The 72,089-nt window shown below is 43.2% G+C and overlaps 2 protein-coding genes and 1 long non-coding RNA gene across 3 annotated transcripts; 2 read left to right on the top strand and 1 right to left on the bottom strand.

The window, feature by feature from the left end:
• Nucleotides 1-17,527: 17,527 nt before the first annotated feature.
• On the bottom strand, nt 17,528-18,605 carry LOC123448898. The gene is made up of 2 exons (XR_006631938.1): nt 17,943-18,605; nt 17,528-17,842 (listed from the first exon to the last, which is right to left on the bottom strand). It is a non-coding gene; the product is annotated as an uncharacterized LOC123448898 (long non-coding RNA).
• A 267-nt stretch (nt 18,606-18,872) lies between these two features.
• LOC123448897 (protein CHUP1, chloroplastic) lies at nt 18,873-21,712 on the top strand. Its single transcript, XM_045125933.1, has 5 exons — nt 18,873-19,648; nt 20,239-20,555; nt 20,643-20,754; nt 20,986-21,117; nt 21,216-21,712. The coding sequence occupies exons 1-5, from the start codon at nt 19,028-19,030 to the stop codon at nt 21,288-21,290; spliced, it is 1,257 nt and encodes a 418-aa protein (XP_044981868.1). The 5' UTR covers nt 18,873-19,027; the 3' UTR covers nt 21,291-21,712.
• A 432-nt stretch (nt 21,713-22,144) lies between these two features.
• LOC123448896 (6-phosphofructo-2-kinase/fructose-2,6-bisphosphatase-like) lies at nt 22,145-33,087 on the top strand. The gene is made up of 23 exons (XM_045125931.1): nt 22,145-23,355; nt 23,442-23,505; nt 23,883-24,178; nt 25,320-25,532; nt 26,612-26,755; nt 27,110-27,202; nt 27,412-27,510; nt 27,605-27,634; nt 27,895-27,948; nt 28,382-28,435; nt 28,504-28,581; nt 29,224-29,315; nt 29,395-29,452; nt 29,541-29,615; nt 29,897-29,944; nt 30,495-30,592; nt 31,239-31,314; nt 31,388-31,450; nt 31,547-31,638; nt 32,192-32,260; nt 32,364-32,427; nt 32,513-32,578; nt 32,661-33,087. The coding sequence occupies exons 1-23, from the start codon at nt 23,209-23,211 to the stop codon at nt 32,760-32,762; spliced, it is 2,175 nt and encodes a 724-aa protein (XP_044981866.1). The 5' UTR covers nt 22,145-23,208; the 3' UTR covers nt 32,763-33,087.
• Nucleotides 33,088-72,089: the final 39,002 nt, after the last annotated feature.

The following is a 72,089-nucleotide window of genomic DNA, read 5'->3' as shown; positions in this document are numbered from 1 at the left end:
GCACCCGTTGTATGTGAACGTTGAGTCTATCACACCCGATCATCACGTGGTGTCTCGAAACGACGAACTGTAGCAACGGTGCACAGTCGGGGAGAACACAATTTCGTCTTGAAATTTTAGTGAGAGATCACCTCATAATGCTACCGTCGTTCTAAGCAAAACAAGGTGCATAAAAGGATTAACATCACATGCAATTCATAAGTGACATGATATGGCCATCATCACGTGCTTCTTGATCTCCATCACCAAACCACCGGCACGATCTTCTTGTCACCGGCGCCACACCATGATCATCCATCAACATGTTGCCATCGGGGTTGTCGTGCTACTCATGCTATTACTACCAAAGCTACATCCTAGCAAAATAGTAAACGCATCTGCAAGCACAAACGTTAGTATAAAGACAACCCTATGGCTCCTGCCAGTTGCCGTACCATCGACGTGCAAGTCGATATTTCTATTACAACATGATCATCTCATACATCCAATATATCACATCACATCATTGGCCATATCACATCACAAGCATACCCTGCAAAAACAAGTTAGACGTTCTCTAATTTTGTTGTTGCATGTTTTACGTGGTGACCAAGGGCATCTAGTAGGATCGCATCTTACTTACGCAAACACCACAACGGAGATATATGAGTTGCTATTTAACCTCATCCAAGGACCTCCTCGGTCAAATCCGATTCAACTAAAGTTGGAGAAACCGTCACTTGCCAGTCATCTTTGAGCAAAGGGGGTTACTCGTAACGATGAAACCAGTCTCTCGTAAGCGTACGAGTAACGTCGGTCCAAGCCGCTTCAATCCAACAATACCACGGAATCAAGAAAAGACTAAGGAGGGCAGCAAAACGCACATCACCGCCCACAAAAACTTTTGTGTTCTACTCGAGAAGACATCTACGCATGAACCTAGCTCATGATGCCACTATTGGGGAACGTCGCATGGGAAACAAAAATTTTCCTACGCGCACGAAGACCTATCATGGTGATGTCCATCTACGAGAGGGGATGAGTGATCTACGTACCCTCGTAGACCGTACAGCAGAAGCGTTAGAGAACGCGGTTGATGTAGTGGAACGTCCTCACGTCCCTCGATCCGCCCCGCGAACAATCCCGCGATCAGTCCCACGATATAGTACCGAACGGACGACACCTCCGCGTTCAGCACACGTACAGCTCGACGATGATCTCGGCCTTCTTGATCCAGCAAGAGAGACGAAGAGGTAGAAGAGTTCTCCGGCAGCGTGACGGCGCTCCGGAGGTTGGTGATGACCTTGTCTCAGCAGGGCTCCGCCCGAGCTCCGCAGAAACGCGATCTAGAGGAAAAACCGTGGAGGTATGTGGTCGGGCTGCCGTGAAAAGTCGTCTCAAATCAGCCCTAAAACCTCCGTATATATAGGTGGGAGGGAGGGGGCCTTGCCTTGGGGCTCAAGGAGCCCCAAGGGGGTCGGCCGAGTCCAAGGGGGAGGACTCTCCCCCCCCCCAAACCGAGTTGGACTAGGTTTGGTGGGAGGGAGTCCCCCTTCCTTCCCACCTCCTCCTTTTTTTTCTCTCTTGATTTTCTTCTCCTTGGCGCATAGAGCCTTTTAGGCTGTCCCACCAGCCCACTAAGGGCTGGTGTGTCACCCCCAAGGCCTATGGGCTTCCCCAGGGTGGGTTGCCCCCCCCGGTGAACTCCCGAAACCCATTCGTCATTCCCGGTACATTCCCGGTAACTCCGAAAACCTTCCGCTAATCAAATGAGGTCATCCTATATATCAATCTTCGTTTCCGGACCATTCCGGAAACCCTCGTGACATCCGTGATCTCATCCAGGACTCCGAACAACATTCGGTAACCAACCATAAAACTCAAATACGCATAAAACAACGTCAAACCTTAAGTGTGCAGACCCTGCGGGTTCGAGAACTATGTAGACATGACCCGAGAGACTCCTCGGTCAATATCCAATAGCGGGACCTGGATGCCCATATTGGATCCTACATATTCTACAAAGATCTTATCGTTTGAACCTCAGTGCCAAGGATTCGTATAATCCCGTATGTCATTCCCTTTGTCCTTCGGTATGTTACTTGCCCGAGATTCGATCGTCACTATCCGCATACCTATTTCAATCTCGTTTACCGGCAAGTCTCTTTACTCGTTCTGTAATACAAGATCCCGCAACTTACACTAAGTTACATTGCTTGCAAGGCTTGTGTGTGATGTTGTATTACCGAGTGGGCCCCGAGATACCTCTCCGTCACACGGAGTGACAAATCCCAGTCTTGATCCATACTAACTCAACTAACACCTTCGGAGATACCTGTAGAGCATCTTTATAGTCACCCAGTTACGTTGCGACGTTTGATACACACAAAGCATTCCTCCGGTGTCAGTGAGTTATATGATCTCATGGTCATAGGAATAAATACTTGACATGCAGAAAACAGTAGCAACAAAATGACACGATCAACATGCTACGTCTATTAGTTTGGGTCTAGTCCATCATGTGATTCTCCCAATGACGTGATCCAGTTATCAAGCAACAACACCTTGTTCATAATCAGAAGACACTGACTATCATCGATCAACTGGCTAGCCAACTAGAGGCATGCTAGGGACGGTGTTTTGTCTATGTATCCACACATGTAAATGAGTCTTCATTCAATACAATTATAGCATGGATAATGAACGATTATCTTGATACAGGAATTATAATAATAACTATATTTATTATTGCCTCTAGGGCATAATTCCAACACATTGTTCACTTAGGAAGGATAATTTTGGCAATTTGTTTGCCAAGTATGTTGGTGCCTAAAGTGGTTTGAAAGTGGATAAGACCGTTTGGGTTGCCAAGCCTATTGTTACTAACTTCTTAGGACCCAACTTGTTTGGGGATCATCAAGCTCAAACTTGATAAATGGGTGTGGGGGGGGCATTAGAGACTTGGGTAGTTCAAAAAATGATTCTCATCATTTATTATGGTCCAAGCCAAGTCAATTGGATTATCATCATGTTTGTCAACCCAATGCTCCTCGAGGCGGTAACTTGTATTTATATTGTCTATGTTGAAAGTTACTTGCCCCATGCATGTTTAGGTATTGTACCTAGCATGAGCTTATAGATGTCGTGCCTCCTGGTATGCTTGATTTGTGTTATCTAGCATGTGTAGGTTGCTATACACATCATATAGTTGTGTGTATAGTTTTGAACCTTCATTTCCTCTTAGTTGCATCTTATTTGGCTCTTTTGAGATATTAATGAATTATCACATTATGGGCGAGAGATATGCTATGTGCATATCACAATCTTTCTTAATGTGAACAATTGAGGAATGCCACTTAGAATTATATTTAATACCATCTCATATCTGTGTGGCTTGATCTAATCAACATGTGCCTAATTGCATAAACATCTTTGTGTTGATAATCCTTTGGATTTGTTTGAGTATTTCATTTGTGTGCGGTTTTGCCCATGGTTTATGTTAAAGATCTTATTTGAGAAATAAATTGATTCAATACATTCAAGTTATTACTCTTCATGATGACCTACATAATTCTAATATTAATAAAAGCTTCTATACAAGCACTTTGTTTATTCCTAAACTCTCATGTTATGTTGTGTTAGTATAGAGATTGTATGCTTATTTAAATCTACCACCGAATGGTAATTCGTAATGCCATTTTGTTCTTACATTTGGTATTCCTTAACTGGTAGACCTTGATGATCTTCATCATCTTGGCTTTTTTCCCAACTTGCTTTATATCTAGCCGAGAAATACATTTGCTGCTCGGTAATTGTCACGCCCAAGATGTGACCCTATCCTCAGTTTGGCACGAGGGCCTCGTCAGGGATAGAAGCGCATCTCATCATGTCGCAAGAATGGATATCGTTACAAGTATATGTACTGAAAATAAGAGATATATAATAGAATTGGCTTACACTCGCCACAAGCTACATCAGAGTCACATCAGTACATTACATAATCATCAAGAGTAAGAGCAGGGTCCGACTACGGACAAAAACAAACGACAAAAGAAGAACGACGTCCATCCTTGCTATCCCAGGTTGCCGGCCTAGAACCCATCCTAGATCGATGAAGAAGAAGAAGAAGAAGAAGCAACTCCAAATGAACAATCAACGCGCTCGCGTCAAGTAACCTTTACCTGTACCTGCAACTGGTGTTGTAGTAATCTGTGAGCCACAGGGGACTCAGTAATCTCATTTCCAAAGGTATCAAGACTAGCAAAGCTTAATGGGTGAGGCATGGTTAAGTGGTGAGGTTGCAGTAGCGGCTAAGCATATATGAGGTGGCTAAACTTACGAGTACAAGAAATAAGAGGGGGGAGATCTATGCATAACGGACGCGAACTACTGATGATCAAATGAATGATCCTGAACACCTACCTACGTCAGACATAACCCCACCGTGTCCTCGATCGGATAAGGAACTCACAAAAGAGACAATCACGGTTACGCACATAGTTGGCAAGTTTTAATTAAGTTAACTTCAAGTTATCTAGAACCAGTGTTAAACAAAGTTTCCACGTTGCCACATAACCGCGGGCACGGCTTTCCGAAAAGATTTAACCCTGCAGGGGTTCTCCAACTAGTCCATCACAAATTACCACAAGCCGCATAGAAATCCTCAATCACGAAGCTCGCGATCTCGTCGGATTCCCTAGTGGAAAACCTCAACTCTGAGATTACCCAAAGCATCACTGGAATCCCGATGCACAAGATATCTGGTCAAAGGTAAAACTAATCCAGCAAGGCCACCCGGTGTGTCGACGAACCCGATAGGAGCCGCGTATCTCGTTCTCAGGACACACCGTCTATGCAAAGTGGATGGGAACCAAACCTCGAGTTACCCCGTGGAGGCACCGCCGACTGCTAGGTGGGTGGACCAACACTCATGAGGAGCACTGGCCCGGGGGTTGATTAAATTATCCTCGGGTTAATTACTCCCTATGTAGTTCATTAGTTATTAGGCAAATGTAGTACCAAAGTTGGGCCTTGCCAGACCAGCTTTAATCTAAAACGAATTATCAAGTGGTCCCCATAACAACCCCGATCATGTTAGGAGCGCTTAATTATGGAACATAACACCGATAGCCTAAAAACTAAGGGGGCAAAGGTGGAACAAAACACCAGGCTAGAAAGGCCGAGCCTTCCACCTTTTACCAAGTATATAGGTGCATTAAATTAAATAGCATTTAATAGGGTGATATAACAAGGAACCCATGTTATCACATGGAAGCAACTGCACCTGCAACTAGCAACGCTACACAGGGTTAAGCAAGCAGTAACATAGCCAATCAGTGGTTTGCTAGGTTGAACAGGTTAAAGGTTTCATGGCATTGTTGAGAGGCTGATATTTAACAAGTGGTAGGCAACGAGACATAAATGATAGAAGCGATAAACTAGCATGGTAATGATAGTAATGGTATCTGGGGAAATGGTCATCCTGCCTGAGATCCCACTTGGAAGAAGAATGCCTATGTGAAGCAGACGAACCGACGTAGTCGAACGGGTCCTCACATCTGGCACGCTTGCGGAACTCTATCGAGACGGGGAAAACCGTAAAAAAGCATCGACACACGAAACTCACCACACGATGCACAACACAAATGATGCATGAGCAGCTGAACACATGCAAGACACGACATGACAATTCACAACACTCAAACACTACACATTAAGTGAAGTTCAATATGCAACGAGTTGCATATTGACGAAACTCCACATTTAATTGTTTAGTTCACTCCCGTTTAGGAAAGCAGCAATATTAAAGGTTGTTACACAGGCAAGAGGTGAAGCAGGTGATTCTACATGTCATCCCAGTCGATTAACACATATAGGTCATCGCTAACGGAGCTACGGTTAAAACATACGTGCGACACAAGATATTATGCCATGAATGCAACATGCATGCAATTATGAAAACGCTGGCAAGAAGGTTATGAAGCATGTGTTGCCATGGTGAACAAAAGGGAACCATGGCGGCAAAACGGAAACGATGCCACGACAACGTTTCGGTCCCGATAACTCGATGAGGTATCGGTGCCAACGAATTGAGAGTGTGTGCGTGTCATGCCAAGAATGATGGGGTGATCTTGGTTACCGGGTTCCCATGTGTCAGGCACGGAAAAAAAGGACAATGTGCAACTAGCATGACATCTACGAGATGAACAACTCGCAAGACATACAACAAAGCATGCCTCGAAAAAAATCACAACAGGAAAAATAAGACATGAATATGCATGGGCTGAATTGCAACATTGTGAAGCACCCAACATTAAATCAAACCCGAGGGGTTGAGTGTGTGTATGAGCCTAACAAAAGGAAAAAACAATATGGCAAAGAAATTGGGTAGCCTGGGAATCGAGCCCACAACCTCTAGGTGATAAGCAAGCAAACAGACCAGTTGGGCTACCACATGTGTTACTGACAATATAAATCAGTCAGTTTAGAACAACTAGCTAAATGGCGTAGTGCAGATGTGAATGCAAAATAAAAATAAAAAGGAAACAGTGAAACAAAACGTGCGGTGCATGTGATTAGAACCAGAGACCTAATCGTGCTAGCTCACTCGGTTGACCAATTGGGCTAGGTGGGGCGCTGGTGATACAACTAAGTTCCTCTGCTAGATGATCATACACACACGCTAAACCTGAAATGGGCCTAGCCATGGCTGTGCAAAAAATTAGTAAAGGGAATTCCGGGATTTGAACCCGAGATCCCTTGGATGCAACCCACAGGTGCTAACCATTTCCAGAACGGATCTAGGAAGAAAAAAAATGCATGAACTTCAGATCGGAGGGGCTGCTTACACAGGGGAATAGCAGGTCGCGCCCATGGTGAGAAGAAGCAGAGGAGGGCTCTGGCGGGAGGAGGCCGGCCAGGGAGGCTGGCGGGGCTGCTGGGCCGCGGTCAACGCCTGGAGGAGGGGATTCCTTGTCACCCCTCCCGTCGCCTCCTGGTCTGGCGAGGCCATGGCGGTGCTCGCGTCAGGCTGCAGGCCGACGGGAAGAAGACCCCGCAGGCAGGCCGACGAGGCCTCCGCGGCGGCGGGGAAGGAGAGGCTCGCGCTCCGGCGACCGGCGGGACTCCGGCAGCGTCCAGCTGTGGTGGGAGGCGGCCGGAGACGGGCGGGACGGATCCCGACGGCAGAGGCTCGCGCGGCAGCGGGGACCTGGCGCGGCGGCGCGCGGTTTGCAGTGGCTCTGGCGGCGGGGCAGTTGCGGCTGCGGCACGGGTCCGAGGGCGGCGGGGCTCCGGCCGGTGGCTGCTGGCGCGAGCACGGGGGAGCTCGGGGCAGGAGGGGCGCACGAGCACGGGCACAGGAGGCGCTGCCATGGACGGGAGGATCTGCGGGCATGGGAAATCCCATGTGGTCGCCCGGACATTGTCCACTTGGGTGGACATTGTGCGGTAGGTGAGATTTTGGGCAAATCTGAGCCATTAGATGTGAATCCAAGGGCTAGATTTGTTCAGAGGGTTTGGGCTGCGGGATTTAGAAGGGTGAGGGCTAGCAGGTGGAGTTTTCGAGGGGGTAGCTGCAAAAATGGCTAGGGGAAACCCTAGTGAAGTGAGAGGGGTCTCTCTAGGGGGGTGTTACTTATATAGGGTTGGTCTCTGGTGGGGTGGACCTCGTCCGTCCGATCGCGATCCGATGACCACGAACGGAGGAAGTGGCTAGGTGGAACTAGTGGGCTGTGTGGAGAGGTTATCCGGAGACGAGAGGGAAAACGGTCAGCGCGGCAATGAATTTTTTAAACACCGACAGATGTTCAACGGTAGACCGAATACGGTGCCGCTACGGTCGACCGTTCGGGTACCAGACGAACTCCGATCGCGACGAAATTCGACATGCGGCCTAGCTATATTAAAATAACACCGCACGTCAAATCTCACCCCAAACGGAGAAAGTTTTACGCACACTTTTAAAACAGGGTTTCGACGGTGCAGCGGGCGCGTGCGTGTGCGGTCGGGCTCAGAACGGACAACGACGAGAACCGGCAACTAACAACGGATGCAAGTTTTGAAAACTGGTGGCAGTGGAACACCGATGCAATGCTGATGATGCGAATGATGCGATGATGATGCGACAAATGAAAATAGACACACGACGAAAACGGAAAGAAGGGGGAATCTTCTAGAACGTCGGCATCGGGCTGTCACAGTAATCTCCCGTGCCTTTGTTTGAGACCATCTTACTAGTTTTTATGGTATTATGGGAGTTAGTATATTATTACTTGCACTATCATATTAATGGTTATTCCTATAAGTGATGCTATTGAAATTATTAACGGTTATGCGTTCATTTGTCCAATTTTTATCTCTTTGGATTTTGGTAGGCTTGTGCATGCATATTTACTATGTGTAAATTCTCATGACTTGTTCACTTTATTTGATCCAATATATATGGTAAATCCATCAAATCCTTAATATCTACGATTTGCATGAAATTCAAATTCATATCTATATGTAGAAGCCTGAGTGGTTTTTGCCCTATATTTTGTAGTTATGCTAACTACTTCGGACCCAATAAATTTGGGTACCATATTGTACTTCAAAGTGATTTAGGTACATTGGAGAAGCATTATGTTCTTGTCTTATTCATAAATAATGTGGTGTCACCACGAGGGAATTGGAGCCAAGATTAGATGACTCATTGATCACTACTCCTTACCAATGCTTTCTCGGTAACAAGTATTTACTTCATGCATGTATATAAATAGAGTCAACCATGTGTAGGTTGCATCATAGCATGTATAGTACTTATTGTATCTGTGTTTTCTTGCATGTTCTTAGAAAACACTATATTGCAATGGTTTGACATTTGAGTAGGAGCATATATAGACATTTGAGTAGAAGCATATAATGGGGATCTATAAAATCATATTCATGATTCACTTATCCCAAAACATGCCAATTAAGCAATTAATTGCATATCAATTCCTGAAATGTTCTCTCATGTGTAATTTTTATGAAATTGCAAAAACACTTTATTTGCTTGTGGTATTTTCTATCTTACTTAGTAATTCATTGTTATGCAAATAAGACCAGTTTGTGCCATGTGCTTTGTGCCATGTGCCTTGCTCTTATGCTAGGATCACAAGTGTATAATAATGGATTCACTTGTGCATATCACGTTCTTATCAATTATGACTATTTTATGTGTGCAAAATTCTTTGTGGATAAATAGACTACTATTGTCCAATTAGAAATTTTACACATAAGTAAGTTCACATCTTTCCTTGATATCACTTGATCCTTAGAGGTCACTCGGTTGTTTCCTTATTGATTCACTGGTACTCTTCATAAGGAGTTTTGAAGTGAGTGCTTGTATATTTTGCATATAATCTTGCACACTTATGAGGTAACAAGTAGTAAACAACGAGCAAAATGTTATATAAATGCTTGGAAATAAGGCCTAGGGTTCATACTTTCACTAGTGCATTCTCTCAACAATGCTAACATAATAGAATCATATGATCATCCCTCAACATGCGACAAAGAATCACTCCAAATATCCTATTAGCGGAGAACATAAGAAGAAATTGTTGTACGCAATGAACCACCTCAAAGTTGTCCTTTCCGATCAATCCATTGAGATATTCCTATAAGTGTCACAAACAACCCTAGAGTTTGTACTAGAATAACACCTATGATAGATATCAATCAACCCTAATGTCACCCAGATACTCCAATGTCACCTCAAGTATCTGTGGGTTAATGATTCGATATGCATCAAACAATTTCAGATACATCATATTCAATCCAACAGAAAGAACTTCAAAGAGTATCCCAAGATTTCTACTAGAGAAAGTAGGACAAGAACGTGTATCAACCCCTATGCTTACATTATCCCATTGTCACCACGGGAATCCACAAGTTGAGTACCAAAACATATATCAAGTGAATCAATAGAACACCCCATTTTCACCACGAGTATGCACATGCAAGACATACATCAAGTGATCTCAAATTCAGTATTTAATTAGACATCACATAATCTCAAGGAAAGATTCAATTCATCACATCAAGATAGCAAGGGAAAACATCATATGATCCAACTACATTAACAAAGCGTGTGATAGATCAAGATCATGACATCTAAGAACACGAGAGAGAGAGAGAGAGAGAGAGACAGAGAGATCAAACGCATAGCTAGTGGTACATACCCTCAGCCCTGAGGATGAACTACTCCCTCTTCAACATGGATACCTCTAAGATGATGTAGATGGCCTTCGGTGATGATTGCCCCCTCCAGCAGAGTGCCAGAAATGGCTCTGGATGTTATTTCTTCTATACAGAGAGTTGCGGCGATGGAGCGGAAGTTCTAGCTTAACTTTTGGGGGTTTCCCAATATATAGGATTTTCAGTGTTGGAATTACGTCAAACGTAGCCATGAGGTGGTCCTAAGTTATCAAGGTGTGCCCACAGGTTGGCTGCACCCTTATGGCTTCGTGGCACCTAGTGGCCCCCCTCCGGTGATTCTTCACTCCAATATTTCTGATATCTTCTAGAAAAAATCATCAAAAAGTTTCGGGTGCTTCCGAGAACTTTTATTTTCTACACAAAAACAACATCATGGTAATTCTGCTGAAAACAACGTCAGTCCGGGTTAGTTTTAATTAAATCATATAAAGTGCATCAAAATCATATAACGTCAGTCCGGGTTAGTTCTATTTATCAATACGTTGGAGACCTATCAGCATCCCCAAGCTTAATTTCTACTCGTTCTCGAGTAGGTAAATGATAAAAGAAGTAATTTATGAAGTGTGAATGCTAGCATAGTGTATACTTTTGATCAATGATAATTCCAAACACTTTTCTAGCATCATAAAACAACAACTATTTCTTATAAAACACATCAAGATAGAGTAGTAGTGAATTCACATGTCATGGTTCAAACAATGCATTCTATTGAAACTTAACAACTTATCTTCTTAGTCATCAAACAATTTCAATGCATATTATTTTCAGCAAAGTCTAAGTAGGAGGTCCACATACTCAATTATCATATAGTCTTCTATGATTGCTAATACTAAAAGCATATTTTTTAGAAGAAATAGCATCCATCGAACACAGAGGAAGATAGGGGCTTAATGTTTCGCCTCCCAACGCACTTAGCATAAAGATAATAGTCAACATTAATGAATCATGATCAAATATATCTGACTGGATATATATGCCTGGATCTTCACCACCACATGATGCTTGCCAACTAATAGATTGAAGTTGGAATAAGAAGTTGACTCAACATGAAAGTAAATAACATAAAAGTAAATAGATTGTCCCTTCACGAGAATCAGGGATGTGCAGAGGTGCCAGAGATAATTTCTTAAAACAGAGATGAATATATTTTGGGTGGTGTGCCTTTCTTGTCAACGTCATGACGAGGGATTTGAATATCTTCCATGCTAATCACATTATTGGCGGTTTCCAAACATAATTGAAATTTTACTCTCCCTCAACCATTCAAACACTTTCCATGGCTAGCCGTATCCACGGGTGCCCTATAAACAATCAATTTTCTAGTTGGAGTTCTTGTTTTTTTTTTTTTTGTATTATGCAGGACTGGACATCCTTTTTACCATCCTCTCTCGTGCAATGACAAGTGAATAAACACTCATCATGAGATTAACACGCCCTAATCGCTCCATGAGAGGTACGAGCACACAAAACAAATGTTTATTTGAAGGTTCTAGAGGTGGCACATACAATATTTACTTGGAATGGCAGTGAAATACCATATATAGGTAGGTATGGTGGACTCTCATGAAATAAACTTGGCTCAAGGATTAGGATGCACAAGTAGTATCTCTACTTAGTACCAAGTTTTGGCTAGCAAAAGGTTCTAAACAAGCATCATATGTTGGAGGATCCATAATAATATAACTTCTATGCAAATATACGTAAACATAACCATTATGTTGTCTTCCTTGTCCAACTTCAACAATTTGATCAAGGTTGAAAATAATTAATGGGTATTCGCAATCATAAAATATGTCCAAGATAATATATTTGTATGTGAAAGTTCTCTTTCTTATACTAATCATTCATGAATTGCTTGTATGAACAACATTTTGATTGTCAAACTTCAATAGATTTACTTTCTAAACCAAATGTGAAACTACTACTAAGAATATAGCACACTCATAATTTCAGATCAATGAGTAGTCAAAGAATTAAGTATCTATGTGAGGAATCCCTCTCAATAAAGATTTCTAGATGTGAGATTTATTTAAAATGACAAAGAAAATAATACACTCCAAGAGTAGCACATATCATGTGAAGAAATAAAAACTTAGGATCAACATATGCTAACCGATAGTTGTTGACGAAGAGAGGTGAGATGCATAGCATCCAAAGCTTAGGTGCTTGTGACTTCTTGAATTATTTACTTGGGGTGCCTTGGGCATCCCCAATCTTGAGATTTTGTATCTCGTCTAATCATCTCATATCCCGGTTTCACCTAAGTCTCAAAAACTTCATCCACACAAAACTCGAAAAGAACTCGTGAGATAGGTTAGTACACATAAGAATAAATCAACACTTAATGTATTTCCAAGACAAGTTTCATGATAATTTTAAAACATTATGTACTTTATAATATATTTTTCATAATTTATATTTACCAATATAAGCCATGAAAACTCTAGGATAAGTAGATAACAAAACAATCACATCAATCTGTCCAAACAGAACAGTCTGTAGCAATCAATTTAAAAAGTGTACTTATGTAACTCAAACAATTCTGAAAATTTAGGACATGATAAATAATTTTTATGTAAGTACTGTTTAAATTTTTTAGAAACTTTCCACGTTCCAGTAAAATAAATAAATTCAAATACTACAACAAAAGTTTCTATTTTTTGAACAACACGCATCAAACATGCAATTCAAGCATCCTCAAGGCAATTATTGGAAAATTTTATTGAAAACATGATTATAAATAACAACAAAGTTTAACAAAATAAAATGATGCTCCAAGTAAAACTCATATTATGTGACTAATAAAAATATAGCTCCAAGTAAGACATACATATAGTGTTGAAGACGAAAGTGGGGATGCGTTCCGGGGCATCCCCAAGCTTAGACGCTTGAGTACTCCTTGTATATTAGCTTAGGGGTGCCTTAGGCATCCCCCAGTACTAGTGTCTTACCACTGCTTATTTTCCTCATATTGATATATCACCCAAAACTTAAAAACTTCAATCACACAAAACTTAACGTAACTTCATGAGATGGGTTAGTATAGTAAAGATAGACCATTCACTTAGGTAATGCCAAGACAAGATTCATAATTGTTATAACATAAAATCTAATGTATTTAATAATTTCCACAATTTATATCACTAAATATAAGTGTTGGGTTGTCACCCAAAAAACGCTTTCCTTTAATGCCTTTTAGCTAGGGATGATGATTTCAATGATGCTCATGTAAGAATAGTAAATGAAACGTGCGAAAGAGCATCACTAATCACATGGCAAGCACATTTAAGTCTAACAGACTTCCTATGCATAGGGATTTTTCAAGCAAACAATTTATTGTAGCAAGAATCAACTTGCATAGGAAGGCAAAACAAGCATAACTTCCAAATTTTGAACACACATAGAGGAAACTTGATATTATTGCAATACCTACAAGCATATCTTCCCCTCCCATAATAATTTTGAGTAGCATAGCGAAGAAATTCAACAATACAACTATCACATAAAGCATTCTTTTTCATGATCCACGTGCATAGAATTTTCATTACTCTCCACATAAACAATTTTCTTCTCATTCATAATAGTGGGAGCAAACTCAACAAAATAACTATCATGAGATACTTGTGTGACATAAACACACTGAATATTAAAATCATGATGACAAGTTTCATGGTTATCGTTACTCTTTATAGAATACATGTCATCACCATAATCATGATATATAGGAGGCATGCCATCATCATAATAAATTTGCTCATTAAAACTTGGGGTACTAAAAATATCATCTTCATCAAACATAGCATCCCCAAGCTTGTGGATTTGCATATAATTACCATCATGGATATTAATATAATTCATACTGATAACATTGCAATCATGCTTTACTATTGGGGGGCCTAAAATGAGCCCAAGATCATCAAGATTGGAGTCTGCATGAGAAAATTATGCATGTTTTACTATTGGGGGACCTACAATTTTTGTGGTGTCCGAATATACGAGATCCTCCTACTACAATGACTATATTTGCACCCACACTATATATACCTCTTCACCACTTCGTGAAGGGGTTGAGCAACACACTCATATGAACCGTAGATCACAAAAGGCCTCCTCTCACTTCTCCTACACCAAATCTCAGATCCCGGAGAGATTAATGAGAGTTCTTGAGACATTTTGCAATCAAGTGATAGATCCACTCCCTCTCCCTCTTGTGACTAAAGGAATTCGTGATTTGAGCAAGACTTGAGCATTTCTCCCTTGATCTTGTTACTCTTGGAGGTTGGAAACTCCTAGGCAGTAGGAGTGTTCCCGTGAGGAATCAACTTATGAATTGTTCCCGAGAAAGTTTGTGAAGGTTTGGAGGCCGCCTCAAGGTCTACCACCAGTGGTTGGGAATCGCCTTCGTGGTGATATCTCAAGGAGAATAAGGTGAGCCTTCATGGTGTTGGTGTCCCTTCATGGTAACATCCACCTCTCTAACGGTGACTAGCTTCCCTCCAAGGAAGTGAACATCGAGATACATCCTCATCTCCGTGACTTCGATTATCCCTAACCCTAACTCTTTACTTGTGGTTTACTTTGATTACTTGAGCGTACATTCACTATATATTGTTTTCCTCATTTCATTATGTTGGCTATTTCCTTGTAAAGATTAATTACTTTATATCCCGCAATTCATACTAGCTACTATTGATATATCTTGTGTTTAGTGTGAATTTCTAACTTGCGGTCATACACTTACATATCTTGTGATATTGCTCAAGTAAGTTTGTGCAACTTACTTGTGCTTGTCAGTAATATTGTTATGGTCACCTCATTTAGATTAAGTTGTTGGTGCACTTAGTTGAGCCTAGTATATTTAGGATTTGTGCTTGAAAAATACCCTCTTAGTTTATTTCCACATTAGGATAAAGCCAAATCCGTAGAAGTTTTTAAAACGCGTATTCACCCTCCCTCTAGGCGAACCGTGGTCCTTTCACCCATGCCCAGTTTCCAGAAGTTCACCGATCACATTCTCAAGCTTGTTCTTCTCTTCTTAAAGAACACTATCCTCCTTGATCTTCTTCATGGACTCGTTGATGTTCCTGATGATATCTGCATGAGAAGTAAGGATGAACCTTTACTTCTTGGCCAACTTCAACTTCTCCATCTTCAGCTGGATCTTACCCTTCTCCTCTAGCTCTGCCATCTTCTCCCTCACATCTTCAACATCCTTTGTTGAATTCTCATAGTCCATTTGCTACGCCTTTGCATCTGGCCACTCTAATAGCTTGCCAACATCTTCAACAAGATCACTGTATTGCTTCGGAGAAACTCATTTTGTTTTTTATGCTTGGCTATTTCTTTGTCATAAGCTTGTCTATCCATCACCCTTTCATGGTTTTGCTCATGAAACATGCCCCAAAGATCTTTCATGCGCTATTGCAATATAACAGGCCAAGCCCCATCAATCCACTCAATCACTCCACAATCAATACCTCCTTGCCAATGTAGAATTCAATTAACACTATTTAAATTCAATTAACAATTAAATTCAATTCACTAGTTAAACTGAATCCAGTGGAAAATATGTTTAGTCCACTAGTTAACAGTTAACTTCATTTCATTAGTCATACTGAATTCAGTAACAATTTTTTTAGTTCAGTAGTTAACTAGTGCACCTACAAAATTCACTGAAAACAAAAATCCAATTCACTATTTAACTAGTGCACTACAATATTCGGTGAAAACAAAATGTCAATTAACTAGTTAGCTAGTGAACTAGAACCTACAAGAGTCAGTTAATTGAATACTTTAGTTAAGTAGCTTCGAGTGACAACAAGATTCAGTGTAAAACTAAACCCAGTCAACAATACAAAGATCATTAAACACTAAAATCAAACTAATCCAGCTACATACCAAAGGGCTAAGCTTAAACAGGAAGGCACAGAAAAATTACCTGCTTACCACAACCATTAAATGTCCTTCCAGTTTCTAATTCATCAAACGCAACAAATTTCTTGGCCCTAAACTAGCGAAGCTTGCATTTGATGGCCGGATCCGCCACTGAGCCACATAAGAAAGCATCAACAGTGGTATTTCTACTTTGTTAAGAAGCATCAACATAGCTTAAATTGGGTTTGAAATGGAAAATCCCCAAACCCAAACCCTAACCCAAACCATTAGGAAATCTTACCCACATATCCATGTCCATGCTGGTGTAGCTCAATTCCTGCTCGCTGCTTTCCTCCCTGACTTTCCAGGAAGACATTGCGAGCTGACGAGGTTGAGCAGCGTCGCCGGCGACGCAGAGGCGAGAGAGGTGGAGAGGGAGCTTGAGTGAGTGAGCTGGCGGCTAGCACCGTTTCCCTTTAGGGAAATGCATTCCGACCGCACCGGTTGGACGACTGTTAACGATCATTAGGCGTTGCACCGTCCATGTGCGTGCTTTGCCACGTCAAATTATGTTCAAAAAGCGGTTCAGTGTTTCTGCCACCGCCATTCTTTTTGTGCAGTGCAAAGTGCAACGTTTTGTAAAGTGATGGTTTTCTGCTAATCACGTCGTTATTGCTATTGTGGTGGCTCTGTGCATTTTACTCGCAGTTTCTTCATCACCTAAACCATTTTCTTATGTCAAGTTTAGGTTGCTTACCACATGTACTTGTGTTGCCTAAACCATTTTCTTGAGCTTCCTAGTCTAGTGATGGAAAGTTTCAAAGTATAACTACGATCTCTCGTGATCTGCTGCTGCAAAAAAAAAAAAAAAAAAAACTTCCGTGAACTGAAATGGCGTGATGGGATGACTCACCGGAACAAGCTGGCGCGCGGACGCCATCCAGATTGAAGGCCGTCATTTTCCGTGAAGAAATCTGGTCTATTTTCTGTACTCTGACAACGATCCACCGTTCAGTAGTCCAGTACAAACGTCGGGTCAGGAAAGCACCGCCCAAACTTCACCAGAAAAAGCCTGACGCTGATGCATGCACTGCCAAGATTTCTTTCTTTCTTTCTACATACACGGGCCGCTATGGCGCCATACCAAGACCCAAGTACGACGTACAGTATAATCCAACAAGCGACGCCAAACGGCTGGAGTGAGACTCACTTTCACCCTGGCAGCCGGCGAGCATCAACTTCACTGATATAACTATACGTTTTGGGAAAACGCTTGATAAAAGTATAATTGTCAACAGTCGTGATTATGCCTAGGAAAAAACATTTGTTGATTTCAGATGAACATAATAGAGGGTATGTGAATCATTAAGTATCGCCGATTTTTTAGTTGGCATTACACATTAGTACAGCTGAAAACTCATGAAAGCAATGCTTACCTGGGCATAATCTGGCATATATAACCTCCATAATAATTTGCCAAGTTTGTTGTCCGCCTTCTGTAGCCTATACAGTATGAATAATTGAAAATGATCACTACCCAGTCCCAGATACTCCTTACATTTATGAGCGCAACTATTAGTACATCATTAGGCGTAATGATACATGCAGTCAGGGGGTCCATACACAGATCTTGATGAAGCATCCTTCACAGTTGATGCACCGCACTGCATCTATGTATGTAGTACTTCCACCAACCGAGTACTGAGATCGCATTCTACACAAATCACACCCAATCCGAGCATGGAAACTGACACACCAAAATCAGTGAACTCCTTAAACATGGCCGCAATCCCCTACGGATCAGGGACTTTACACTGGTACCTGTATCTCAGATTACACAGACTAACCTTGGATGCCAGCTTAATTCTGTCTCTCCGCAATATACTTCTTGACGTGTCGTTCATCCTGCAACAGTTTATTTCCACACTTTCTTTATAACATTTCTAGAATCTTCATACGCACATTTTCTTTATAACATTTCCTTCTTGATGCGTCTTTTTCGGGTTTCTGCTATCACCTATATTTGGTGACATAAGCAGATGCCCAATTCTGTTCAGATACAGGCAGGAAAGGCTTCACCTGAAATCTTCAGCAATCACAACACATGGGTTAGGAAATAGGATTGTTACAGCAAGAGCAACAGTTCCAAGGAACGTGACAATGCTTGTGTGCTTTGAAAGAGAAACACATTCAGATCTGCTTTTTCCGTTCTTTTTGCTCGGATTTCCTTTATTTTGTTTCTTCTTGTCCCTCTACTTTTCAAAATATTCACTTGGTCTTATTAGCCAAAGGTGTCCAGGACTGGTAAAGGAGTTCCATCTGAGTTCCTTTTACACAGCTTGAGGCAGAAGAAAGCTTGTATTCAAGCTTTGCTGTCAGAACTTCACAAAAAGAAAAAAAAGTGCAATCGGAAGAATCCAAGCATGAAGGAGAATGACATATTTTTCAGGGAAAGAAGAGCGATAAAAAACTTCTACCTCCTGCTTGGTATAAAATAGCACACCGACAGCTAAAGGTAAATCTAGAAAATATACCAGCCATGTGAACTGAACATAGACAGTGGTAAATTATGTATGATAGAATTGGAAAATAGTTGTACACAAAAGGACAAGAGAAACACGTAAGCTTGTACGACTGAATTTTCTTTAGTGAAGTTACACAAAGAAGATAGGTACCCCATAGCAATCACTTGAAGGACAAGTAATTAGCCTAGCAGCAGCACCTATCCTACCTAACTTTATGTTCCACCAGTTTTTCCCTGCACATATGTAAGTTCCTCTTGCCTAGATTCAACAGAATTGTACAGAAGCTCACTTACATCTCCTTTAGTGCTCCACCAAACTATATGAGTGATGAAGTAGGAGACATATAGATTATACGAGAGGAATCAGTACCACCATACACAGAGATCATCTCCTCTAGCGAAGAAGAGATGATGAGGGAGGGTGATGCATGCGTTGCACTTCTGAGAAGCAAGCTCCATGGCCTGATCGAGAGGAACCACACTCTGGAAGAGGAGAACAAGCAACTGAGGCATCAAGTCAGCCGTCTAAAAGGCCAAGTCTCCTCACTTGAAGGGCAGGATACTGATAGAAAGATAATGTGGAAGAAGCCGGAGAATTCTGCCACCAGCAACAACTACTTCAAGGAAAAACAGTTTGTTCACAACAATGATGATGTGAAGGAAGCTATCGATCTCAACAGCTCGGTATGTTACATCAGGCAGCAATTTTCTAGGGCACCGTCAGTGAAATCAAGAGCACCAAGGGTTCCTAATCCACCACCAAGTCCGACGTGTATCCAACCGATCATCAAGGCAAAAAAGGAAGGATCCATGGGTCCTCCTCCTCCACCGCCACCTCCCCTACCTTCCAAATTACTGAAGAGCACTAAGGCAGTCCAAAGAGTGCCAGAGGTAGTTGAGTTGTATCGGTTGTTAGTAAGAAGAGAAGGCAAAAGCGATGTGAAGTCTGGATCTGTGGGAATTCCAGTAGCTACTAACAGCCGAGACATGATCGGGGAGATAGAGAACAGATCAGCTTATGTTATAGCTGTAAGTACATATGTTCTTCTATCTTTTTCTCAGAGTATGTGCATATGATATATTGTTTACTTAGCTGCCAATTCCTTTATTTGTTTCAATTTTCTTTTCTTTTCGAACCAACTTACGCAACAAGAGTATGACAATTGCAGAATACTTCCTCCCACATGACAGTTACCAGTTATTTGTTGTATTAAAGACAATATAATTTCCTAACAGTATGTGCCCTTCATTCCTAAAGAGTATAACTTTTTCTTTTCTTTTCGAACCAACTTACGCAACAAGAGTATAACTTTTTTTATCGCGTAATCTATTCAGTCATCTTTATTACCTTATGAACACACTACAGTATATGAAATCATTTTCTTTATGGATAAAAAAGCAGCGCCAAGTGTTAGTTTAAGAGCATGCGACATGTTCTTCTGATATTTCTGTTTCCCTCCTCCTGCAGTTGATAATGTTATATAACTCTTTATTTTTTTATAGTACGAATAATCTTTTAATGTACATCTGAGTCATGTTTTCTCCCTATTATTCTGTACAGATCAATAATTTCCTAACCAAACCAAAAAAATATTCCCTTGCGATTATTGTTCCAACAGATTAAATCAGATGTAGAAAATCAGGGTGAATTCATTAGCTTCCTGGCAAGGGAAGTTCAAAATGCAGCATACAAGGAAATAGCCGATGTTGAAGAGTTTGTGAAGTGGCTAGATGGGGAACTATCATACCTTATAGATGAACGGGCAGTGCTCAAGCACTTCCCTAACTGGCCTGAGAAGAAAGCAGATGCCATGAGAGAAGCAGCATTCACCTACCGGGATCTGAAGAACCTGGAAGCAGAAGCATCATCATTTCACGACGACAGGAGAGTGGCTACACCTATGGCTTTGAAGCGCATGCAAGCTCTACAGGATAAGTGAGTAGATGAAATGAATGCATTTAGTAAGGCTGTTGCATTGTCAAACTTTGAACAATATAACATGATTCATGCTTCCCCTTGTAGAATTGAACAAGGTATTCACAATACTGAAAAAATAAGGGACAGTGCAAGTGGAAGATACAAAGATCTCCTGATCCCATGGGATTGGATGCTTGACTCTGGAATCATAAGCCAAGTATGTACTATGTGCTCCCAAACTTCTAATATCCATCTTTGTCCTCAGTTTGATATAATAGAGAAGACATAGCTAAGTGCATTTTACAAATTCGTCTTCAACTGGAACAAACCAACTTACGAGTTATGTGGTACACATAGGAATTATCCCACTACCCTTTTCGCTATAAAAGTATAAATTCATGTCTAATAGACATATCATATATGAAGTATCCTCTTGCTACCTTAACAGCTAAAGGCCGCTTCATTGAAGCTGGCAAAAGAATACATGAACCGCATTATGAATGCACTGAAGTCAGATCCATTTGTAAATGATGAGGAACTGCTCTTGCAAGGTGTCCGCTTTGCCTTCCGAATACATCAGGTAATTCTACTGCAATCATGAATTGCTTTCGAATGACATTATGAGTTGCTACCTACAAACTAACTAACCAAGGTAACCGCAACAAACCAAATTTGCAGCTTGCAGGTGGCTTTGATGAGGGTTGCCGGAAAGTGTTCCATGAACTCAAGATGTATGCAAGCAAGCCAGAGTGATCTGATGGAGTATACCTGGGTTCAAATAAGCATCACTGGGATACAACGGACATGATTAAGTTCTGCCGAGGTTGGCTCCAGGTCGACTCCACTAGTCCCCAGGATAATCCCGTGAACAATTTTCTTAACTTAACTATTTTGCATCTAAGATGCGGACCTCTTGGATGCAATTTGAAGCCTGAGAATTCCAAGTACATCCACACACAACTCTTAATTTAAGTACACCTTCTGGGAACATTCTAAAATGTCATTAGAGGGTGGTAAATAAAAGAAAACAAGAGCCACCACTTTGATTGTTAGGTGGTTGTACCATGAAGTATCAAGTAAGAATGTGGAAATGGCAGAATTTACGGATACAGACAGGACGACAGTATGTGCCCTTCATTCCTAAAGAGTAAGATTGACAATTGTTAGGGCACACAGATTACGACTTTTCTTGTTAGAATTTGTCTGAGGTTTGATAAAGGGCAAATTGGCTGTAAATGCTAAAAAACTAGATGACTGCTCCAAGTATTCAAACCTGAACAGCATTTATGCAGCAACTGATAAGAATATCAGATACATCCAGTTTTCCCATAAAAAAAGCAGACAAATCAATTTTTCCCTAGGACGCCGACCTTTTCAGATTCCGCTGTTAGAGTGTATTCAAGTGTATGTTGAATCAACAACATCCTCTACTTCTTCAGGAGCTATAATTGTCTGTGAGCAATAAAAATACCACCTAAGCATCATAAGCCCGATATTTTCCACAATCCACCAATGCTGGATAGCCCTATTATACAGTATGTGCCCTTCATTCCTAAAGATTAAGATTGACAACAGTTAGGGCACACTGAATAAGGTTTTTTTTTTGGTTAGAATTTGTTTGAGGTTTGCTCAAGAGAAAATTGGCTGTAAATGCTTCCCATCAAGCAATAGTTGCCAAAGCGCATCTCTCCTTTGGTTTCCCATTAAGCATAATGTGATGCGGATGGTCTAACAATAAGGTACAGAATATTTCAAGAAGTACTATCGTGTCTCAAATCGTGTTTGGATCAAAGGCAGCACGATCATGTGGTTTGGCAAAATGTGCAAGTGTTCCCGGTGCCAAATATCCACAAACCAGAGAAAATCTACATTCTACAAGGTTGCTGTGAAGACAAAAGCACGGGCGCCAATCAACTTAGCCCTACCCCTACGGCACCTACCATTTCAGATTCTGCTGTTGACTGCCGCATTGTTTCGCTCAAAATGCGTTCAACTATGTGCTGAATCAACAGCGTCCTTTACTTCTTCCGCAGCTATAGTCCGTAAGCAATAACAGTACCATCTATAACCCTCAGAAGAAAAAACCACCTAACAAGCACCATAAGCCCAGTATGCAGCACAATCCACCAATGCTGGAACGAATTTGCGAGTAAAGAAACTACCCAACAGAGATGCGCGAGCAAACCAAGCACGAAGGCCATGGCTCTGGCAGGCTGCTGCAAAATCTGCAAGAGCATCACACAGACAGACGGAAAAGGAAGGAATCAGCCACCCCCAGATACCTGGTGAGACGGAAAAAACCGGCGGCGGCGGGTCGGTCCATATGACGGCGTCTCGCGCCGCGACGCCTACTCCCCGCGTCTCTCTCTCTCTCTCTCTCTCTCTCTCTAAGCTGCTCGCCCCCTTTCTCCGCGCTGAGACGCTTCGCCCGCCGTCACCGTCGCCGGCCGGCGGTAGCGCGGTTGCCATCGGACATTCTTGGGCTGGCTGGTGGGCCAGGTACGTTTCCGGCCCCACCCGCTGTTGCGGATTACGAAGGGATCTACCACCATCGCATTCGCACCCACCTCGTGGCCCCACTTGACAGTCGCACGAAAAGACGACACAGACGCGCCCGCTTTCCTTCCTTCCGGCACCTTCCAAGCCCCCCTTCCTTCTGGCCTCCCCGGCGATGGCGACGGCGGCGAGCTCCGGCGGAGCATCCGACCATCAGTATGTCTCGGTCAAGTTGGAGAGCCCCCGCCTGGCGGCGCTCGGCCTCGCCCCTCACCTCTTCGGCTCCCACCCCGCCGCCGGCTCGTGGGACCCTTCCAAGGCCGTAAGCGTCGCATCCATCCCCTCTTGTTCGCGAGTATGTTCCCCGTGCGGGGAGTGATGTGATTTTTTTCCTGGTTGTGTTCGCAGCTGCCGATGGAGCGGGCCGCGGCCGCCATTTGGGAGCTCAGCTGCGTCCTCCCTTCTCGCCACGGTGAGTCGGCTGATTTTACCATGCTGTTCCACGGCTCCCCGTGGGTTTGAGATCCCTTCCTCGGAAGCTTGGGCTATGATGAGCTATGTTGCTGCGCCATGCTACCGGGATGCTCTGGTTTTTATTTATTGGGGTTGCCTCCTGTCCGTTTAATGTGTACACATTTTTCATGAACTAGCCACTAGTGATTTGTCATTCCTGAGTATAACAATGTAGTACATGGAGTTGGGTCTTCGAAATAAAATAAAGTGATTCTTGAGCTGAACATTTGCTCCGGCTAACTGAGTTGTTTACTTACTACAGATGCAGGGAGTTAGATTTTGTTCCCTTTTGCATTCTGACTAGCTTTTATGCCCTTTATTTGTTATGTTTGTTAGAAGCAATGGATTTCAAGTTACTATTGAAGCCAAAAGCCGATAGCTCAGAGTGCATAGTTGAGGAGGGACCGAACCGACCGCTAGGTTACGGGAACAATCAAGTGGAAATGACGGATGCAGTCTTTAAACTCACTGAGAAAGATGCACTTGAGTGTAAGGTTTGGGTTGAGACAGAGATGTTGTCCCCATTTGACCTAGCCGCTAGCTGGAAGGCTCATCAGGAGAATCTTCAGCCTACAAGGGTGCGAGGGACCTATGATGTCGTTATGAACACTGAGACTGAAGCCAGGGATGAGGTTTGAACTCTTTTAAATGCTTATATTACTTCTGTATTGTGGTGCAGCCGCATGTAATTAGGAAGTTGTAAACCTAACCCTCCAATAATCTTTTAATGGATAGTATATATGCTTATTTTGCAAAAAAAAAAAAACGGGTTTCTTTTGAAGTAGTGTTGACTGCTCATAGCTAGCTTTGTAGCATCTAGTTTCCAGCCAATGCTTTGTTGTTAACAGTCAGATACCATAGAGGGTGCTATGTAATAAGTTGACTGCTTAAGGCAGCTTGCTAGTTGGTTGTGGTGCCGGACCTCATGTCTGGTTCCTAGCAAAACTCACTTGTTTCAACAAGTTCCAGTTTTCCACTATTAATTGGTGTAGTGAAGTGATATGTTTACTCAAAAGGGTGTGAAACTGACCCAGTAAACAGCAGATTTCAGAACCTTTACTAACAGTACGTCTTATATATTACTTCGATGTTTCAGCTAGTGTACTTCTGAATGTAACCCACTCCCTCTGGTCCTCACGTGTTTGAGATGCTTGACCATTAGTTTCCGTCACAATATTTAAAGTTTATAAATTATAATATTATGGACGTATTTTACAAAGAATTGCCATGTTACTCTTGTGGTCTAGTGTCAAAAAGTTAAACGGCATGCTTCCAATGGTCACAAGAAGTTGTGACCAGTGGAAGTATTGAAGTAATGCCTTTAAAAACTCAGAATGGTGACAAAATTTACCTTTTGAAGAACGCAAGCATTTAAAATGTATTAAATCAAGCATAAAATCAAATGGAAAAAAACATGCCAGCGTAGGACTGCAGGCGGAGACTAAATGCATTTTTTGACGCGTCAACGGCAAAGACCAAATGCATTTGACATAAGGTATTTAATGTGACCTGAAAATTTAGCTGCCCTAACTAATTTAGACAGCCCCACTCATGTACAGTCTTTCTGCGAAGTGTGACACCCAGATTTGGCAAAATATATCAAAGTGTAAAGAACTAGGTTCAAGGGTCTTTCTGGAGGCAGGACCAGTTAGTGTTACTCTGTACTTTCAAAAGAATTGTCTTCCCACAAAGTTGTTGCCTGTGTTTCTATTTGCACAACAGGTGGTGCTTCCTTTTCTGTTCTGCCAATTTTATCTTTTTTCCTTCAAGCAGAATGACTTCGCTTCCGGTCTGGAGCTTGATTTAGAGAAGTATGTAGTTCCAACAACACCCAACATGGGCTCAGGTGTTGTTTATGCAGCTAACTTGACTGAGAATCCGCGCTCTTTATTGGACACCGGTATTTCGTCAAACAATGATACCACCAAGGTCATTTTGCACAATTCGATCGACGCACCCCCGAATCATTATGCTAGCACAAAGAAGGTATGCCTTCGTTTTCTCTGCTCATTTGAGAATTGTCTGTTAGCTTTCAATCATGTAGCTTTGACATTTGTTCGTTTATACAGTCCACTATAGAATGATAGTTGCTGCCCTTTTTTGTAAACTATGTTAAAATTTGGGCAGCTTTAATAGAAGCCACTTTGGTCAATAGTGTCATCGTAGCACTGTGATATCCACTAACAAATGAGTTACTTTCTGTTAGGTCTTCTGTTCGTTCAGAAAAGAAAGGAGAGGTTGAATTGATTTAAGTTAAATGAAATTATCAGCCAGGACAAAGTTTCTGTTATTAACTATTATGTTATAGATCTTACATAATGTGATTGGTTACCAGTGACGTGCTTGGAGTTTTTTCTTGTGGTCATGGAACTACCAAAATTTCTTTACTTGTTTGAACTTAAGCCTTATCAAAAGTTTATTTCTCTGCATCATTTAAGTCACAAGATAATGCTCGTTCATCTTATGGATGGACTTATCTGTGTGTGTTAGAGGCTGATACTCGTTTAATATTCACAGGTACCATACAGTTGGTTCACTTTCTATGTCTATGAACTGAAACATTGCAATTATTTTCTGTAGCAACTGAAGAAGCTTTTGTTGACTGAATATTCTTTTAATTTTCTTTTCTGTTTTATGCCTCATGGGAGGATTAAAATGAACTATTGCTAGTAAGACTAAGATAGTATGGCATGAGAGAACTAAACATGCATTTGTTAGGTTCCCAAAGCCGATGCTCTGCGTTTTCTCGGAGGCTAACTTTCCCTCTTTTCAATACAAAGAAACGCATATCTCTGCGTTTTCTCGAAAAAAAAAGCCGATGCTCTGGGGGCATGCCTGGGATTGTTCCAGACTTCTGTGCTAAGCCGCCTTGGCTGACCCCCTGTTGCATATACCACTGTTTATGTGTCTGGTATCATTGTCATTTCGTACAGCCGAAGGAGGTGAACGCATCCCATTCACATTAGGAAAAACTTTTGAAATACATAGTCTACATTTTCCTGCAGTTGGATAGAGGAACTCCTATTAATATCAACACTAGGAATGATTTATAACTTATGCCTCAGGATGTTGATGGAAGACATACACCGTCACAGGAAGAACAAAAGGCAGTCTTTGTTGATAGAGGTGTTGGTTCACCAAGGTTTGCTAGACCAACAAACGAAACCATTTCGGCGAGCAACATCAAGCAGGATTCTGAAGCAAAGTTGGTATGTATTGTTGAGCTATTTGATGTGTACTAAATAGGTATTAAGCTTTAATTCATTGAAACTTCCATAACTACTTCGTTATTGCAATTTACGCAGGTGATGCGATGTACATAGTTCTTTCGAGTCTTAACTCTTAAACTACAGTAATGTGTAGGAATATTTATGATGTATAAACTGATCAGTTTATTTGTTTCAAGTTATTATATATCACATAGGAACTCCACCCTTTGATTTATTCTTCAAAAATAAAAATTCATCCCCTATGACAAGTCTTGCACCATGAAGTTTCTGAACCTGTCAAAAATACGTGTTTTCAAGTCTGTCATCTGAAGTTCTTTCAGCTTTGGCTATCAGGGTATGCCAGCAGCAGAAGGAGCTGTTGCGGCAGCTGCTGTAGCTGATCAGATGTACGGACCAAAAGAGGACCGCAAGTTGGTCATTGTGCTGGTAATTTTCATGCCACTTATGTAACAACAAATGTGCGGCACTACCTCAGGATTTTCTTTGTGTGAATAATCGCTCAGTTATATATTTTGGTTGAAAAGATATGAATATAGTTAAATATCATTATACTCATTCCTCTGAACTCCTTGAAGCATTTTCTGTTGTTTCAACTGCCTTATCTGTCCTTCTGTAATGGTGTGCTGACATCGTAGGTTGGGCTTCCAGCTCGTGGTAAGACCTTTACAGCAGCTAAGCTTACAAGATATCTCCGATGGTTAGGTCATGAAACAAAACACTTCAATGTTGGGAAGGTGAGCATTTAGCTTAAGCTAGTTTTGCAGATAACTGCACATGTCTATGGTAATATTCACTAACCCTGTGTATTTTTTGATGTTTCAAATGTAGTACCGTCGGCTAAAGCATGGCACTAATCAGGTACTTGCATTTTTATGTGCCTAAATATTGTTAATAGCATTGCAGTATTTTAACAATGTTCAGGTGCTACTTGAACTAGCTAAATTTCTGGTGCTTTTCATGAGAAATGAGGAACTTGTAATTTCCATTTCCGCTGAGTCCAGCATAGGATTTTGTTCACTAATGCAGTATTTTGAATCTGAATGGACTTTGAAGTTATGATCCTATTTATGAGTTTTGTTCAGGAAGAGACTCTAATTGCATCGTTTTCTTTTGTGCAGACTGCTGATTTCTTTCGTGGAGACAACAAGGAGGGTGTGGAGGCACGTAACGAGGTTGGTGCATCGCTACTATCGCTATGTTGAAAGTCAAAAGTATCAGGGAAATTACAAGTATTTATGTTGAATCTAGAGCATTGGCAATGCTACTCCCTCCAATTCCAGAATGTGTGCAATTTTGGATAATGAGGTGGTCCAGTGCACTATTTTGACAACTAACTTGTGTCCAGTATGCTGTTACAATTATGGAAGTATGTTCACGATGAAATAGGTAATACCAATTACAAGTGGACAACCTAGAGCTCAAGATCCTTCTAGATATGTTGATGTTGATTGTCAGACCCAAAACTGTTTTCCTAAGGGAATATTTTACTTTCTGCGAATCTAGTTTGCATTCATTTTCTTACATAACAAAGTAACAAACCTATATGCTTTCCATGAAACACATATCTCTTGCATATTATGCTAAATTATTTCGTGCATTTTTTAGGTGGCAGCATTAGCAATGGAAGATATGCTATCCTGGATGGAGGAAGGTGGGCAAGTAAGGCGATTTTTTCCCGTGTTATTCTCTTTCTCTAATAATAGCTGATTATTTCTACCGGTCTGCAGGTTGGCATTTGTGATGCCACAAACAGCACAAGAAGTCGAAGGAACATGCTGATGAAAATGGCTGAAGGAAAATGTAAGGTACGAATTAAATCGGCGGTAGCTCTTGAGTGTGAACAGTTTGGATTTGCCTAATAATTAGCTGACCATCGACCCATCAGTGATACTTGTCACTTGTACACTTTTCAGCGTAACTGGCCACATCCCCTGCATTTTTAAAAATAACACCTGAAACAATTTATCATGGGTATACGTTCCATGTGAACATTTTTGTTCTTGTTGGCCTTAAAGTAATTGTTGTTTGTGCATGCTTAGTGAATGCATTCACATTTTTAAGGACGGATTTCTAAGCATGATCTCGAAAATTTAATCAGGAGGAAGTAACAAAATTTACTCAGAGTTCTTACACATAACCAATAGTAATTACTATTATTATCTGGAAAACTATAATAATCACTATTTACAGAATAAATTGACATCACACCAGCTATTTTGACCTGAGTTGCACCAAACGGTAGGTCGAAGCGACCTGTTTAACAAAACACCATTCACTTTGGCATTATTTTGCACATCTAACAATCACTTCATATTCTGATTTGAGTCGCATAAAGCACCATGTTGACCAAATGCGCCACCACACATGTGAGATATGCCGAGTTATTGTACAAATTGTGACCTAATTGTTTGCTCTTTAACATGTTGGCCACTCGTTCTACTTTCTAGATCATCTTTGTGGAAACAATATGTAATGATCAGGATGTTCTTGAGAGAAATATTCGCCTGAAAGTTCAACAAAGTCCCGATTATGCGGAGCAGTGAGAAACATCTTCCCTACTCGCTTGTCAACATCATATCAATGCATTTCTTATGTCATTGATGCTGTATGTATTACAGGACGGATTTTGAAGCTGGTGTGCGAGATTTCAAAGAGAGACTGGCATATTATGAAAAGGTCCATAGCTGCTGAATTGTGTTATTTGGGAAAAAAATGTGTTTAGAATTTGAAATAGTTATACCCAAATAATTTGAAATCTCTGCAGGTGTATGAACCAGTAGATGAAGGGTCATACATAAAAATGATCGATATGGTTAGTGGGAACGGGGGCCAATTGCAGGTATGTATGAGCAGTCAATCTGGGATATTTTGAATAGAGCCAGTTCATCTGGTTTAATACTATCGTGGACATCTTTGAAATTTGGTGTTTCTTTTTATTTTGTGACAACTGCATATTTATTAACTATATAATCTAAGAGTCGGTTCTCTTCGTGTTTGCTTTATAAAATCTAATATGTGGACTACATGCAAATATATACTGCTGTGGTGAAGACGATTTTTTTAACTTGCAGTCTTTGCAACCAGTTCCAAAGATCCTAATCTGTCTATTACTTCATGCAGATCAACAATATAAGTGGTTACTTGCCTGGACGGATTGTTTTCTTCTTGGTATATGTCCAAAATATCTGAACCTTTTCTTATCACACCTTAAGATTAACTGATGGCTTTGAAGTTCATTATGATTATAATTTTCAGTTCATCTAATGTTAGTTCAGATTGCAATGTGAGTTTCATTTAGTGATTCAATGATACAAGCATCTATCTTGGCTCTCTTTAATTTTACACACTGTTCTCTGCATATTTGAAAATTGAAACTATATTCTTCCTTTCTCTGCTCAATACTTTACAATTGATGTTGTATAAGACCCCAGGGGACTAACGTGGGACCATGTTCCATTTTGGGTACCTTTCAGGCGATTGATTACTACCACTTTAGGGTCAATAGAAGCAAATGATTGCCATGTTAACTTAGTTTGCAAATTGATACTGAATGCATAATACTGACAGCGGTCCTGAATAATGCTTATGGCTTATGTTATTACTATATTGGGCGAGTTCCATTTATTTCTGATAGTAGCGGATTTAATTAAGTGGCACGCTGCTGTTTTGTTTCTAATGCTACTTGTTTTGTTAACTGACACATTTATCGTTGTTACAGGTGAACTGTCATCTTACACCTCGTCCGATCCTGTTAACTAGGCATGGGGAAAGTTTAGATAATGTCAGAGGAAGAATCGGTGGAGATTCATCTTTGAGGTCTTTGATTTCTTTGTCCTACAGTCTTGTTGCTTAGCTTTTGCTGCCATACTGAGTTCCATTTGGTTACTACACTAAGGAACACAATACACCAGAAGTTCTAAATGGTTATTAGTCTTTCGTGCTTGCAGTAAAACTATCTGCCACTAAGAGGACAGCGTTTATTGACCCAGATTATAAAATTTGAGTTGAACAATCCTTTTCGTGCTAGCTAGCTAATCTAACTTTTCTTTTGCCTTTTCTAGTTCTTGAACGGTTTTTGCTCTTTCCAGTTGAGTGCCTTTCTTAGACTCTGTTCATATGGCACCTTGGAGCGTGCATGATTATTTAAACTGGACATGTGATTATCTAATGTTATACATACCAGTAACCTCCATTGTCTATAGCAAGATTCTGGACATTCATCTTCTCTGTCTACACTAAATGGAAAAAGAAAAGGAGAGGAGGGAAAAGAAATGGGGGATTATAGGATGCCCTGATGGAAGGATAGCAGTAACTTCATGCATAATGATATACCAATAAAATAATCTGGTTATTACATGTCTGGGCAAAGTAGTTTTCATCTTTCCTTTTGCCACTCCCGTGTCCATGCTACATTTGAAAACCTGCTCTTTGGCTTCACCTGACTGAAATAAATGGTTTGCAGTGAGGCTGGGGAGGTTTATTCAAGGAAACTTGCAAGCTTTGTAGAGAAGCGACTGAAGTCTGAGAGAACCGCCTCTGTAAGTATGCCTTTTGTAACTACCTTTGAGAAAGAAACCTACTTGCTAAGTATATGTGCAACATCCGATTCAGATATGGACTAGCACACTTCAGAGGACAATATTAACTGCACATCCAATCATTGGATTTCCAAAGGTAGGTCGTCATTAATAATTAACAAGGTTCAGCAAGATTTATCTTGTCCCTAATTGTAGCTGAGAAAAGTAAATGGTTTTCCCACATTTCTTGTAGATACAATGGCGTGCCCTTGATGAGATAAATGCTGGTGTTTGTGATGGGATGACATATGATGAAGTAAAGAAAAATAAACCTGAAGAATATGAGTATGTAAATTTGCTGATTTCATTGCTCCTTTTCTTCCCTGGAAACAAAGCATGTCACAGGATATATCGATGCACCTATAATTTTAGCAACTCCATATCCCGCCAAGTAAAACAGACCCTACCATGCCAAGCTTGCATAATTACGAAACATACCTTAGTAATATAACTGATTAACTTTACAAACCATGCCTTTGCTGAGCTAATCAAGACTTCAAGAGGCTCAGTGATTTGTCGTAACAATCTGATCAACTTCAAGCTATGGATTGTTCTTTCAATCACGCAATATGATTCGAACATCATACTTCTACTTATCGATGGATTGTTCTGTACAGTATTTTAGCTTGTAATATTGCGCATAAGTCCGTTATGAAGTTAGGAAATTTAGTGAAATGATCAACAACGTACCATGACATATGTACACAACATCTGTCAACATATACAATTAGCAGTCCAGGAGTCTCTGCACATCCTCTGCCTGTGAATCTATGTCTGTGTTTTTACTGTTCCTGATTTTCTTGAACAAGATTTCATTTACCTGTATGTGTCTGTTTAGATCGCGTCGCAAAGACAAGCTGAGGTACCGTTATCCTAGAGGAGAATCCTACCTCGATGTCATTCAGAGGTTAATGCGGGTTACTTAGTGCTGTCACATGCCTCTTTACATAATTCAACTAGTGTATTTCTTGTTGGTGCCTCTCTTAATCTTGACAATTTTCTGTGTGCAGATTAGAACCTGTAATAATTGAGCTTGAAAGGCAGCGTGCCCCAGTGGTAGTCATAGCTCACCAGGTAAGCATGTCCAGCTTTTGCATTTTTCTAAACCTTTTTTACGGAAGTATGTATTATGGATGTATGAGGGAAGAAACTCTTGTAGGCTGTGTTGAGATCATTATATGCGTATTTCGCGGACAAACCACTGGAGGAAGTTCCTAAGATTGAAGTAAGCAACGTGTGCAGCATCTTATAGTATCATCATGAACGAATCATTTGCTCGTCATGACTGAAATCATTTGTTCCTCCAGATACCTCTGCATACAATCATTGAGATAAAAATGGGCGTCACTGGCGTTGAAGAGAAAAGATACAAACTCATGGACGCAGTGAATCCCACTGCAGAGGTCTGAGATATGGCGCATGGAGTCTGTCCTTTCATTGCATACTGCACAAATAAATTTTCGGATGATATTTCAGTTTACCAAGTATGTAGATGTAGATGATACCCAAACATATCACTATATTTTATTGACGAGAAGTAAAGCTATAGTGCAAAAGTGAACCATTCTTTATGAGGTCTGGCTCATTAGATGATCCGAGTTTCATTTTTGGCTGGCAATGTAAAGGTTCGCCTGCGGCAATCCGAATGGATTCATTCATGTTCAGCTGAACTTGTTCATTCAAGATTTGCATGTAACACAAAAGATTCAGTTTATAAGACCAAGATTTAGGATCGATCCAAAGTCCGAAGTATCCGCGGGGAGACGTTAAGCTAGTCCGTCAGCTTTGTTAGATATAAATTGGCCATGTGTTGTCACATATTCGGCGTGTACCATATGAATATGGATTAGAAGTGGTCGAAGCGATCATTGAGGATCTGCGATCCTGGTGTGAGGCAGGCTGCTTCGCTACCACCATAGCCTTTTAGATGGCGTGCTTGCGTTGTGCTTGTGCTGCAGCAGCAGGTCTGGGTCATGGCTTGCTTGCCTTGCTGGTAGGGGTTCTCTGTTTTATGGCGTCCTGGGTTTCAGGCACTTGCCCTTGAGGCTTCGTTGTGGCACTTGCCCTGTTTGTACACCTGGCGGCCATCGCCGCTCTGTAACTGTTCTTTCTAATCTTAATAAAGATCGGCTTCGGCCTTTCGAATATGGATTAGAAGTGATGCCCTGAATCAAGCGCGACATTCATGCAGTACTTCATGCATTGTAATGTATTCCTTCTGTATCTAAATAATTATAGTCAAAAAAACTAAACTGTATTACTTTCAATTATAATTACTTAGGTACGGAGGAAGTAGTAGGTTGAGTTAAGTTAAGATATGTGTTGTACTGACTGCTGAACAATCAAGAGCAACACGCATGCAGCAGTACTCACATTTCGCAAAGCACGTGATAGAGTCTTCTCTCATAAATCTACGTAGTGACATGTCGCAAAGCCAAGTGTGTTTTAAGTAGTAGTAGAATCTTTTCTCATAAATCTTCTACACAGTATTGTTGAGTGGTCACAGCTGGTTCAGTAATCTACTCCATCCATTGTAGGTTGAGTTAAGATATGTGTTGTACCGCACCGACGCACGTTCAGTAAAACAAGTGCTACTACTCAGGTAGCAGTTGAATCTTAGAGCATCTCTAGTAGAACCCTCAAACCCTTAAATCTAAAATCAGTTTTAAGGGTTGAGAATTGGTCATTTTTAACACTTTTAAGGGTTGAAAAACATGAGCAAAGACTAAAACCCTCAAACCCAACCCTTATAACGGAATATTCCTGCGGATCGGCGAGGAGAGCTCGGGCGGCCTCTTGCTGCGGGAGGCGGAGGACGCGAGGGGTGGCGGAGGCTGCCGGGGAGGTCGAGGCGGAGGCGGGCGGCGGACGGGGAGGCCCAGGCGAACGGCGGCTGGGGAGGTCGAGGCGGGCGGGAGGCGGAGACGGCGGCTGGGAGGCCGAGGCGGGCGGCAGCGGCGGAGGTCGAGGAGGCAGCGACGACGGGGGAGGTCGAGGCGGGCGACGGCCGGGGAGGTTGAGGCGGGCGGCGGGGGGGGGGGGGGGGGACAGCGGCGACGTCTCGGGACGTGGAGGGGAGGCGTCCGGGGGAGGTACGGCGGCAGCGGCGATCGAAGAGGCGCGGGAGGTAGTTGGGATGAAAAATTTCCCTCCTACGCTAGGATGGAACGGTTTGAGGGTTGAGGTAGATTTTGCTCCCCAACCCTTACTTCTACAGGTCGGGAGAGGGTTTGAGGGTTAGATCCTTAATTTTTTTTAAAGGTTTGAGGGTTAAAGGGTTTTAGTCTATGCGTTTTTTTTCTCGTAAACCGTAAAAAAACAGTTATTTTTAAAAATTTAAGGGTTTGATGGTACTATTAGAGATGCTCTTAGCATGGCCGTAGTTGGTTTAGAGTATCTCCAACATGCGCCCAAAAACTGCTCCGCGCGCTAAAACATTCGTTTTTTGGGCGTCGGGCTGCTCCAGCAGAAGCTGCAAAACGCTGCGCGCGCTAAAAATTTCTGGGCGCGCGCTTAAAAATGCTATCGCGCGCAGCATATTTGGTGCGCCGGCTTGCACGCGCACCAAACTCTGAGCGGCTGCAGATGGGACCGCTGGATCGGCACGGATTGGACGCCGCACTAGCGCGCGTTTGTTGGAGATGCTTCAGTCCCCGCGCTGCAAAACTGTTACAGTGACGCTAAAAAAATTATTAGGCGCGGATTTTTTGCGCTGCCGTTGTAGATGCTCTTAGTAATTCAGTACGCAGCCGCTTTACAAGGCACCTCACTCCCACAGCGCGAACTATCTCTCCGCTCAAGCGCAATCACCATCGAAACCCAACCTCCCTCAACACCAAGCTGCCCAGTCCACCGGCCGGCCGTTCGTTGGTCCCGACATGACCAGCGGCAAAACTGGCCGGGGCGCCAGCAGGCGCTGGAGCGACGGCGAGACGTGGGCTCTCGTGAGCTCATGGGGCCAGCTGTATCTCCGCCGCAACCGCAGCTCCCTCCGCATGGAGGACTAGGCTCGCCGTGTGCAGCGCCGTCAACGCTCACGGCGGCGACGCCAAACGCACCGTTGCACTGTGCCGGACGCGCGTGTGGACGCTCAAGGCTCAGTACAAGGAGGAGGTCGCCAAGGGGCGTCCGACGACGGGGTGGCGCCACTTTGCCCACCTCCAGGCCTTCCTGGCCGACCCCAGCGCCAAGAAGGAGAAAGGGGAGGAAGAGGTGAAGGAGACGAGCGGATGTTTGGGTGGATCGGCTGGCGGTGGCAGGACCAAGGTCCCGGCAAAGCGGCACTATTCCAGCCTACAGGACGTCTTGGAACAGTCAGGCGGCCTGTCTCTCGCAAAGACGTCGCCGACCGTCAAGGAGGAGGAGACCGTGAAGGATGAGGAGGTGGTCGGCTGCGGGTGTGAGTTGGTTGGGGGTTCGGCGGCGGGGGTGACGAAGCTGGCGGCGGAGATGACGAAGCTGGCAGAGGTGTTTGAGCGCGTGGAGAGGGAGAGGTTCAGGTTGGAGAAGGAAATACGCAAGGTGAAGGAGGAGGAGATGATCAGATGAAGACGGAGAACTCCGAAGAAGCCGACGGCAACTAATTAACATCCTGGTAAAAACTCACTAAATCCTTTCTTCTACCCCAATCGCATATAGTTTGTTTTCTTCTTCTTACGCTTCGGTTTGTATTCTGTATGCAGATGGAGGGATGCAGGATTTGATCCGTTGGCTGAAAATCCTGCAGAGTAGGGGTAGTGTCTGCGCTTCATTGAGTAGTAGTGTCTGTGCTTCATTGTATCTTGTTTTACAGCTTGTTTTATTTCATTTACTGTATTTGTGGTTGTACTCCGCACGTACCATGTATCGTAGCTAGTACTCCCTTGTAAACAAATATAAAAGCGTTTAGTGATCTAAACGCTTTTGTATTTTTTTCGGAGGGAGTAGTTAATTACTCCAGCAAACGAGAATCACCCCAGTTTTTTATGTACCAATGTATACATTTTAAACCAGTATAATACCCAATGTTTATGGAACCCGTTGTGTTTCGACTTTCGAGTTGAATTGTGAACGAATTGGCCGACCGCTGAGAGCTGGCAATGCAGAGGAAGAGAACATCGATCCCAGAATCCCCAACCTCTTGTTTGAAATCAAGCCGCAGCCCTGTCGGCCGATCCAAGCACACACAACAGGGACGGCACTACCAAACCCCTTCCCTCCAGCCCACGCACCTTCGCCCCTTTAGCCCGTGACCCTGGGATCCTCCCGACGCATCTCGGGTGCTCTCCCACCAGCTGCTGCTCGAGCCTGCCGGCCGACGGTGATTCCGGCATTCCTGGCCGTCGACACGGGCACCATCCCACCTGTCTTCCTGAGCCACGGGGACAACTCTTGGATCGAGGCGGTGAAGCATCTATGGTTGTAGCTGGTACCGGGCTACTCTCGATGGTCCTTGTCGACGCTGTTCCGGCCCCGGCGGCCTTGGGCCCGCGTCTCTCCGGTGTCCCTCGCTGTCGACGTCCCCTTCCAGGCAGCTCTAGCCTGGGTGAACGGGTAGTTGCGTCCCTTCCAGCTCAATTTGCTCGTCGATGTTCTGACGGCTAAGGCCAAGACAACTTGGATCTGCGTGCCTTCAGTCCTCGTTTGCCGACGTTGCTAAACGGCGTCGCCTCAGAACCTCCGCGTGGTTCGCCTTGTTGCCCGCCCTACCATGTATGCCTCAAAGCCTTCACCTTTTGCCTGATCCCATGCTCATGGATTCGGTGGAGCCCTCCGTCGGCAGGTGCAGCCCCACCAACCCCTTCCTAAAAGCATCTCTAGTAGAACCCTCAAATCCTTAAATGTAAAACCAGTTTTAAGGGTCGAGACTTGCTCTAATTTGGTGGTTCCCAGCAGCGTTGGCCTCCCAATCTACGGTTCCGAATTCGACGGCTATGGGATCGCTCAGCTTCAGGCCAGGGAGAGATCCATGCTCGGCTTGTCGGTGTTGGTAGAGGCGGTGCCCGCGGGTGTCGTTTCCTCCTTGGAGGCGCCGTGAAGGTCTTCATCTAAGCCCCTCTTCGAGCTCAGGGGAAACCCTAGGTTCGGATTACCCGGACCGGATAGTGACGGTGTCTCGACGTCTTATTCCTTCCTGAAGGCACTATCTTGTCGCTCGCGGTGTCCCTGGTTTTGGCTCGATAGATGATGGAGTTTCTGTTGGTTTGGCCTCACCGATTTTGGCTTGGGTTTGGTTGGTTTAGTTGTGTTGTATCCTTTTTACGGGCCGAGCATCCCTTTTCTCTCTGCTCCGGGCACCATGTTCATGCCTGTACATGTTCGTGTCATGTGTTTACCCCTATGTACTCTTTCTACTCCTTCTGTCAATGGAATGATACGCAAGCATTGCATATTCGCGAAAAAAACTTCCCCTCCCTTCCCCTGCGACGCACCACTCTCGCTCTCGCTCTCTACTCTGTAGGACGCTAGGAGTCGTCGATGCAGGCACAACACCATCACGAGACGCACCTGTATACTCCCTCCGTCCTTAAATAACTAATACAACTTTATACTAATTTTAATATAAAGTTTGTACAAAGTTGGATCATTTATTTTAAGAAAAAATAACTACAATAGACATAGTGTAGAGCCTCCGAGGGCCAGGGCCAGCGAGGCTGTCATGATCCTCACTCAGTTACACAACGAATTTGATACAAGATCGAGCGTCACGCTGGAATTGGGAAATAGTTGCTGACGCAGAAGCTTGGAGCAGAAGAAAAGAATAGGTCTCAATGCATAATTTCAGATGCCCTGTTTTAGAGCATCTCTAATAAAAGATGTAAACTTGGAGATGTATAAAGAATATGTAAAATTTATATTTTTAAAAAGTGTTTTTTATATCTTAAAATAATAAGAAAAATCCAACAGATGAGGCATATTATAGATGTGAAATTGCAACTCCAATAGATGATGCAAAAAGGAGATGTCAAAACTAGTGGGTGGCAACCCAATCAAGCGGCAGTAGTGGGGACAACAACGACGCGACGTGATCCGGGGCGGCGATGGCTGTGCGTGAGGGTGGTGGAGGAGCGTCAGAGGGGCGGTAGGGGTGGTGAATTGGGAAGGCGGTGGCACGAATCGCGGCGGCGGTGCAGCGCCAGAGGAGGGCGATTCAAGGCGAAGAGAGGAGGATGAGCGATGGAGGAGCACTGAAGGGTGACGGGGATGGAAAATCGGGGCGTCGGCATGGCGATGGCATGGAGGCGGAGGACGGATTAGGGAAATTAGTCGCGGAGGGGATGGTTGTGGCAAGGTGGGTCAGACCACCACCGGCGGCGGCAGCGGCAAAGGAGGTCGGGAGGTCACCGGCGTCGGCCATGACAACGGCGGGCTATGGTCTTGCGGAAGCCAACTGAAGGCGGTTGGGCGGTTGGTGCACGACTCATGTTTTTACATCTTCAATAGGTTAAGATGCAAATTTGCATCATGAGGTGTTATATTTTACATTTTTGAAAGAGAGAGATGTATTTTTTTTAATCTACATCATGTGTTGAAGATGGGTTTTTGAATCTAAAAAATACAGAAGTTAGTTGTTTTTATATCTATATCTTTTATTGGAGATGGTCTGGTACCCCTTTGCACTGCTGTAGCCATCACTCGCTGGGTTGTGTCCACTTGGGCCTCACGCTGTCTTTGACGCTCGTCAGTTCTTCTCTTGACTTTGATAGCTTCACGTAAGGGCACGGTCGTGACAATGCCCCCTTGTCGAGAGTCGAGACACGACTTGGCCTTAGAGCATCTCCAGCCGCGTCCCTAATAGGCCCTCCCCGGGACATTTTTTCCACGAGCGAGTGAAAAACAGCCCAGTCGCGCTCCGAGGAGCCGTTTTTCGCTAGTTAGGGCTGAAATTGGCCCCGGCGGTCCCAGCCTGAACCTAGTGTGCTGGGGCGCCTGGGGACGCCGGCGGAAGGAAAAACAACGCGCCGGGCCCTGTGTCAAGTGAAAAAAGGCATTTTCTTGTTCGGAACCGCCCCTCGCGCACCACACCTTTCGCCACTATGACGAATCCGGCGCCGTCCATCTGCCTACCGCCCCTACAAAGGACATCTCCCCGTCGACGGATGTAGGGTTCACCGCGGATTCGCCCCTCCCTCGCCCCCCGCTTCTTGGCGAGTTTTCCCGGTGCTCCGGGCACGTATACGGCCGTGCCTCCGCAACGCCCGCCACACGTTCAACGATTTGCCTGGGCGATGGACTCCAACGACGAGGAGGCGTTCACGGTGCTACTGGAGGAGGAAGCCGATGCCGACGCCCAGGATGAAGAGCACCTCATGGTCCTCGCCTCTCTGGCCGGCCTGTTTGCGAGCAATGCAGAGCCACGACGAGGTGGCTCGGCGCCGGGCCGGCTGAAGGCAAAGTAGAGGCGTCGACTAGAAGGCTATTGCTTGCTCTACGCCGACTACTTCTCAAACGCTCCTCTCCATAGCGACAAAGTATTCCGGCGCGGTTATCGTAAGAGCCGAAAGCTCTTCATTAGGATTGTGAATTCCATCAGGGAGTTCGACGACTACTTCAAGTGCAAAAAGGATTGCACCGACACACTTGGATTCACCTCGCTTCAGAAGTGCATGATAGCTATGAGGATGATTGTGTACGGAGCTCCCGGTGGTATTCTGGAAGACTATGGACATATGTACGAGTCCACCACCATTGAGTGTTTCTACAAGTTCTGCAGGGCAGTGGTGGCAGTTTTTGGACCTTAATATTTGCGACCACCCAATGCTGAAGACACTGCTCGGATCCTAGGACAGAATGTAGAAAGAAGATTTCCTGGGATGCTTGGAACTATCAAGTGCATGTATTGGAAATGGAAAAATTGTCTATTTGCTTGTCAAGGGATGTACAAAGGCGCCAAAGAAGGTTGCAGTGTGGTACTTGAGGCAGTGGCCACACATGACCTCTGGATTTGGCACTCCTTCTTTGCGAAGCTTGTTGAAGTTCATGCTCCTCCAGTTAACTACTGGGTCAATGGGCACCACTACAACAAGGGATACTACCTAGTAGATGGCATCTATGCGAGATGGTCCACATTTGTGAAGACTATCTTAAATCCTGCACCAGGAGGCAAGCACTCCTATTTTGCCAAGCGTCAAGAAGCTTGCAGGAAGTATGTCGAGCGGGCATTTGGTGTGCTTCAATCTCGTTTTGTTGTTGTCTGGTACCCTGCTCAAACCTAGTCAAAAGATCAAATGTGGGAAGTCATCACTTGTTGTGTCATCTTGCACAACATGATCATTCAGAGCGAGCAGGAGGAGCCAATGTTTGACACTAAACCATATTATAGGCAAGGTTCTCTTGCCCAAGTTGATCACCAGCTACCAGCAACCTAGACTGCTTTCCTCAACATGCGTCAGGAGATCCGAGATCCACAAGTGCATCAACAATTGCAGCACGATTTGGTGGAGCACCTATGAAGGCTGAAGGGCAACGCCTAGCTTGATTTTTGATTTGTATTGACTTGTTAAATTATTTTTTGATTTGTATTGACTTGTTAAACTATTTTTGATTTGTATTGATTTCTGTGATGAACTATGTGATAAAAAATAAATATTTTTGTTCAACTTGTGCTGAAGAATGCCGAATATGGGTCAAATATGGGCCAATTTTGCGCCGAAACTGGACCAATTTACGTCGAAAGTGGGCCGAAAGTGGCGGCTGGGGGTGCCCTTGGGTGGGTGGGTGGGAACCCGAGCCCCTGCACGCCTTTTTTGCGTCGGCATACCCCCACGCGATGCTATTTCACGCCCCTGGGGGCCAAATGACTAGAGATGCTCTTAAGCTGGTGTACCTGGAAATGCACCAATGATGGAGAGCACTTTCTTCATGTTGTGCAGGCTTCTCATAATCCATCCCACTTAATTTGTATCTCGCTTCTCAGCTTGCTCCCATGTTGTATGATGCGCTCCGCACACACCTCGCTGGGAACACTCTGCATTTGATCAGTTAGCACATGTACAAACAGGTTTTCAGTTACCTAATTAGTGGCAATGTAAAGGTTTGCATGCGGAAATCCGAAAGGATTCATTCATGTTCAGTTGAACTTGCTCATTCAAGATTTGCATGTAACACAAAAGATTCAGTTTATAAGACCAAGATTTGGGATCGATCCAAAGTATCTGTGAGGAGACATTAAGCTAGTCCATCAGCTTTGTTAGGTATAAATTGGCCATGTGTTGTCACATATTCAGCGTGTATCATATGAATATGGATTAGAAGTGATGCCCTGAATCATGCATGCAGTACTCCATGCATTCTAATGTACTGCTACTGGGTTGAGTTAAGTTAAGATATGTGTTGTATTGAACAATCAAGAGCAACACTCATGCAACAGTACTCACATTTCACAAAGCACGTGGTAGAATCTTCTCTCATAAATCTACGTACTGACAGGAAGTGTTGGTTACACAGTCAAGGATTGATACGAGAGAGAGAAGAAGAGATATAGTTGAGATTACATAGGTTTAAACAACTACCTATCTAACACCCTCCCTTAATCTCAGCTTATCCTATGTCTAGATTTCTCTTGAAATCCTCAAATGGCTTGACTGACAAGGCCTTGCTGAAACCGTCTGCAACTTGATCTTTGGATGGAATGAACCGTATGTTCAATTTCTTCTCTGCAACTCTTTCTCGCACAAAGTGAAAATCAATTTCAATATGCTTAGTTCTTCCATGGAAAACTAGATTAGCACAGAGATAGGTAACTCCTAGATTGTCACACCATAAACATGAGATACGATTTTGCTTGATTCCCAATTCATTCAACACTGATTCCAGCCAAATAATATCAGCTGTTGCATTAGCTAAAGATTTGTATTCAACCTCAGTACTTGATCTTGACATCGTGGCCTGTTTTCGTGCACTCTAGTAAACAAGATTAGGGCCAAAAAATACTGCAAAACCTCGAGTTGTTTTTCTGTCATCACTACATCCTGCCCAATCAGCATCATAAAATGGAGTAACGAGAGTAGAATTAGATTGCCTAAACTGGAGACCCAAACCCCCAGTATGCTTTATATATCTTATAATTCTTTTCATAGTTGTCCAGTGTGTAGTAGTAGGTGCATGCAAATAGTGACAAACCTTGTTAACTGCAAATGATATGTTTGGTCGTGTCAATGTTAAGTACTGTAATGCTCCCACAACACTCCTATATTTTGTGCCTTCTTCTTCCTTGAGTGGTTCACCTTCATAAGCCGAAAGTTTTTCTGAAGAAGACAATGGTGTGGGAGAAGGCTTACAGTCCTTCTTTCCCATGCGAGTCACAAGTTCCTTAGCATATTTTTCCTGATTCAATACTATGCCATCTTGGATTTTCTTGACTTTAATGCATAGGAAGAAGTGCAGATCACCAAGATCCTTGAGAGCAAATTCTGAACTTAGATCATGTAGAAGAGCAGTAGTGGCACCTTGTGAGGAACTTGGAACTATAATGTCATCAACATATATCAACACAAATATAACTGTATTTGCCTTGTTATAAATAAATAATGAAGTGTGAGCCTTGAATGCAACAAAGCTAAGACACCTCAATTAAGAGCTCAATCTTGAGTACCATGCTCTTGGTGCTTGTTTCAGACCATAAAGAGCCTTATCAAACTTGCACACATAGTGAGGTGTTTTTATATTCTCATACCCAGGTGGTTGTCTCATATAAACCTCCTCTTCCAGAACACCATGCAAAAAACGCATTCTAAACATCTAGCTATCTCAAGCTCCAACCTCTAGATACTGCAATTGCTAGTACAAGTCTAATAGTTGCAGCTTTCACAACATGACTGGAAGTATCCTCGTAATCAAGGCCATAACATTGTTTAAACCCTTTTGCAATTAGACGTGCCTTGTACCTGTCGATGGAACCTTCTACTCCTTTTTTTTGATTTTGTAAACCCATTTGCAGTCAATGCTGTTTTTACCTCTTTGTTCAGGTACAAGATGCCATGTCTTGTTTTTCATAAGAGCAGAATATTCTTCATCCATTGCATTTTTCCATCTTGGATCTTCCAATGCATCTATAAGCTTTGTAGGTTCTCCTGCAATACACATCATGCCATACGATATAGTACCATCAGTTCAAATTTCTAGTTTTCTTATACCTTTCCGTAGTCGAGTCATAACACGAGATTTCAGCAATGGTTCAGGCTACGGTAACTCAGAATCTCTCATTTTAGAAGATCGTGATCCATGAATGAACTCATTTTCCACATTAGACTGTGATCCTGACCTCGTTGCTTGTGATGTGGCCGAATCTGCAGCTGCTCCCGAATCAGTAGCTGTAGAAGATCTGGGAGTTTCCTCTGCGTGCACATGCTCACCTATTGTTGTCGCAACAACATGCGATGACGCTAGCTAGCTCGAGCACCTCCTGCTCGGCGTGCGATCCAACGAAGATTCCTAACGTACAGTTGTTCTGGGCGGCGGCGGACCTGCATCATATTCCGCGCCTGCCTCCCCTTCTTCATTTTCTTTTTCCAAATCTTGATCATTTTCTGCACCAACTTCTTCATGAGCCTGCACACCTGAAGATAAAACACTAGTTCTGGCAAAACTATCAGTTTGGTTAGTAGAATTGTCGCCCCCATGATCAAAGCTTTGGAGATTTTGTGGAAGAAGAAGAACCTCTTGTTTAAGACGTGCTCCTGCATTGAGATGAAGTACCTGAAAAAGAAATATGGATTCATCAAAAATGACATCTCGGGAGATACAGACCCTGATAGAAACATCTAAACATTTAACTCCCTTGTGAAGTGGACTATAGCCAAGGAAGACACACCTTTTTGAACGAAACGCAAGTTTGCGTGTATTATATGGTCTAAGGTTGGGCCAGCATGCACAACCGAACACATGAAGATATTTATAATCTGGAGTGATATGGAAAAGGCGTGTGATAGGAGACTCGAATTGGATGACCTTGCTAGGGAGCAAGTTAATAAGATATGTGGCAGTCAAAAAGGCTTCATCCCAAAACTTTAGTGGCATGGATGCATTTGCTAGTAAGGCTAGTCCTACCTTAACAACATGACGATGTTTTCTTTCGATAGAACCATTTTGTTGATGTGCATGAGGACATGAAACATGATGTGAGATGCCAAGTTGTTGGAAGAAGGTATTGAGTTTATTGTACTCACCTCCCCCAGTCAGTTTGCATGGCAATGATCTTGGTGTTAAGTTTTTGTTCAACAAGACTTTGAAAGTTTTTGAAAACTTGAAACACTTTAGATCTCTTCTTAAGAAGATAAGTCCACGTGAATTTGCTAAAATCATCGATAAAGCTTACATAATATGAGTGTCTACCAACTGAAGTAGGAGCTGCCCCCATACATCTGAGAATACAAGTTGCAAGGGTGCAGTAGAAACACTGGTAGAAATAGGGTATGGTAGCTGATGACTTTTAGCTTGCTGACATGGATCCCAAACTGACTCAATACTAGACTCATGAGAGTAGGGAAGATTATTCTTGCTAATGACAAGTTTAATAATAACTGATGAAGGGTGACCTAGTCGACTATGCCACTTTGCCGAAGATGGTTTGATGGCAGCAAGACTTGTTTATTTGATGATGAAGACGAAGATATGAGTGGGTAGAGTCCTCCCACACACTTGCCCCTAAGAAGTATTCTCCTCGTGTCCAAGTCCTTAACCAGGAAAAAATAACGATAAAACTCAATGATTACACGCTTGTCAAGAGTAAATCTATGGACATAAAGGATATTTTTTGATGTTTTAGGAACATAAAGAACTTTGTTCAGGCGCAAATCTTTCATGGGGGATTTGACAATAGTACTACCAATATGAGTAATATTCATACCAGAACCGCTTTGGTGTGCACTTGATCACTCCCGCAGTATTTGTCTCTTATCGTTAGCTTGTCCAGCTCTCCTCTGATATGATGTTGTTAGAGCATATTTCTCCATATGTGGTTTTGGTAATTGATGACAATTCCTATGGACTAATGGTTGCCTTAAGTTATATTCGAAGGATTTGTCCATAGGCACATCTTGAAGTTCATCTGTTGGTTTCAAGAAGTTTATATGATGACCAAGCTGGTATTAAGAGTATTATCCAAAGAATGGCCATAAATACACAAGGTTGATCAAGACTAAGCAGAGATTAAATCAAGATGATCAACACACAAAGCGTACAAGATGTACCGAGAAGAATCAAGTGATCCCATGGTATGTTAAGCATTGTCCATAACGCTTTTGTGTACTAACCCATGTCTTCGTGAGAGTTCTAGGTGGGGTTAGGTGTGTTTCCACGGGTTTGCGTCAAGAGGAAGATCTCATTCAACTTATGAAGGATGACATCAAGTGGTGATCGTCATCAAGATTGCGGTGTGCAAGTTCAAGTGGAGCATCACGAAGATATCTTTCTTGAAGCTTGTCGTCCATTGTGGTGGCAATGGACTTGTGAAGAATATGCTAAAGAGTGGCTCACCCATAGTGAGTATGGGGGAGCAATCAAGAAAGGTGGTCCATCTTGAGGAATCCAAGATCATCATCATCTAGCTCAAGAGGACTAGGTGCAAGGTATAGGTTTGCCCTTCATAGATTTTTTTTATTGTAGGATAGTTTGCCGTACTGTCAAGGGGGGCTCTCAAGTGAGTAGCTTGATCGTATCATTCGTTGAGAGCTCAAATCATTTGCATCATTGCATCATATCTTGGTACTTTTTTGGTGTTTCTCCTTCTGAGTTTTAGAGCTTATGGTCATCTTCATGACAAGCTCGAGTTCATAAAAAACGGAGTCTATATGCATCTTCTATGATGTTTTCGATGTTGGAAGTTTTTGCCGGTTCTTCATTCATAGAGGTCTCACATCTCTATATCATTGGCATTCTCATAACTGCATGTTCTTAAGATTTTATGTCGTTGTTGGATAGCTCTTGTCGTCGTGAATTCAACAAGCTTGAGTTTGCTCCATTCGGCGTTTGTATGGAAAAGTTATGGTAGTTTCAGTATCCAGCAATTGTACCGCTCCTGGTGCCAGCGGTAGTACCGCCCCTGGAGCGGTGGTAATTTTTACTACCGCTCCCTCGGACGTTCTGGGAGCGGTAGTTCCGCCCTTAGCAGCGGTAGCACCGCTCCGGTCGGGTTCTGAGTGGGGGTAACGGTTGGATTCTTTCCCCTACTATATTAAGGAGGTCTTCTTCCCCATTGGACCTTATCTATCCATTTAGCTCGTGTTCTTCCCCCATTGTTGACCTTCTTAGTGCTTGCTAACTCTCAATCCCTCCAATGATTCTTGCTAGTTCTTGAGGGAAAAGATAGAGAGGAGATCTAGATCCACATCTCCACCAATCACTTTCTCCTCTATGTGAGGGGAACCCCTTGGATCTTGATCTTGGAGTTCTTTGTGAGATCCTTGTTCTTCCTCTCATATTTTTCCATTGCTTCTGTTGTTGTGGATGGATTTGAGTATGAGGGACTTGACCACTTCGTGTGTTCTTGCCATTGCATTAATTGCATGGGTTTGAGTTCTCTAGGGCGATACGTGGAAGTGAAAAGTTGAGAAGTTTATTACCCTTGGGTACTTGGTACCCCTAGAAGCTTGGTGGTGCCTCGTATTTCTATCATTGTGGTATAAAGCTCCGGGAAAGCGTCGGGGTCTGCAATTAAGTTGTGGAGATTGCCCCGAGCATTTGTGGTCACCTCGAAACCATATGGCATTGTGGTGAAGCTTCGTGGTGTTGTTGGGAGCCTCCAATTAAGTTGTGGAGATTGCCTCGACCTTGTTTGTACGAGTTCGGTGACTGCCCTCAAGGGTCCCTTAGTGGAGTCACGTCATCTTGCATTGTGCGAGGGCGTGAGGATATTACGGTAGCCTTAGTGGCATCTTGGGGAGCATTGTGCCTCCACACCGCTCCAAACGGAGATTAGCATCCGCAAGGGTGTTAACTTCGGGATACATCGTCGTCTCCGCGTGCCTCGGTTATCTCTTACCCGAACCCTTTACTTATGCACTTTAATTTGTGATAGCCATATTGTTTCTTGTAATATATCTTGCTATCACTTAGTTTTTTATCTTGCTTAGCATAAGTTGTTGGTGCACATAGGTGAGCCTATTTGTTTTAGGTTTTGTGCTTGACAAATTAAACGTTAGTTTTATTCCGCATAAGTTCAAGCCTAAACCGTAATTATTTTAAAGCACCTATTTGTTGGAAATATGCCCTAGAAGCAATAATAAAATGGTTATTATTATATTTTCCTGTTCATGATAATCGTCTATTGTTCATGCTATAATTGTATTAACAGGAAACAGTAATACATGTGTGAATAAATAGATCACAATGTGTCCCTAGCAAGCCTCTAGTTGGCTAGCTCGTTGATCAATAGATGATCATGATTTCCTGATCATGGACATTGGATGTCATTGATAACGGGATCACGTCATTAGGAGAATGATGTGATGGCAAGACCCAATCCTAAGCATAGCACTAGATCGTGTTGTTCGTATGCTAAAGCTTTTCTAATGTCAAGTATCTTTTCCTTCGACCGTGAGATTGTGCAACTCTCGGATACCGTAGGAGTGCTTTAGGTGTATCAAACGTCACAACGTAACTGGGTGACTATAAAGGTGCACTACGGGTATCTCCGAAAGTGTTTGTTGGGTTGGTACGAATCGAGATCGGGATTTGTCACTCCGTGTGACGGAGAGGTATCTCTAGGCCCACTCGGTAGAACATCATCATGAGCTCAATGTGACTAAGAAGTTAGTCACATGATGACGTGCTACGGAACGAGTAAAGAGACTTACCGGTAACGAGATTGAACAAGGTATAGGTATACCGACGATCGAATCTCGGGCAAGTTCTATACCGACAAACAAAGGGAATTGTATATGGGATTGATTGAATCCTTGACATCGTGGTTCATACGATGAGATCATCGTGGAACATGTGGGAGCCACCATGGGTATCCAGACCCCGCTGATGGTTATTGGCCGGAGAGGTGTCTCGGTCATGTCGGCATCCCTCCCGAACCCGTAGTGTCTACACACTTAAGGTTCGATGACGCTAGGGTTATAAGGAATTGTTATACGAGGTTACCGAAGGTAGTTCGGAGTCCCGGATTAGATCCCGGACATCGCGAGGAGCTCCAGAATGGTCAGGAGGTAAAGATTGATATATAGGATGGATGGGTTTGGACGCCAGAAATGTTTCGGGCACCACCGGCAAAGTGTCGGGACCACCGGAAGGGTTCTCGAGGCCCACCGGGAGAGGCCACTGATACGTCTCCAACGTATCTATAATTTTTGATGGTTCCATGCTATTATCTTGTCAAACTTTGGATGTTTTGTATGCCTTTTATATCTTTTTTGGGACTAACTTATTAACTTAGTGCCAAGTGCCAGTTCCAGTTTTTTCCGTGTTTTTGGCCCTTTTCAGAGGAGAATATTAAACGGAGTCTAAACGGAATAAAACCTCCGAAAAGAATTTTTTTCGGAATAGAAGATACACAGGGGGCGTGAGAACCAAGGCAGAGGCCACCAGGGGAGGCCACAAGCCCCCTAGGCGCGGCCAGGAGGTCCCCGCGCCTAGCAGGCTTGTGGGCCCCGTGTGGCTCGTCTGCCCTACTTCTTCCGCCTATAAATCCCCGAAAAATCCAAAACCACGAGAGAGATCCACGAAAATACTTTCCCGCCGCCGCAAGCTTCTGTCTCCGCAAGATCCCATCCAGGGCACGTTCTGGTGCCCTGTCGAAGGGGGGATTCGAATACGGAGGGCTTCTCCATCAACACCATTGCCTCTCTAATGATGCGTGAGTAGTTCACCATAGACCTTCGGGTCCATAGCTAGTAGCTAGATGGCTTCTTCTCTCTCTTGGATCTTCAATACAAAGTTCTCCATGATCTTCATGGAGATCTATCCGATGTAATCTTCTTTTGCGGTGTGTTTGTCGAGATCCGACGAATTGTGGATTTATGATCAGATTATCTATGAATCTTATTTGAGTTTCTTCTGATCTCTTATATGCATGATTTCATATCCTTGTAATTCTCTTCGAGTTGTGGGTTTTGTTTGGCCAGCTTGATCTATGATTCTTGCAATGGGAGAAGTGCTTGGTTTTGGGTTCATACCGTGCGGTGACCTCACCCAGTGACAGAAGGGGTAGCGAGGCACGCATCGTGTTGTTGCCATCAAGGGTAAAAAGATGGGGTTTATATCTATTGCATGAATTTATCCATCTACATCATGTCATCTTGGTTAAGGCGTTACTCTATTCGTCATGAACTCAATACACTAGATGCATGCTGGATAGCGGTCGATGTGTGTAGTAATAGTAGTAGATGCAGAAAGTATCGGTCTACTTGTCTCGGACATGATGCCTATATGTATGATCATTGCCTTAGATATCGTCATGACTTTGCGCGGTTCTATCAATTGCTCGACAGTAATTCGTTCACCCACCGTAATATTTGCTATTTTGAGAGAAGCCTCTAGTGAACACTATGGCCCCCGGGTCTACTTCACATCATATTTTCAGCTCCACACTTTTACTTTGTTGCACTTTCCACCTTCAGATCTCACCTTGCAATCAATCGTGAAGGGATTGACAACCCCTTTGTAGAGTTGGGTGCAAGTTTGCTGTTTTTGCGCAGGTACTTTGGAAACTTGGCTTGATACTCCTACTGGATTGATACCTTGGTTCTCAAAACTGAGGGAAATACTTACTGCTACTGTGCTGCATCACCCTTTCCTCTTCAAGGGAAAAATCCATCGCAAGCTCAAGAGGTAGCAAGAAGAATTTCTGGCGCCGTTGCCGGGGAGGAGGATCAAGTCAAGAATAGTCTCCCGTCAACGTGCCAATTTCTGGCGCCGTTGCCGGGGAGGAGGATCAAGTCAAGAATAGTCTCCCGTCAACGTGTCAATTTCTGGCACCGGGGATTATTCTAAGTGAAGCTTATCCAAGTAAGTGTCGCAAACTCATCTCTTGCATTTACTTTTTTTTGCCTCTCGTTTTCCTCTCCCCCACTTCTGAAAAACAAAAATTTACAAAAATATTTGCCTTTTTCGTTTGGCCTTTTCTTTCGCTTGCTTTTTGTTCGCTTGTGCGCTTGTGTGCCTGCGAAGATCTGTATGGCCCAACCAAAGGATTATGATGCTTACTACACAAGGTTGGAAGAGATTGAAACTAGTGTTAAAGGCTTCATGTCTACACAGTTTGATTATAATATTTACTTCCGTAGAGAACTAAGGGAGCAACATTCTTTTTTGGCTTTTATGAATAAAGAAGTTGATGATATGGCCAAAGAATTTTTTGCGCTAAATTCTCAGTTCGCTCGTCTTTAAAAGTTGGTAGGCTAGATTTCTGATAAATAGGCTACCTTAGTCAATAAAATGGCTGCTAAACCTGAAATATGTGATGAGAATCACGAACATCTTAAAGTGCTTGGTGTGACTCCCATTGAATCCTTGTTTTCTAGTGTCAAACCTAATGATGACGGGGTTGGATATGAATCCACCTTGGTTGAAAAACACCCCAATGATTCGGAGTCTATCTATCTTGCTGCTAAAAGAATTGAAAGTGGAGTAGATGATATCAAAAATTTGAGTAGTAATGAAACTACTACTTTGGATTTCAAGGAATTCAATTATGATAGTTGCTCTTTGATTGAATGTATTTCCTTGATGCAATCCATGCCAAACTCTCCACACGCTTGTAGCCAAAACAAGGCTTTACCGATCATATCGTCGATGCTATGATAAAATCTCTTGAAGAGAAACTTGAATTGGAAGTTCCTATTCCTAGAAAACTTCATGATGAGTGGGAACCTACTATCTAAATCAAGATCAAAAACTATGAATGCAATGCTTTGTGTGATTTGGGTGCTAGTGTTTCCGCAATTCCAAAGACTTTATGTGATGTTCTAGGCTTTAATGAGATTGATGAATGCTCTCTTAATTTGCATCTTGCGGATTCTACTATTAAGAAACCATGGTAAGGATAAATGATGTTCTTATTATTGCAAATAGGAACTATGTACCCGTGGATTTCATTGTGCTTGATATTGATTGCAATCCTACATGTCCTATCATTTTTGGTAGACCTTTCCTAAGGACTATTGGTGCTGTCATCGATATGAAGGAAGGGAATATTAGATTTCAATTTCCTTTAAATAAGGGCATGGAACATTTTCCTAGAAAGAAAATAAGATTGCCTTACGAATCCATGATGAGGGCTACTTATGGTTTGAGCACCAAAGACGACGATACGTGATTCTATCACCTTATGCCTAGCTAAGGTCGTTGTTAGACCATATATCTCCATATGTGGTTTTGGTAATTGATGACAATTTCTATGGACTAATGGTTGCCTTAAGTTATATTTATAGGATTTGTCCATAGGCACTTCTTGAAGTCCATCTGTTGGGTTCAAGGAGTTTATATGATTACCAAGATGGTATTCAAGGTATTATCCAAAGAATGGTCATAGAGACACAAGGTTGATCAAGATCTCAGACAAAGAGTAAATCAAGATGATCAACACACAAAGTGTACAAGATGTACCGAGAGGGATCAAGTGATCCCATGGTATGGTGTGCTTCCATGGGCTTGCGTCAAAAGGAAGATCTCATACAACCCATCAAGGATGACGTCAAGTGGTGATCGTCATCAAGATTGTGGTGTGCAAGTTCAAGTGAATTAGCACGAATATATCATGCTTGATGCTTGCCGTCCATTGTGGTGGCAATGGACTTGTGAAGATATGCTGAAGAGCGGCTCTCCCATAGTGTGTATGGGAGCAATCAACTAGTATTCATCAAGCCAACGCAATCAAGAAAGGTGGTCCATCTTGAGGAAGCTAAGATCATCGTTATCTAGCTCAAGAGGACGAGGTGCAAGGTATAGGTTTGCCCTTGATAGGTTTTCTGTTTTATGATAGATTGTCATACTGTCAAGGGGGGCTCTCAAGTGAGTAGCTTGATCGTATCGTCCGTTGAGAGCTCAAACCATTTGCATCCTTGCATCATACTTCTTGGTTCTTGTTTGGTGTTTCTCTTTATGAGTTTTATAGCTTATGTTCATCTTCATGACAAGCTCGAGTTCATCGAAAACGGAGTCCATATGCATCTTCTATGATGTTTTTGATGTTGGGAGTTTTTACCGGTCTTATTCCTAGAAGGGTTCTCACCATTTCCTTATGGGACTTTTCTCACTTGCTTCTTATTGATATTTCTATCAAGATTGTGTTAGCCCCTGTCGTTAGCTTTCCAACAAACTTGGTTTCGTTGAATTCAGAGTCCGTATGCGAAAGTTACAACAGTTTAAGTATCCAGCGGTAGTACCGCTCCTGGTGCCAGTGGTAGTACCGCCTCCGGAGAGGTAGTACCGCCCCCGGAGCGGTAGTACCTCTCGAGGAGCGGTACTACCGCTCCGTCGGGCTGTTTTTTGCATACTTTTTGGCCTCAACATGGTTGGTGAACCTACCGAGCGGTAGTACCGCTCCATGAGCGGTAGTACCGCTCTGTGCGGGCTGTGAGGCTTAACGGTTGGATTTTTCCCCACCTATAAAAGGGTGTCGTCTTCCCCATTGAACCTTATCTCTTCAGCTCGTGTTCTTCTCCCATTGTTGACCTTCTTCGAGCTTGCTAACTCTGAATCCCTCCAATGATTCTTGCTTGTTCTTGAGGGAAAAGAGAGAGGAGATCTAGATCCACATCTCCACCAATCACTTTCTCCTCTATGTGAGGGGAGCCACTTAGTTGATCTTGGAGTTCTTTGTGAGCTCCTTGTTCTTCCTCTCATATTTCTCCATAGCTTTCGTTGTTGTGGAAAGATTTTAGTGTGAGGGACTTGTCCACTTCGTGTGTTCTTGCCATTGCATTAGTTGCACCGGTTTGAGTTCTCCACGGTGATTCGTGGAAGTGAAGTTTGAGAAGCTTATTACATTTGGTACTTAGTACCCTAGATATTGTTCTTCGTGGATGCTTTGGCATCCTAGAAGCTTGGTGGTGTCTCGGAGCTCAATCATTGTGGTGTAAAGCTCCGGGAAAGCGTCGGGGTCTCCAATTAGGTTGTGGAGATTGCCCCGAGCAATTTGTACGGGTACCGGTGACTGCCCCCAAGGTTTGCCATTTGTACGGGTTCGGTGACCGCCCTCAAGGGTCCCTTAGTGGAATCACGACATCTTGCATTGTGCGAGGGCGTGAGGAGATTACGGTGGCCTTAGTGGCATCTTGGGGCGCATTGTGCCTCCACACCGCTCCAACGGAGATAGCATCCGCAAGGGTGTGAACTTCGGGATACATCATTCTCTCCACGTGCCTCGGTTATCTCTTACCCGAACCCTTTACTTATGCACTTTACTTTGTGATAGCCGTATTGTTTATTGTCATATATCTTGCTATCACTTAGTTGTTTATCTTGCTTAGCATAAGTTCTTGATGCACATAGGTGAGCCTAGTTGTTTTAGGTTTTGTGCTTGACAAATTAAATGTTAGTTTTATTCCGCATTTGTTCAAGCCTAAACCGTAATTATTTTAAAGCGCCTATTCACCCCCCCTCTAGGCGACATCCACGTCCTTTCAGGCGTTAAACAATAGCACTTGTTGGGAGGCAACCCAATGAATTTTGTCTTTGCTTTTTTGCTTTCTATTTTGTTGCATCCACACCATCATAATTCTGTTATGATTGTGTCTTTTGTGTTTCTTTTTGTGTTTGAACCAAGTAAAACCTTTATGACTAGTTTGGTGATGGTTGTTTGATCCTGCTGGAAAAAGACAGAAATTTTCGCTCACGAAATTATTTTTCATTTTTATCTAGAAAGAGCTTTTGAGTTGATTCTTTTTTATTCTGGTTGATATGCCAATTGCCCAAACTGTCGTAATTTTTCAGAATTTTTGAGATATCAGAAGCATACGATGTATACAGATTGCTACAGAGTGGTTTGTTTTTGACAGATTCTGTTTTTGTTGCGTTGGTTGCTCATTTTGATGAAACTATGGATAGTATCGGGGGTATTAGCCATGTAAAAGTGATAATACAGTAATCTAACACCAATATAAATAGAAATCAAGTTTTCTACAGTACCTCAAGAGGTGGTAGTTTGTTTTCTTGTGCTAATGATGTCACGAGTTTCTGTTGAAGTTTTATGTTCTGAAGTTTTTAAGTTTTGGGTGATGTTCTCATGGACAAAGGAATAAAGAGTGGAAAGAGCTCAAGCTTGGGGATGCCCAAGGCATCCCAAGCCAAATTCAAGGTCACCAAAAAGCCTAAGATTGGGGATGCCCCGGGAAGGCACCCCCTCTTTCGTCTTCAATCCATCGGTAACATTAATTGGAGCTATATTTTTATTCACCACATGATATGTGTTTTGCTTGGAGCGTCTTGTATCGTAGGAGTCTTTTCTTTTTGTTGTGTCACAATCATCCTTGCTGCACACCCTTTGAGAGAGACATGCACTCATCGTGAATTTGCTAGAATACTCGTTGAGCTTCACTTATATCTTTTGAGTTAGGCAATTTAGCTCACATGTGCTTCACTTATATCTTTTGAGCTAGATAACTTTTCTCTAAGTGCTTCACTTAGATCTTTTAGAGCACGACGGTGTTATATTTTGGAGAAATAAGAACTCTTGATCTTCACTTATATCTTTTTGAGAGTGATCTCTCTGAGTAACTTGGTAGTTGGCTTGTGCTATGAAAGTAGTCCCAAAGGTGATAGGCACCCAAATAGGATACAATAAAACTTCCATCTTCATGTGCATTGATTAGAAAGAGAAGTTTGATTCCTCTCAAATAGTTTTGAGACATGGATTTGGTAATATTAAGAGTTATGTTAGTAGGGTGTTGTGAATCTAGAAATACTTGTGTTGAAGTTAGTGATTCCCGTATCATGCACGTATGGTGAACCGCTATGTTAGGAAGTCAGAGCATAATTGATTTATTGATTTTCATCCTTTGTGTTGCGGTCGGGATCGCGCGATGGTTAACACCTACCAACCCTTCCCCTAGGAGTATGCGTTTAGCACTTTGTTTCGATTACTAATAAAAACTTCCGCAATAAGTATGTGAGTTCTTCATGACTAATGTGAGTCCATGGTATAGATGCACTTTCACCTTCCACCATTGCTAGCCTCTCTAGTGCCGCGCAACTTTCGCCGGTGCACAAACCCACCATATGCCTTCCTCAAAACAGCCACCATACCTACCTACTATGGCATTTTCATAGCCATTCCAAGATATATTGCCATGCAACTCCCATCGTTCCGTCTCATGACTTGTGCCTTCACTCATATATTTCCATTGCATGATCGTAAGATAGCTAGCTATTCATACGCTAAGCTACATCGTTGCACATCCCGGTACACTGCCGGAGGCATTTCCTATAGAGTCATCATTGTTCTAAGCTTTGAGCTGTGAGTAAATAAAAGTGTGATGATCATCATTATTAGAGCATTGTCCCATGTGAGGAAATAAAAAAAATAGGCCAAATTTCCCACAAAAAAAAGAGAGATATGGAAAGAGGCCAAAGAGCCCAAGCAAAAAAAAGAGAGAGAGAAAAAGAGAGAAGGGACAATGCTACTATCTTTTCCACACTTGTGCTTCATAATAGCACCATGTTCTTCATGATTGAGAGTCTCTTGTTTTGTCACCACCATATGCTAGTGGGATTCTTCAGTATATAACTTGGCTTGTATATTCCAATGATGGGCTTCCTCAAAATTTCCCTAGGTCTTCGTGAGCAAGCAAGTTGGATGCACACCCACTAGTTCTCCTTTTGAGCTTTCACATACTTATAGCTGTAAGTGCATCCATTGCATGGTAATCCCTACTCTTTCACATTGATATCTATTAATGGGCATCTCCATAGCCCTTTGATACGCCGAGTCGATGTGACCATCTCCTCCTTTTTGTCTCACAACCTCCACCACACTCGATTCCACCTATTGTGCTATATCCATGGCTCACGCTCATGTATTGCGTGAGAGTTGAAAAAGGTTTGAGAAAGTAAGAGTGCGAAAACAATTACTTGGCCAATACCGGGGTTGTGCATAATTTAAATTAGTTGTGTGCGGATGATGGAGCATAGCCAGACTATATGATTTTGTAGGGATAGTTTTCTTTGGCCTTGTTATTCTGAAAGTTCATTGTTACCTTGCTAGTTTGCTTGAAGTATTATCGTCTTCATGTCAATAGCAAACTATTGTTTTGAATCTTACGGATCTGCACATTCATGTCACATGAAAGAAGTTACAAAGGACAAATATGCTAGGTAGCATTCCACATAAAAAATTCAGTCTTTATCACTTCCCTACTCGAGGAGGAGCAGGAGTTAAGCTTGGGGATGCTTGATACATCTCCAACGTATCTATAATTTTTGATGGTTCCATGCTATTATATTGTGAAACTTTGGATGTTTTGTATGCCTTTTATATCTTTTTGGGACTAACTAATTAACTCAGTGCCAAGTGCCAGTTCCTGTTTTTTCCGTGTTTTGACCCTTTTCAAAGGAGAATATTAAACGGAGTCCAAACGGAATAAAACCTCTGAAAAGAATTTTTTTCCGGAACAGAGGATACGCAGGGGGCGTGAGAACCAAGGCAGAGGCCACCAGGGGAGGCCACAAGCCCCCTAGGCGCGGCCAGGGGGGCCCCGCGCCTAGCAGTCTTGTGGGCCCTGTGTGGCTCGTCTGCCCTACTTCTTCTGGCTATAAATCCCCTAAAAATCCAAAACCATGAGAGAGATCCACGAAAATACTTTTCCGCCACCGCAAGGTTCTGTCTCCGCAAGATCCCATCTGGGGCACGTTCTGGTGCCCTGCCGGAGGGGGGATTCGGATACGGAGGGCTTCTCCATCAACACCATTGCCTCTCTAATGATGCGTGAGTAGTTCACCATAGTTCACCATAGTCGATGTGTGGAGTAATAGTAGTAGATGCAGAAAGTATCGGTCTACTTGTCTCGGACGTGATGCCTATATGTATGATCATTGCCTTAGATATCGTCAGGACTTTGCGCGATTTTATCAATTGCTCGACAGTAATTCGTTCACCCACCATAATATTTGCTATTTTGAGAGAAGCCTCTAGTGAAAACTATGGCCCCCAGGTCTACTTCACATCATATTTTCAGCTCCACACTTTTACTTTGTTGCACTTTCCACCTTCAGATCTCATCCTGCAATCAATCGTGAAGGGATTGACAACCACTTTGTAGCATTGGGTGCAAGTTTGCTGTTTTTGCGCAGGTACTTTGGAAATGGATTGATACCTTGGTTCTCAGAACTAAGGGAAATACTTACTGCTACTGTGCTGCATCACCCTTTCCTCTTCAAGGGAAAAATCCAACGCAAGCTCAAGAGGTAGCAGCCACCAACCCCAGGAGGCTACATGGGCCAAGTGTGAGAGGGAACCAGCCCCTGGGTGGGCTGGTGCACCCGTGATACGTCTCCGTCGTATCTACTTTTCCGAACTCTTTTGCCCTTGTTTTGGACTCTAATTTGCATGATTTGAATGTAACTAACCTGGACTGACGCTGTTTTAAGCAGAATTGCCATGGTGTTGTTTTTGTGCAGAAATAAACGTTCTCGGAATGTCCTGAAAATGTACGAAGATTTTTCTGGAATAAAAGAAAAATACCTGCGCAAAGATCCACCGGAGGGGGCGTGCCAGTTGGCCACAAGCCCAGAGGCCGCGGCCACCCCCTATGGCCGCGCCGTGCATGCTTGTGGGGCCCACCTGGCACCACTGCCCGCAATCTCTAGCTCTATATCTGCCGTTTTTCCTGGAAAAAAATCAGAGAGAAGGTTTCATCGCGTTTTGCGATACGGAGGCGCCACCACATCCTGTTCTTCATCTGGAGGGCAGATCTGGAGTCCGTTTCGGGCTCCGGAGAGGGGAAATCGTCGCCATCGTCATCATCAATCTTTCTCCATCGACAATACCATGATGCTCTTCATCGCTCGTGAGTAATCTCATCGTAGGCTTGCTGGACCGTGATGAGTTGGATGAGATCTATCATGTAATCGAGTTACTTCTTGACGGGGATTGATCCCTAGTATCCACTATGTTCTAGATTGATATTGCTACTACTTGGCTATGCTTAATGCTTGTCACTAGGGCCTAAGTGCCATGATTTCAGATATGAACCTATTATGTTGTCGCCAATATATGTGTGTTTTAGATCCTATCTTGCAAGTTGTAGTCACCTACTATGTGTTATGACCCGGCAACCCCGGAGTGACAATAGCCGGAACCACTCCCGGAGATGACCACAGTATGAGGAGTTCATGTATTGACCGCATGTTAATGCATTGGTCCGGTTCTTTATTAAAAGGAGAACCTTAATATCCCGTAGTTTCCATTAGGACCCCGCTGCCACGGGAGGGATGGACAATAGATGTCATGCAAGTTCTTTTCCCTAAGCACGTATGACTACATACGGAATACATGCCTACATTAGATTGATGAACGGGAGATAGTTACTTATCTCTCCGTGTTATAGGTGTTACATGATGAATCACATCCGTCATAATCATCCATCACCGATCCACTGCCTACGAGTCTTTTACTACTGGTTCTCGCTACGTTACTTTGTCTAGGCTTGTCCCTTGCTACAAAAGGGATTGGCCCACTTTGCTACTGCTGTTACTTGTCACTTTGCTGCTGCTGTTACTTCTTACTTTGCTGCTGCTGCTACTGCTGTTCCTTGCTACTCCGCTGTGAGTTGTTGCAAGAATTTTTTGGAGCCGTAGCCGGGGAAGCATTCTTCTCAAGAATAATCCCCCGTCAACGTGCTGGGGCCATTGATACAACAGTTACGAATAGTCTGCCGTCAACAGATCGTTTCTGGCACCGTTGCTATCATACTACCTTGCACTGATACTTTGCTTGCAGACACTAATCTTTCAGGTGTGGTTGAATCTGACACATTCAGCTGCTAATACTTGAGAATATTCTTTCGCTTCCCGTCGTGCGAACCAACAAATTTGGGTTGAATACTCTACCCTTAAAAACTGCTGCGATCCCATACACTTGTGGGACATCAAGGCTTTTTCTGGCGCCGTTGCTGGGGAGGCACAGGTATATTCTCTGAGTCACTTCAGATTGACATCTGCTGATCACTATGAGGAATCCAAAAGATCCAAGAACTAAAATCCTACCTTCCACTATGAGGAGAGGTAAGGAACTGCCATCTAGCTCTGCACTTGATTCACCTTCAGTTTTGAGTAAGTTTGCGACTTCGCCTCCTGCTAGAAATCTTGATATGTCGCATGTGCTTGATGATGCTACTTCTGCTGCCCATGATGCTTATGATGCTATGCTAGATACTATGCCTGATGATGCTATGCTTGATACTTTGCCTGATGATGCTATGCCTGATAATGCTTTGCCACTAGGTGCCCTTGATGCACATATTGCTAGAGTTTCTTCTAGATGTGATGATACTTCTGAAACTGCTGATACTATTGAAGTAAAACCTGCTACTATGCCTGAATTGCCTGTTATGCCTGATACGCGCTATGTTATGGAGGGAGAGATAGCTGAGGACTTTCTTGCATGTAAGGATAGCTATGATGTTGAGGAACTTCTGCGCAAGTGGAAAGAAAAATCTCTGAACGCTAGGATGAAGTACGACCCGAAGTTTGCTACTTCGCCTATCTTTGTGACCGATAAGGATTATGAATTCTCTGTCGACCCTGAGTTAATCACTCTGGTCGAATCTGATCCTTTTCATGGTTATGAGTCTGAAATGGTTGTAGCCCATCTTACCAAACTGCATGATATAGCCACCCTATTCACTAGTGAGGACAAGATCCGCCACTACTATATGCTCAAGCTGTTTCCTTTCTCGCTAAAGGATGATGCTAAGACCTGGTTCATTTCTCTTGCTCCTGGATGTGTGCCTAGCCCCTAGGATATGCTCTACTACTTCTCTGAAAAATATGTCCCTGCCCATAAGAAGCAAGCTGCCTTGCAGGAAATATACAACTTTGCTCAAGCTCAAGAAGAGAGTCTCCCACAAGCTTGGGGGAGGCTTATTCAGCTACTGAATGCTTTGCCTGATCACCCTCTTGAGAAGAATGAGATACTTGATATCTTCTATAATGGACTTACCGATGCTTCCAAAGACCACCTAGATAGTTGTGCCGGTAGTGTTTTTAGGGAACGAACCATAGAACAAGCTGAGATTCTACTGAATAACATCTTGTGCAATGAGAATGCTTGGACTATTCCCGAACCACCTCCTAAGCCAACTCCGAAGAAAAGAGGTATTCTATTCCTCAGTCCTGAAGATATGCAAGAAGCCAAGAAATCTATGCGAGAGAAAGGCATTAGATCTGAAGATTTCAAAAATCTACCACCTATCGAAGAGATCCATGGTCTCGATAACCCGATACAGGTAGTGGAAGTAAATTCTCTGCGTAGGTTTGATGAGAGTGATATTCCTTTTGATAAACCTGCTAGCTTCTGCATGGATGAATTTGATAACTTCGTTACCAAACAACATAGTTTCAATGATTATGTTAGCAGACAATTGAAAAAAAATGCTCGTATGCTTAGTCATTTAAGTGCTTGTGTGGACAAAAACGTCAATGATCTTAAGCTTCTGAGTAAACATGCCTCTATGGTTACTACTCAAGTAGAATAAGTACTTAAAGCTCAAAATGACTTGCTTAATGAGTTGAATGACAATTCCGTCAGAGTCGTTACTAGAGGCGGTAGAATGACCCAGGAACCTCTGTATCCTGAGGGTCATCCAAAGAGAATTGAACAAGATTCTCAAGGAGTTAGCACTGATGCACCTAGTCATCCTAGAAAGAAGAAGGAAGATGATAGGAACCTGCACGCTAGCAACCCTGTTGCTGCTACACCTGAGAGTCCAAACGATGCCTCTGTCTCCGATGGTGAAACACAATCTGGTGATGAACATGAGCCTAATGATAATATCAATAGTGATGTTCATGAAGATGCTCAACCTAGCAATGATAAGGATGTGGAGATTGAACCTGTTGACCTTGATAACCTGAATAAGAGATACGATAAGAATGACTTTGCTGCTAGGAAGCATGGTAAAGAAAGGGAACCATGGGTTCAGAAACCTATGCCCTTTCCTCCCAAACCATCCAAGAAAAAGGATGATGAGGATTTTGAGCGCTTCGTTGAAATGATCAGACATGTCTTTCTGCAAATGCGTTTGACGGATATGCTCAAGATGTCTCCGTGTGCTAAGTACATGAAAGATATTGTGACTAATAAGAGGAGGATACCTGATCTTGAGATCTCCGCCATGCTTTCCAATTACACTTTCAAGGGTGGAACTCCTAAGAAACTAGGTGATCCCGGTGTGCCCACTATACCTTGCTCCATTAAAGGCAACTATGTTAGAACTGCGTTATGCGACCTTGGAGCCGGTGTTAGTGTTATGCCTCTTTCTCTTTATCGTAGACTTGAATTGGATAAGTTGACACCCACTGAAATCTCTCTGCAAATGGCCGACAAATCAACTGCTTTCCCTATCGGCATTTGCGAGGATGTGCCTGTTGTGGTTGCTAACACCACTATCTTAACAGACTTTGTTATCTTGGATATTCCCGAGGACGATGCCATGGCTGTCATCCTCGGAAGACCCTTTTTAAACACCGCAGGGGCTGTTATAGATTTCAACAAAGGCAATGTCACTTTCCATGTCAACGGTAATGAGCATACGGTGCACTTTCCGAAGAAACAATATCGAGTACATTGCATCAATGCTATCGAAAAACTTCATCGATTCTTATTTGGGAGATTTGAATGCCCTATTCCTCGTGTCAAGATGAAGTATGATTTGCTTGTTGGGGAGATACACATCCCCATTGAGGTGACCTAGTGACTATTCGAAAATTCTCAGTTCTCTTTTGCGATTCGAAAAAGTTTGTCAAAGAGACTTGATCAACCTCACTGACGGATTTCTTTCGATGACCATGAGATGGATGAATCGAGGAGTCACAAACCTTTGTTCCAAGCTTTCACCTTAGGTTGCTTAGAAGAAAAATGATAGGTTTAGTTTAGTTTTCCCTGTTTTCTGTCTTAGCGACCGGTGGAAAAGTATTCCGAAAATAAAATTTCTCCGAACGCTGTGAAAATTTAGTATGATTTTTTCTGGATTTTTTGAAAAATTATGGGACAAAGAGTCTGTCTAGGGGCCACACCAGTGGGCCACAAGCCCTAGGGGCGTGGGCACCCCCCCGGCCGCGCCACCCAGGCTTGTGGGGCCCACAGGCACCCCCTCCACTCATTCTTGCTCTCATCCGCTTCTCCTACCTCCAAAAAAAATCGTTTCGCAGCTCAAACTCGTGTTTTGGGAAAATTACTCCTTGGTAAGTGACTCCTCCATTGGTCTAATTAGTTTTTGCTCTAGTGCCTTATACTCCGCGTATTTTTGCTGCCTTGGTGACCATGTTCTTGAGCTTTGCATGCTGATTTTAGCTGGTCCTAAGTAGTTTTGATGCGTAATATGGTCTCTAGGCACTTGTGGGAGTAGTTGTTACGAGTTTCATTGAGCCTTATTCACTTTTCCTTAGAATCACTAAAAATTTCAGAAATTTTCAGAGATAGAAAAGGGAAAAGATGAGGAGGTTCTTGAGAGGCTCTTCAAGCCGTGACCCCAAGGATGATGGGAGTGAGAAGAAGGCCAAGTATCTGGTCCCTCGAGTCGCAGAAGTTCGAGCCTGCGAATGGCCAAGCGACGTGTTCTTACGCACCGCTGGAATCTATGAGGACTTTTATCACTTGGTGGAAAACGCAGGCCTTACCGCCTTCGTTGAAGATAAGTGTCCGCAATACCTCCTCCTCACTAATATCTTCGTACAAAGCTTTAACTTCTATCCGAGGAAGAATCCTCCTATGGTTGAACTTAAACTTTATGATGTCCCCCAGCGCATGTCACTCCAGGATTTTTGCAATGTTTGCAAATTGCCTTTTGTTGGGGATATTCATGAACCTCGTCCACGGGACTTGGATGCTTTCATTGGTACAATTGTTGTAGGAGAGGAGAGAGGAGTGTCTTGCGCTAGAGCTGCTAGCATTCATTTTCCCGTGCTTCGGTACTTCTCACTATTTGTGGGAAAATGTTTGATTGGTCGTGGGAAAGCTGGGTCAGTTAGTTCCCCAGATCTTGCGGTCTTGCGCGAAGCCCTTTATAGCGATAAAACTTATAGCTTAGGCGCTATAGTAGCTCAACGGTTGAACCTGAACTGTTCTAAAGGTGTTGTCTATGAAGGTATTTATGCTACCCGTCTTGCCAGACACTTTGAGATACCCATTAGACTGGATGAGGAAGAATAGATTCTTCTTCCCGAGAGATATCTAGATTACGATAGCATGGTTCGCCATGACTTTCTTGATAGAGATATAGGTGGAAGGATGATTTATAACCTGGTATTTAGTCAGGGTACTCGTGAGACTATTACTTTGCCTGCTCCTTCTTTGTTCAGTCTTCATGCAGGCAAGTACACTATTATGCCCTCGGACATCTACGCATATTGGGGCTTGGCCCAACCACAGGTGCCCGTGCCCGAGCCACCAGTCGAGTACCAGACGCCAGTTTATCAGTGGGAGCCAGAGGAGCTCACACAGCAGTGGCATCCTCATTCCACTCCGGAGTACCTCGGAGCTAGTTATTTCCCTCCTTGGGAGTAGACCAAGTTAGGCCAAATGCCTAAGCTTGGGGGAGTACGTGTTCTCACCGACTTTACATTCTTGCTTATGCTTTCACTTTGTTAGCCGGTGTTCACACTTTGCCACTGTATCATCCATGCTAGTTTATTTTCTTTTTCTCGTTTTCTTTTCGTGTGTCTGTCTAGTTTGAGAAAACCCAAAAAGATTTTCTTTTTCTTTTTTTTGCTTGTTGGGAGCTTTCCCGTGTAGATAGTTTTCTTTTTCTTTGGGTCAAGGTAGAACATATTGGTTACAATGTTTAGTGGCTTTTGCATGAATACCTGTTTAGCTTTCAAAGAGCCATATTACTTTGTCTTCTCCTTTGTGTTTGCCTGCAGATTCCAGCTTTAGTCCAATGCACGAGCACACTTATTATTGTTCACATCGTTCGGTCGTGCAAGTGAAAGGCAATAATGACGATATATGATGAAGTGACTGAGCCTGGAAAAGCTGGTATGAACTCGATCTATTTTGTTTTTGTAAATATGACTAGCTCATCATGCTTGATTCAGCTTTGTTGTGAGAGAAACATGTTTGCAATGACAACTTAGAGATCATAGTTGCTTATGCCATGCTTACTTAGCTAGGAGCTTATAATGGGTTGTCTTGAATGCCCACATGAATGTTGAGATGACTATGATGTAGTATGATAGGATGGTATCCTCCTTTGAATGTTTCAAGTGGCTTGACTTGGTGCATGTTCACGCATGTAGTTGAAACAAAATCAACATAGCCTCTATGATGTTCATGTTCATGGTGATTTATGTCCTACTCATGCTTGCACTCAATGTTCTAGATTGATGTTGCTACTACTTGGCTATGCTTAATGCTTGTCACTAGGGCCCGAGTGCCATGATTTCAGATATGAACCTATTATGTTGTCGCCAATATATGTGTGTTTTAGATCCTATCTTGCAAGTTGTAGTCACCTACTATGTGTTATGACCCGGCAACCCCGGAGTGACAATAGCCGGAACCACTCCCGGAGATGACCATAGTATGAGGAGTTCATGTATTCACCGGTGTTAATGTGTTGGTCCAGTTCTTTATTAAAAGGAGAACCTTAATATCCCGTAGTTTCATTTAGGACCCCGCTGCCACGGGAGGGATGGACAATAGATGTCATGCAAGTTCTTTTCCCTAAGCACGTATGACTACATACGGAATACATGCCTACATTAGATTGATGAACGGGAGCTAGTTACTTATCTCTCCGTGTTATAGCTGTTACATGATGAATCACATCCCTCATACTCATCCATCACCGATCCACTGCCTACGAGTCTTTTACTACTGGTTCTCGCTACGTTACTTTTTCTAGGCTTGTCCCTTGCTACAAAGGGATTGGGCCACTTTGCTACTGCTGTTACTTGTCACTTTGCTGCTGATGTTACTTGTTACTTTGCTGCTGCTGCTGCTACTGTTGTTCCTTGCTACTCCGTTGTTACTTGTTGCAAGACTTTTTTGGAGCCGTAGCCGGGGAAGCATTCTTCTCAAGAATAATCCCCCATCAACGTGCTGGGGCCATTGATACAACAGTTAGGAATAGTCTGCCGTCAACAGATCGTTTCTGGCACCGTTGCTATCATACTACCTTGCTACTGATACTTTGCTTGCAGACACTAATCTTTCAGGTGTGGTTGAATCTGACACATTCAACTGCTATTACTTGAGAATATTCTTTCGCTTCCCGTCGTGCGAACCAACAAATTTGGGTTGAATACTCTACCCTCGAAAACTGCTGCGATCCCATACGCTTGTGGGACATCAGCCCCCCACACCCAGCCCATGGCACCTAATAGGGGGAAGGGGGAACCCTAGCGCAGGTGGGCCTAAGGCCCACCAGGGGGTGCGCCACCCCCTCCTCCCCTCCTGGCTGCCACCCGCTCCCCCCATCTAGGGATGCCGCACCCCTTAGGGGTGGGAACCCTAAGGGGGGGCGCCACCCTCCTTTCCCCCTATATATATCGGTGGTTTCGGCCATTGGAGATACGGTTTTCCAACTCTCTCTCTCGGCGCAGCCCTGCTCTTCTTCTTCCTCCTCTCCCACGGTGCTTGGCGAAGCCCTGCCCGGAGACCTCGTGTCTCCATGGACACCACGCCGTCATACTGCCGGAGATCTTCACCAACCTCTCCCTCCTCCTTGCTGGATCAAGGTGCGGGAGACGTCACCAGGCTACACCTGTGTTGAACGCGGAGGTGCCGTGGTTCGGCACTAGATCGGAATCACACCGCAATCTGAATTGCCGCTAGTATGACTCCATCAACCGCGTTCTAGCAACGCTTCCGCTTAGCGATCTTCAAAGGTATGAAGATGCACTCACCCCTCTCTCGTTTCTGGTCTGTCCATAGGAAGATCTGAATATGGCGTAGGAAAATTTTGATTTTTGCTACGTTACCCAACAGTGGCATCCGAGCCAGATTTTCTATGCGTAGATTCTTTGCATGAGTAGAACACAAAAGGTTGTTAGCGCTTATTTTGTCAATTGCTTGTCGCTACTAGTCTTATTCTTTTCTGGCGGTATTGTGGAATGAAGCGGCCCGGACCGACCTTACACGTACGCTTACGCGAGACAAGTTCAACCGACTGACATGCACTAGGTGCATAAGGTGGCTAGCGGGTGTCTTTCTCTCCCACTCTAGTCGGATTGGATTTGATGAAAAGGGTCCTTATGAAGGGTAAATAGCTTTGGCATATCATCGTTGTGGCTGTCACGTAGGTAAGAAGGCGTTCTTGCTAGAAAGCCAAATCAGCCACGTAAAACTTGCAACAACAATTAGAGTACGTCTAACTTGTTTTTGCAGGGTTTGACATGTGATGTGATATGGCCAAAGGATGTGATGTTACATGTGTGATGTATGAGATGATCATGTTCTTGTAATAGGATTCACAACTTGCATGTCGATGAGTATGACAACCGGCAGGAGCCAGGGGAGTTGTCTTAATTTATTGTATGAGATGCAACGCCATGTGTTTACTACTTTTGCTTCATTGCTAACGGTAAGCTATAGTAGTAGTAGTAGTTGGCGTGAAAACTTGACGGGGACACGATGATGGAGATCATGGTGTCACGCCGGTGACAATGATGATCATGCGATGCCCGAAGATGGATATCGAAGGAGCAAAGATGATAATGGCCATATCATGTCACTATATAATTGCATGTGATGTTTATCATGTTTTTCATCTTATTGCTTAGAATGACGGTAGCATAATAAGATGATACCTCATAAAATTTTGAGAACGTATTCCTCTAAGTGTGCACCATTGCGAAGGATCGTTGTCTCGAAGCACCACGTGATGATCGGGTGTGATAAATTCTAACGTTCGCATACAACGGGTGCAAGCCAGATTTACACACGCGAAACACTTAGGTTGACTCGACGAGCTTAGCATGTATAGACATGACCTCGAATACGAGAGACCAAAAGGTCGAACATGAGTCGTATGGTTGAATACGATCAACATGAAGTCCCTCACCATGACGACTAGTCCGTCTGACGTGATGATCGGACACGGGTTAGTCGACATGGATCATGTATCACTTAGATGACTGGAGGGATGTCGATTTAAGTGGGAGTTCATACTTAATTTTATTAAATGAACTTAATTATCATGAACTTAGTATAAAAGTTATCTTTACAAATATTGTAGATCCAATGGCCAACGCACCTGTCAAGCTCAATTTAAACGCGTTCCTAGAGAAAAACAAGCTGAAAGATGATGGTAGAAACAATGCGGACTCGGTTTGCAACTTGAAGCTCATCCTCATTGCATACAAGAAGGCTTATGTCCTTGATGCGCCGCTGGGTGACCCCCCTGTTCCCGCGGCAGCCCAAGATGTTCAGAACGTCTGGCAAGCACGGAATGATGACTACTCTCTGGTTAGGTGTGGCATGTTATACAATTTAGAACGGGGCTCCAAAGACGTTTTGAGCAACACGGAGCATATGAGATGTTCCAGGAGCTGAAGCTAGTTTTTAAAGCTCATGCCCGGGTCGGGAGATATGAAGTCTCTGACAAGTTCTTTAGCTGCAAGATGGAGGAGAACAGTTCTGTTAGTGAGCATATTCTCAGAATGTCTGGGTTGCACGGACGTCTGACTCAGCTTGGAGTCGAACTTCTGGATGGCGCTGTAATTGACAGAATCCTCCAGTCTCTCCCACCAAGCTACAAGGGTTTTGTGCTGAACTACAACATGCAAGGGATGGAGAAGACCATTCCTGAGTTGTACTCGATGCTCAAATCTGCAGAAGTAGAAGTCAAGAAAGAGCATCAAGTGTTGATGGTCAACAAGACCACCAGTTTCAAGAAGGGCAAGGGTAAGAAGAACTTCAAGAAAGACGGCAAAGCCGTTGCCGCGCCTGGTAAGCCAGATGCCGGGAAGAAGAAAAAGAATGGACCCAAGCCTAAGACTGAGTGCTTCTATTGCAAGGGAAAAGGTCACTGGAAGCGAAACTGCCCCAAGTACTTAGCGGACAAGAAGGCCGGCAACGTTAAATGTATATACGATATACATGTTATTGATGTGTACCTTACCAGCGCTCGTAGTAGCTCATGGGTATTTGATACCGGTGTTGTTGCTCACATTTGCAACTCAAAGCAGGAACTGCGGAATAACCGGAGACTGGCCAAGGACGAGGTGATGATGCGCGTCGGGAATGGCTCCAAGGTCGATGTGATCGCCGTTGGCACGCTGCCTCTACATCTACCTCCGGGATTAGTTTTAAACCTTAATAATTGTTATTTAGTTCCAGCTTTGAGCATGAACATTGTATCAGGGTCTTGCTTAATGCGAGACGGCTACTCACTTAAGTCAGAGAATAATGGTTGTTCTATTTATATGAGTGATATGTTTTATGGTCATGCTCCACTGGTAAATGGTTTATTCTTGATGAATCTCGATCGTGATGTTACGCATATTCATAGTGTGAGTACCGAAAGATGTAAAGCTGATAATAATAGTCCCACATACTTGTGGCAGTGCTGCCTTGGACATATCGGCGTTAAGCGCATGAAGAAGCTCCATACTGATGGACTATTAGAGTCTCTTGACTTTGAATCATTTGACACATGCGAACCGTGCCTCATGGGCAAGATGACTAAGACTCCATTCTCAGGAATAATGGAGAGAGCAACCGACTTATTGGAAATAATACATACTGATGTGTGTGGTCCAATGAACGTTGAAGCTCGCGGTGGCTATCGTTATGTTCTCACTCTCACCGATGATTTGAGTAGGTATGGGTATATGTACTTGATGAAGCACAAATCTGAAACGTTTGAAAAGTTCAAGGAATTTCAGAGTGAGGTTGAGAATCAACGTGACAGAAAAATAAAGTGTTTATGATCTGATCGTGGAGGAGAATATGTGAGTCATGAGTTTGGCACACATCTAAGGAAGTGTGGAATTGTTTCACAACTAACGCCGCCTGGCACACCGCAACGTAACGGAGTGTCTGAACGTCGTAATCGCACTTTATTAGATATGGTACGATCTATGTTGTCTCTTACCGACTTACCGCTATCATTTTGAGGATACGCATTGGAAACTGCAGCATTCACTTTAACTAGGGCACTGTCTAAATCCATTGAGACGACACCGTATGAACTATGGTTTGGCAAGAAACCTAAGCTGTCGTTTCTTAAAGTTTGGGGTTGTGATGCTTATGTGAAGAAACTTCAACTAGAAAAGCTCGAACCCAAAGCGGAGAAATGCGTATTCATAGGATACTCTAAGGAAACTATTGGGTATACCTTCTATCTTAGATCTGAAGGTAAAACCTTTGATGCCAAGAATTGATCCTTTCTAGAGAAAGAGTTTCTCTCGAAAGAAGTAAGTGGGAGGAAAGTAGAACTTGATGAGGTAATTACACACCCTCTCGAATCGGAGAGTAGTGAAGCGCGGGAAATTGTTCTTGTGGCACCTACACCAACTGGAGAGGAAGTTAATGATGATGATCATCAAGCTTCGGATCAAGTTGCTACTGAACCACGAAGGTCCACAAGGGCACGTTCCGCACCAGAGTGGTATCGCAACCCTGTGATGGAGATCATGTTGTTAGACAAGGTGAACCTTCGAACTATGAAGAAGCAATGGCGGGCCCGGATTCCAACAAATGGCTTGAGACTATGAAATCCGAGATAGGATCCATGTATGAGAACAAAGTATGGACTTTGGTGGACTTCCCCGATGATCGGCGAGCCATAGAGAATAAATGGATCTTCAAGAAGAAGACTGACGCAAATGGTAATGTGACCGTTTACAAAGCTCGACTTGTCGCAAAGGGTTTTCGACAAATTCAAGGAGTTGACTACGATGAGACTTTTTCTCCGTTAGCGAAGCTGAAGTCAGTCCGAATCATGTTAGCAATTGTCGCTTTTCATGATTATGAAATTTGGCAAATGGACGTCAAAACAACGTTCCTTAATGGGTATCTTAAGGAAGAGTTGTATATGATGCAACCAGAAGGTTTTGTCGATCCTAAGAGTGCTAACAAGGTATGCAAGCTCCAGCGCTCCATCTATGGGCTGGTGCAAGCATCTCGGAGTTGGAACATTCGCTTTAATGAGGTGATTAAAGCGTTTGGGTTCATACAGGTTTATGGAGAAGCCTGTGTGTACAAGAAAGTGAGTGGGAGCTCTGTAGCTTTCCTCATACTGTATGTGGATGACATATTATTGATGGGGAATAATATAGAGTTATTGGAGAGCATAAAGGCCTACTTGAAAAAGAGTTTTTCAATGTAGGACCTTGGATAAGCTGCATACATATTAGGAGGCATCAAGATCTATAGAGATAGATCGAGACGCCTTATAGGTCTTTCACAAAGCACATACCTTGACAAGATATTGAAGAAGTTCAATATGGAAAACTCAAAGAAGGGGTTCTTGCCAGTTTTGCAAGGTAAGAGATTGAGTAAGACTCAGTCACCGACCACGGCAGCAGATAGAGAGAAGACGAGTATTGTCCCCTACGCTTCAGGCGTAGGCTCTCTAATGTATTCCATGTTGTGTACCAGACCTGATATAAACCGTGCCATAAGTTTGGTAGGGAGGTACCAAAGTGATCCCGGTATGGAACACTGGACAGCGGTCAAGAATATCCTGAAGTACCTGAAAAGGACTAAGGAGATGTTTCTCGTTTATGGAGGTGACGAAGAGCTCGTCGTAAAGGGTTACACTGATGCTAGCTTCGACACAGATCCGGATGACTCTAAGTCGCAAACCGGATACGTGTATGTTTTGAATGGCGGGGCAGTGAGATGGTGCAGTAGCAAGCAAGACGTCGTGGCAGCATCTACATGTGAAGGGAGTGCATAGCTGCTTCGGAAGCGGCTCATGAAGGGATCTGGATGAATGAGTTCACCACCGACCTTGGAGTGGTTCCAAGCGCGTCAGGTCCGATGACACTCTTCTGTGATAACACTGGAGCCATTGCCATAGCCAAGGAGCCCAGATTTCACCAGAAGACCAAGCACATCCAACGCCGCTAAAACTCCATCCACGATCAGGTCCAGAGAGGAGTCATAGATATTTGTAAAGTACACACGGATCTGAATATCGCAGACCCTTTGACTAAACCTCTTCCACGAGCAAAACATGATCAACAACACAATGTTATGGGTGTTCGATACATTACAATGTAACTAGATTATTGACTCTAGTGCAAGTGGGAGACTGTTGGAAATATGCCCTAGAAGCAATAATAAAATGGTTATTATCATATTTCCCTGTTCATGATAATCATGTATTGTTCATGCTATAATTGTATTAACAGGAAACACTAATACATGTGTGAATAAATAGATCACAATGTGTCCCTAGCAACGCTCTAGTTGGCTAGCTCATTGATCAATAGATGATCATGGTTTCCTGATCATGGACATTTGATGTCATTGATAACGGGATCACATCATTAGAAGAATGATGTGATGGGCAAGACCCAATCCTAAGCATAGCACTAGATCGTGCTGTTCGTATGCTAAAGCTTTTCTAATGTCAAGTATCTTTTCCTTCGACCGTGAGATTGTGCAATTCCTAGATACCGTAGGAGTGCTTTGGGTGGATCAAACG

The sequence above is a fragment of the Hordeum vulgare genome, chromosome 4H (assembly GCF_904849725.1).
Source record: "Hordeum vulgare subsp. vulgare chromosome 4H, MorexV3_pseudomolecules_assembly, whole genome shotgun sequence".
NCBI classification, from domain to species: domain Eukaryota; kingdom Viridiplantae; phylum Streptophyta; class Magnoliopsida; order Poales; family Poaceae; genus Hordeum; species Hordeum vulgare.
The sequence above is the reverse complement of the archived record's forward strand: the minus strand, read 5'-3'. Positions and strand labels throughout refer to the sequence as shown.

Coding starts and splice junctions, on each gene's coding strand:
- LOC123448896 (XM_045125931.1), top strand. CDS start 23,209: ATGGCGACGGCGGCGAGCTCCGGCGGAGCATCCGACCATCAGTATGTC. Junction 27,949..28,381: donor GTGTGGAGGCACGTAACGAG/GTTGGTGCATCG, acceptor TGCATTTTTTAG/GTGGCAGCATTAGCAATGGA. Junction 28,436..28,503: donor GGATGGAGGAAGGTGGGCAA/GTAAGGCGATTT, acceptor ACCGGTCTGCAG/GTTGGCATTTGTGATGCCAC.
- LOC123448897 (XM_045125933.1), top strand. CDS start 19,028: ATGATGAGGGAGGGTGATGCATGCGTTGCACTTCTGAGAAGCAAGCTC. Junction 20,556..20,642: donor ATGCAAGCTCTACAGGATAA/GTGAGTAGATGA, acceptor TTCCCCTTGTAG/AATTGAACAAGGTATTCACA. Junction 20,755..20,985: donor ACTCTGGAATCATAAGCCAA/GTATGTACTATG, acceptor CTACCTTAACAG/CTAAAGGCCGCTTCATTGAA.